The sequence below is a fragment of the Etheostoma spectabile genome, unplaced genomic scaffold (assembly GCF_008692095.1).
Source record: "Etheostoma spectabile isolate EspeVRDwgs_2016 unplaced genomic scaffold, UIUC_Espe_1.0 scaffold00018560, whole genome shotgun sequence".
Lineage (NCBI taxonomy): Eukaryota > Metazoa > Chordata > Actinopteri > Perciformes > Percidae > Etheostoma > Etheostoma spectabile.
Genome location: NW_022604324.1, coordinates 11002 through 83090, shown reverse-complemented (window position 1 = coordinate 83090; position 72089 = coordinate 11002). Strand labels below are relative to the sequence as shown.

Genomic DNA, 72089 nt, shown 5'->3' with positions numbered 1-72089 from the left:
CATCGACCCGGTATTGCAGCGTCACCGGGAACGGTGCACCCATCTTCTGTCTTGTGGAAAAACAATTAACGATGCACGTTGAGCTGCCCTTTGCTCAAACTGTCAATGGACCTGAAGAGACATGGCTGGCAGATTTTACCGCCAGAAGTGTCGCAAAAACTGAATGATCTGGTTCCTGGTATCAAAACGTTGTTATAATACTTGACAAGATGAAGCCATACAAATAACATATAATAGTTTGTTTAAAAACAAAATTAACTTAACATTAAACCTGTAAGCTCACTTGAAACAAGATTGGGAAAGTTGATAGGTTGATCTTTTTACCCTGTGCTGTGGCTTAAAAACAGGTTCCACTGAGATTTGAACTCAGATCGCGGATTCAGAGTCCAGAGTGCTAACCATTACACCATGGAACCTTTTGGAGTGTTGAAAGGGTTTGCTAGGCAGTTTCTTTCATAATATCCACATGGTGATATTAAAGGCACAACAATCACAACGCAGATTAAAAAGCAAAAATTACTGGCTAATATTTGATTTTAGAGACATATATTAGGTCTATATAGGGGCATAGGTTGCATACAGCTCTCATTTAATACAGGACCATTAATCAGATCTTTCTGCAGACCTTTATTGGCTAATAGCATTCCCATACGTAGTGTAGTACGTATTTATTTTATTTCTAGATGTATGGCTGTGTTCTTGTATAACCTGTGTGTTATTAATGTACATGGTGCTGCACAACAAATTGCCCCCCGGGATAATAAGACTCCTTGAACCTTGAAGGGCAACAGGACTTGGTAAAAGGTCCTCCGCAGAAGTTTTGTCTCTCATCCAAAAGAATACTTTAGTTGTTTTTGTTTTTACACAGAAAGGGTTGGACACAGTGCCCACTCCCCCACCCATATCTGACAATTGAAAGCTGTGGGGAAAGGGGGGTTCCAAAGCTAATAGACCATTCAACAAGCAATTCTGATGAACTATACTGGCCCATTCAGGATGAGCACTGTAAACTCTGACTGCAGCAACACAAGTTCAAATCTCAGTGATACCTAATTTTTATGGTGATTGTGAGACTGAATGCAAAGTGTATATCCCCCCATGTAACTCAAAGCCCACCACTTCCAGTCAATAGTGTCAAATGTGGAGCTTCTTCAAGTTACATTAACAACCAGGTGACTCCTCAACATGCCCCCACCAATGTACTGTGTACAGTCTAAATGGCCAAGGACATTAAACCTGTAAGCTTACTTTAAACTAAATGTGGAAAGTTGAAAGGTTGATTTTTTTCACCTATACTGTGGTTTAAAACACATTCCACCGAGATTTGCACTCAGATCGCTGGATTCAGAGTCCAAAGTGCTAACCATTACACCATTGAACCTTTAAAAGTGTTGCAAGTGTTTGCTTGACAGTTTCTTTCATAATATCCACATAAAATTGATATGATATGATATTGAAGGCACAGGTGACAATAATCACAACGAAGATGAAAAGCAACAATTATTGGCCAACTTAAGTCATTTAGTTAGCTAAGCATTCAGAGGATGTGGGAAAGGCAAGTCAGAAGAAGTTTTCCAAAAGTAGAATGGGAGCCAGAGTGTTCCTCTCCTGTGGAACCAGGTTCCAGTTTGGGTTCAGGAGGCAGACACCATCTCCACATGTAAGAGTAGGCTTAAGACTTCTCCTCTTTGATAAATCCTATAGGTAGGGCTGGCTTGGGTGAGTCCTGAACCATCCCTTAGTTGTGCTGCTATAGGCCTAGACTACCGGTGGACTTCCCATGATGCACTAGGTACCTCTCTCCTCCTCCTTCTCTCCATCTGTATGCAACCTCATATGCCTTTGAGATACAAGAACTTCTTCACTTGCGTAAATGACCTATTTGTGCAAACAAAAGGTGGATACAGGTGATCTTGAGTGTAGGGTTTGGTGATTTTATTACCCCTAAAGTGTCTGCAGGTGCTTAGCATTATTAGCACCACACTCAAACCATCTGAGATAACTGGCCTGTTTTTTAAGTGTTTGAAAAAGAAAGATTTCCGGAAACAAACCAGGCGAAATCAAGCAAAATTGGGCCAGCTATGGATGGGCTACCTGGTTGTGTATGGTTTGTGGAGGTGGACTGGAGTTTCTAACCACAAAAGGACTCGAATTCTCAATCTTCTGATCCGAAGTCAGACGCCTTGTCCATTAGGCCACATGGTTACAAAAAAAAAGGAATATTTCCAAATCTGTATTGTCACGGTTTATCTGAAATTCAGGAGCGAGGTAACATTTGTAAGAAAGGCAGACTAATTAGGTGGCCAGTTAGCTTTTGTTGAAGGAAATAGATTGAATGCTAGGCACATCAGTTACCTGTGACTCATATTGCACTTACTGAGCAGACAACCTTACAACTGTATGTTTTTGGCCTTGCTACAAAAGACATGGAAAGCAGAGCTATAGAGATTGAGACTTGTTTTGCGCTAATGGCAAATTTGTGCATAAAAAAGGTGGATACAGATGCTCTTGGGCGTAGGGTTTGGCGATTTTAGTACCCCTAAAGTGTCTGGCGGTGCTTAGCATTTTTAGCACCACACTCAAACAATCTGAGCTAACCGGCCTGCTTTTTAACTGTTTAAAAAGAACAGATGTCCAGAAACAATTAAGGCCAAATTGAGCAAAATTGGCAGAGTTCTGGATGAGCTGGATGAGTTGTACACTTTGGCAATTCTGAACACTTTCAGACACTGTTGTATCATGTAACATGCACAAGTCTTTAACCCTTGTGTTGTCCTCGGGTCAAATTGACCCGTTTTTTAATTTTTAATATCAGGAACTTGGCTTTCTTTCAACAATATTGCCTTAAATAACATGGATGAATGTTATTCAGGTAAAATGTATGATTACTTTCAGTGAATTGAATTTTGATTTTATTGAATTGTATGGCATTGTAAAAAAAGTGCCCAAAACCTCGGAAAAAGTGACAAAAAAGATACAGTAAGTGCTGAAAAAAAAGAGAAATTAATTGTTTTTGTATAAGTCATAAAACCTAGGTTTATTGGCTATGAATTAAAAAAAAAAAAAGTGTAGAAAAAAACAGCAGAAACATTGAAAAAAAGCACAAAAAGATGATGGTCGATGGGAAGACAACACAAGGGTTAAAAAGAATTGTGGCTGTTTTTCAGGCAGGTTTGCATCATAACAATGCGGGTGCTATCTCTAAATGAACAATGGCCAACCTACATCAATCTTGCTAACACCCAAATCTCTGTGCTGATCTCCCTGCTTGGATGGCAAGTCATCTGGTGGATTTTTCCCGTCAAGAGGAAGCGGATCAAGAGGGAGAGTTGTTTTATCGTTTTCACCAGCAATAAAGTTTATTTGTCCACAAATTGCATTAGGTTATCAACGTTTTCAGCGAAAAAGAATAAGTGCGAATAAGAATGACTGCTCCAAACAGTCAAATGTAGCTTACACCTGAACGCACCACAAAGACAATCTCATCATGTCGGTACTTTTACTGAAGTACACAATGATCTTATGCTCATTCTGTACTGCAGTAGAAGTACAAACAACTCTGTGTCAAAGTACTACTGGGTGTTGGATCAAGTGGATCAGAGCGATCCGACCAGTTTTTCCACTGATGTGAACTCAGATAACGTTGTGCTGTGGTTGTGACCTGAGAACTAGCAACAGTAATACATGCTAATCATTCTCAAACCACTCTCCTTTAACTCAGATGGACACTCATCTGGATCATAGTCTATCGAGACAAATCTGAAGAACAACCCAGAAAGAAACTTTTCTTCTGTCCAGTCCAACAGATTGAATCAAAGTGATTCTGTTCATCAAACATTTCCAGACTCCTCTGGTCAGATTCTCACCTGCTGAAGTCTCTTCAGGTCAGTTTCCAGACACGTCCCTCCTTCATGTGTCCAGGAGACACTGGGAGAGAAGAAGTTGCTCGTTGTCCCTCGTCAGTCCTGAAGTCGATGTGCATTTGATGTGAAGACGCCGTCACAGTTCATAACTTCAGAGTCAGAGAGACGGCAGAACCAGTCCAACCTGTTCCCAGAGCCAGTCAGTGTGAGAGAAGTCCCCCATCAGATGATGGAGTTCTACTATCTGTCCACTAGATAGGGCTAACTGACCATCTAATGAGCTAAAGATCAGCAACTTGTACAGCAGCAGGTATCTCTCCAAGTGGCCTCCGTGTGACATATACATCGACGTATACATTGTACATTTAGCTTTTAATACTTACTACCTTGATACTTCCTCCACAACAGCCCCTGATTCTCATGTGGCCCCTTGGGTAAATTAATTGCCCCCCTTTCCCTAGGACAACGTATGTAGGAGACTGGCTAAATTAATTCACATACATCTGCTCATACGGGCTACTTACACACTTATACAGTTTGGTACATTAATACACACTCGACGGGGAGGTATTGGCAGAGGTGGAAAATAAGGAAATACATTTCTTACATTACTGTATTGAGCAGTTTTGTTGTGTATTTTTCAAGTAGTTTTGAAAATGTACTTGATTTTAAAGTGAAGGATTTAGGGCTGTAATCAACCATAGAAAATCTTGGTCGACTGAAGTCGTGAAATTTTTGACTAAAAATCGACTGGGGGGGGGGGGGGGGGGGTTCGGAGGGACGGAAAAAAATGCAAGATTAAATAACTGTACTGTCTCACAGTACTTGTGCTTGTAGGCTATTTGCAGCATATCAAATCGTTTTTGACCTAATTATTTTGCACTGAAATGCCACTGGTCTGTTGGCTCTGACAGTGCTGCATAATGTATGTTGTCAAAACTGACTTATATTTGTTGGTGTTGATTTCTTTGATATTTTTATTAGAAAACTAATGTGCAGACAGCCACACCTGCTGCTGCAGCTGGCCCAGCTCCGTCAACTGCTGCTGACCCTGCTGCTCCAACTGCTGCTGGACCCTCTGCTGGTCCAGTGCAACCCAAATTATCCCTTGAAATGGTACCCAGCACTACTATTTAATGAAAAATAATTTATATTACATTACATTATAATATAGTCTTTAATATTCTTCTCAGTAATAAGGGAATGCAAAATGTTAACAAATTACAACTTTAATTTTGGAACAAAGGCCAACAGCCTAAACTTTCAGCTGTTTCTGCTAGAAGGCCAGAGCAGGTGGAACCAGGACCGGGCTGCACAGTCTCTAACCACCAAACCCTCCCATCTCCTCAGCTACTCTGAAGACCTGGTCCAGTTGGTCAACACCAATAGTCTGAAGGTGCTTGGTCGGAAGTATGTTCCGTTTTTCCAGCCTCCGCCCAAATACACCGGTATGTTAAGCAGCAGGCATGTTATTCACCATTCATTAACTCTGCATTTACATATTATTGTTTATTTATGTATTTGTGCTCATTCATGCTAATAAGATCTCTCTTTATTATGTTGTCCACCTCCCAGGAGAGCTTATTGGTGTTGACTACTTGTATAATCAGACAGGGCAGCCCATTCAGGACATGAACCCAGACTCTGAGAAGATATCAACATTGGGGAGGAGCAGGAAGATGAAGGCTTTGAGGACCAGGATCTAGACCCAACAGTTGTGAACCTGATAACATCAGCATCTGTTCCAGGCCAGTGTGTTGCTTCATCCAGCCAGCCTGCTGCTGCCTCAGTGTCCACCTGCATACCATGCCCCCCATACACCTATTGCCCCTCTTGCTCCATCAGCACCTCCACCTGCCAGTGGTCGCCCTGCCTCTAAGGCAAGGTTTAATAAGATGAAGGTGGAGTACAACACTTGCAGGAAGTGTGGACAATTCAGGACCGCAGAAACTGGGCACAGCCAATATCAAGGCACTATCTACTGCCCAAATACAGAAACACTGTCAAAAGAGTTGTGGTTAGATCAGATTAAAAAATCAAAAATGTAAATGTATAATGTAAATAGAAAATGTAAATAGTTAGATTTTACTATGCATACAATACTATGATGTATTGTGATTTATATGTTATGTGTGTTTTACTCTTTGTACAGAATTAGTTTGTTGATTCTCTTATTTTCCTCCCTGGCGTAAAAACCTTTGTATAGTCAGTCATTTCTTGTGCTAAACAATATTATTCGTTACCTAAAGACATATTGTTTTGTTGAGATCAATAATGTAATAAAGTTGGCATGTATTATATTAATTGGCTTCATTTCAATATTATTCTAAATTATAGTGTACACACTGCTGAGCATATGACTTGCCTTTATACACCCTACTTCCCTGCAATGATTACTGTAAGACATACTAGCTTTTAGAGAAAAGAGAACTACAAATGCTTGGTTTTACCTGTCACACATTGTTCAAAGAAAAAGAAAATTATTTATTACTAAACAATACTTATTATAAAGACTAACTTTTAATATTGACCAAATATAGCATGATTACTAAATGTATGCAGTACTAAAATCAGATATATTGTTCAAAAGTCAATCTAAACGTTATAAATTATTTGTTTAAATTGTTTCCCAACTTTACTAATATCTTATTCCTCCAAAACTTTGTTTAGTAGAACAATAAAGTTGTGGACAGTGTAATTGGATCTTCTGGCACTAGGTGGGGATCGAACCTAAGATCTGGCGCTAGGTGGGGATCGAACCTGTGACCTTTGAATCTACGTTAAACTTCCCTTATTTCCCAGAAACATTCCAATTTCAGCAATTAAATTAAAATCTGACTTAATAGAAACTATAAAACTCTTACACTATGTGTGTAATTTAGCATCTTTCTCATCTTTTCTCTCATTTCTTCTTTTTTCCTCCTTTTTCCTCTTCCTTTTCCTCTTTTTCCTTCTTCCCTCCCGCTTCCCCTTTTTCCTCTTCTTACCCCCCCCCTTACAGACTATTGTTCCCCAGCTTTGGCGCAGTAGGCAGCGTGCATCATTTGTATCAACACTAAGTCTATTTCCAGTCTGTGGATGTTTAGCAAAGCATTTGTTGCTGCAAGTGAAAAGGAAACTTAATGGCATGTCAAGTTTAAAATGGAAACTACAGTGCTGATACCTGTCATAACACAGATATATCTGGAACGTTATACATGTTATATCTATACAAATGTTCATTTTTGCAATATCACGTAGGTGAAAAGATTCCTCACAGTGGTGCTGGAGGCCAGGGTGGTGCTGGAGGCCAGGGTGATGCCATCCAGAGTAACTATCTCTTTGGATAATGCGTCATGGAGGTGCTTGGGCCCCAGAACAGTAACTTAAGTTTTATTTGAGTTTAACATTAGAAAATTACAGGTCATCCAGGTTTTAATATCCTGAAGGCACATTTGAAGTTTAGCTAACTGATTAGTTTCATCTGGCTTGATCGATAGATATAATTGAGTATCATCTGCATAGCAATGAATGTTTGTGGAGTGCGGCCAAAATGATAACGACGATTACTTTGATCAATATTGAGATCACGATTAATTACCACAATTATTTGTTGATTTTCTACTCCAAAGTGCTGGAATGGATGGGTTCACCTATCCCTGAACCTCAGGTTAACAAGGAACAATCTCAGCAAGGTGATTGATGGATGATTCTAGTTACTTCACCAAGATCAGCCCAAATGATACACATACAGAGTTGGGTATGTAATATTTGAAAATTGCAGTGATGGGATTTGAACCCACAGCCCCAGAGAGACTGGAGTCTTAATCCAGGGCCTTTGACCACTCGACTACATCACCTGCATTTAACTGTCCGCCACATCGTGACACGCACAGGGACCGTGACTAATGGTATGTTTGTTAATGTTATTAGGAAAAAAACCTTCGCAAGGAAAAAGCCAATACTTTATTGTAAAAAAACAATACTTGTTATACATTATAAAAAATGTTATCACACTTTGTCATTTTTCTCTGGCATTGATTTTAGAATGTTGTAACCAGCATTAAGTGAGTAGGTTTAGGTCTGTGTGACTATGGGCTGAGCATTTACCTGGGCTGAACTTGTGAACATCTTCTTTTGCATATTCACTGTAAAGAGCCATTACCCCTCCATATTGGGCGACAAAATTTGGGTTTCCTGAAAAAGGTTCTTTAAGTACAGGTAAACTTAGAATGCTAAAACAGGATTTAGAAGAAAAGAAGAAAAACGTTTGAGGGGCAAAAATGAAAAGCACTCAAGATCTAATTTAAATAGAGAAAAATGATCAATGTTCTAATCAGTGGTTGAAAGAAGCCAACTGTAATAAAATAAAATAAAATAAGGGTGCATCTACAGTTAACTCCAGAGAAGACAAATAACACAGAAAGGAGATATGAACACTGTCACTAATGCATTTTCTCTCTATCCGAGTCTTAAACATGGCAAATAGCTGCTCATCCCACCACCACCTCCAACATCCGAAGGGAGAAATACCGTCCGTGTCTCTCCCAGAAGCAAGCACCAGGAGCGGACAAGATCCCACACAGCAGCCGCCTCACTGCAAGCTCTCTCTCTCTAAGCAGCCATGGCCTCTCCCCCACCTACATCTGACATTAAGATCAGAGGGTAAGATTTTCAATCTTCTGGGGCCAATTGTTCAAAATATTTAATCTGGATCAAAACTATTCAGATTTGGAAATCCCATTTCTTCCTATCCAGGATCAGGTAATCTGTCTTACTTTTATGCCAGTTTTTCAAAGCAACATTGGATTGGATCACCCTGATCCAGATACACAGTTTTCAAGATTACCAAATCCGGATTACCAGTGCTCTAAATGGGACAACATATCACAATGTGGGCTACCAGCTACGTACACAACAGGTAGACGAGCCAAGATGGGGTCACTGTAAGTGTTTATTTTGAGACAAAACACAAAAATAACTCCCACTTCCATTCATAATTTCTTTTATGACCCCTCATCTGAGCCACTACAAATAAAAAACTAATATACATTAACAAATACATTGTGGACATTTTTGAAAACGTCTTAAAAAAAAAAAAAGTTAAAAGTGAAGGCAAGGCAGCTTTATTTGTAGAGCACATTTCAGCAACAGGGCAATTCAAAGTGCTTTACATAAAATCAGTTAAACAGATAAAACACAAGTAAAAACAGTTAAAAATCATAAGCATTAAAAACTAATAAAACACATAAATAGACAATTAAAAACAAAATAGAAACATTAGGACACATAAAACACAAGAATAAAAGTTACAGTGCAGCATAAGAAATTTAAAGAAATGAGCATTCATTTAAAGAAAGGCAGCATCAAAAAGGAAGGTCTTCAGCCTTGATTTAAAAGAACTGAGAGTAGCAGCGGATCTACAGGTTTCTGGGAGTTTATTCCAGATATGAAGAGCATAGAAACTGAAAGCTGCTTCACCCTGTTTAGTTCTGACTCTGGGGATAGAAAGTAGACCTGTCCCAGATGACCTGAGAGGTCTGGGGGGGTCATAGTGTAGTAGCAGATCAGAAATGTATTTTGGACCTAAACCGTTTAGTGATTTATAAACTAGCAAGAGTACTTTGAAATCAATTCTTTGAGACACAGGAAGCCAGTGTAAAGATTTCAGAACTGGAGTGATGTGATCCAGTCTCTTGGTCTTAGTGAGGACTCGAGCAGCAGCGTTCTGAATCAGCTGTAACTGTCTGATTGATTTTTTAGGGAGACCTGTAAAGACCCCGTTACAGTAGTCAAGTCTACTGAAGATGAAAGCATGGACCAGTTTTTCCAAGTCCTGTTTACACATAAGTCCTTTAACCCTTGATATATTCTTAAGGTGATAGTAGGCTGACTTTGTTATTGTCTTAATGTGGCTGTTAAAATTCAGGTCTGAGTCCATGACTACACCAAGATTTCTGGCTTTGTCTGTTGTTTGAAGCTGAGCGCAAACTTTTAATCGTTCCTCTTTTTTTTCCAAAAACAACTACCTCAGTTTTTCCTTCATTTAATTTCAGAAAGTTCTGGCACATCCAGTCGTTAATTTGTTCAATGCACTTAGTCAGTTTTTGAATTGGACTATAGTCCCCTAGCGATAAGGTTATGCAAATTTGTGTGTCGTCCGCATAACTATGGTAACTTATTTTGTTTTTCTCCATAATCTGAGCCAGTGGAAGCCTGTAGATGTTAAACAGAAGAGGCCCCAGAATGGAGCCTTGCGGAACTCCGCACGTCATATTTGTACGCTCAGATGCATAATTACCTATAGACACAAAGTAATCCCTATTCTTTAGGTAGGATTCAAACCAGTTTAGTACTAAGCCAGAAAGGCCAACGCAGTAGTAGTAGTAGTAGTAGTTCAAGGTTCTTCTTCATCTAAGGACAAAAGAACAGAAATTTGTATTAGATTGTTTCCTTGAAATTAATATACGGTGATGAATGAGATATATATTGTTATTTTGAATTTCTTTTTTTTGTTATTTAAATCTGTTTTGGGGGATTGTTTCATGAGGACAAAATAATTTTTATTTTTATTTTATTTTTTACTTTACTAAACTTAACTAAGGTTAAACAAGTCAAGTGCAAAGTATAAAAAGTGTATACACTAAATTATACAAATGTATTATTTGACCAATTTAAAGTTTTACTAAGTTTTCTTGCTGGAATCCACCTTGAAATCCTACCCCCTGATGGGATCAGGATAATCCTGTTTTTTTGGATCAAAGTTATCCAAATCCTACTGACAAGTTTTGAACAACACAAACTGAAGGTTTGATCCAGATTAAAACTAGGATTGGATTCTGTGATCTAATCTGATTTCAGATTCCTTCTTTCCCTTTTGAACAACCCATTTTCAAGATTTGATCCAATCCGATAACCAAAATCCGATTAGTTTACCTTTGAACAACTGGCCCTTCATGATATGTCACATCTCAAAAATAATCAACTGTTATTGGTCACTATTATGTCCTTTATATTTTAAATCATATTGTAATATTTTTAAAAAGTGGAAAACAAATGTTTCTATAAACAATCATCATATAGTCTAATGTTTCTAAATGCTTTTAATAAAATCTATACGTTTCATCATTTGTTCATTTGATCATATCATGATTTGATTCATCAGTTGTCTCTCTTTACTGAGATTGATACACCCCCCAATAATAAAAAACTTGTACCTCAGTGCAGCCTACTCCAAATACATGTTATATTTCCTTTACATACATGAAGACATTTGCACCACAAATTAATGCAGAAAAGACACAAATTGTTGCAGAAAAATAAACTAAAATGCAGAAAATGAAGTGTGTCCCCCCCATGTTGAACCCAAGGTCCCCCCCCGCCTGAGGTGGATCTCCTCATGTTATTTTTCCTCATAAAGTCATAATTAAAGTCCTAAAGTCAAAGTGATAACTACTAGGGGTGGCAATAGTTCAGTCCGTAGGGAGTTGGGTCAGCTGATTTATTCATCTGACTTGTAGAATAACGTCAATGATCGACTTGTTTTAAATGTCGGGGAATGTGGAAAAACTTAATGCAAAATGAGTTCAATAAAACAAGGCCACATGTTGATTATTTGATGATGTATTCTTCCTCTTCTGTCTCTGTTTTAACTCCTAATTAAAAGGTAAAGTTTTTGTCCACTAAAGGTTCTGACACCATTATGGGATGGACCCCTACAGGAATAGACCTTTAGTTAAAGAGTAAGATCCTTTTAGTTTAACATGAAACAGCCCCGAAATCACCATCACCAAACCCACCAGACTCCATGTAAATAATAACTACTTTTAGCGTGTATAGAGCAGCATATCTCCACCAGACTCCATGTAAATAATCGCTACTTTTAGCATGTATGGAGCAGCATGTCTCCACCAGACTCCATGTCAATAATCACTACTTTTAGCGTGTATAGAGCAGCATATCTCCACCAGACTCCATGTCAATAATCACTACTTTTAGCGTGTATAGAGCAGCATATCTCTACCAGACTCCATGTAAATAATCACTACTTTTAGCGTGTATAGAGCGGCATATCTCCACCAGACTCCATGTAAACAATCACTACTTTTAGCATGTATAGAGCAGCAAATCTCCACCAGACTCCATGTACATAATCACTACTTTTAGCGTGTATAGAGCCAGCATATCTCCACCAGACTCCATGTCAATAATCACTACTTTTAGCATGTATAGAGCCAGCATATCTCCACCAGACTCCATGTCAATAATCACCACTTTTAGCGTGTATAATGTAATGTAATGTAGGGTGGATTGTATGTTGTATGTGAATTAATGCAGAAAAGACACAAATTGTTGCAAAAAATGAAGTGCCCCCCCCCTGTTGAACCCAAGGTTGTGTCTGTGTTTCAACTCCTAATTAAAAGGTAAAGTTTGCGTCCACTAAAGGTTCAGTTTTTGTCTCTGACAGACTCAGATTATTATTCTAATAATATTATGGGATGGATCCCTACAGAGATAGATCTTTAGTTAAAGCATAAGATCCTTTTAGTTTAACATGAAACAGCCCCAAACACTTTTTTCCTCTTTGGAGACGAGGATGGCGGTTTGTTTTCTCTCTCACTGATGCCGTAATTCTGCTTTCCAGGTTGGTACTCGGTAAAAATGACAACAGACGGTTTCCTTCTGCCGTGTGTCTGGTGAACTGAAGCTGTGGTGGGTTAGTTATGGAGTTTATGATGTGTAAAGGCGAGCTAAAGAGCCGCGTTTGTAACCGCGGGAAACGGGTTTCGTAAACAATAGAGCTAGCGGCTAGCTAACAGGTGTGTATCGGGGTGGTACCATAGACAGTTAAAGAAGTGGACCAACAGGTCCCGTTGCTCTGGACGGAGACCAGTGAAGTCTATTAGACGCTCTTTCCCGGTGATGCTGAGCGTTACTGCGCAGGCTCCAACTGAGCTTGATGACGTAAATGTGAACCTTTATTACTGCTAACTAACATGCTAGTTAACATTAACATAGGCACAGGCTAATTACTGCTAACTAACATGCTAGTTAACATTAACATGGACACAGGCTAATTACTGCTAACTAACATGCTAGTTAACATTAACATAGACACAGGCTAATTACTGATAACTAACATGCTAGTTAACATTAACATAGCCACAGGCTAATTACTGCTAACTAACATGCTAGTTAACATTAACATAGGCTCAGGCTAATTACTGGCAACTAACAGGCTAGTTAACATTAACATAGGCTCAGGCTAATTACTGCTAACTAACAGGCTAGTTAACATTAACATAGGCACAGGCTAATTACTGCTAACTAACATGCTAACATAGGGTTGTGTGTGTGATTCTGGGTGCTGGTGCTTCCATTCCCTGGTAATGAGTTATTTTGTGGTTTTTAACGTATCCTGACAGGATTGTTAATGTTAAAATGTTGTTTAACTCTTAAAGGGGAGTTCCTCCTAAAAGTTCTACAGAGTATTAGAAAAGGAATGTATTATAAGTTGAACTATTATCCCCAGGTGTATGATGGTTCATGTTTTGACTCTGGAGTCGTTTGAATATTTATTTCCAGCCAAAGAGGGTTTATGATTTCCATGATGACGTTAGTATAATGGAGGAGTTTTGGAGGTAGAAAGAAGAGATATATATTACTATTGAAACTGTACAGTAAGGGTGATATTTATTTTGGTGAGTACGAGACTATTTCTGGGAATTTGAGTGTGGAAGATTTTGCCCCCTGAAAAGTGGGTAGTAAAGAAAATGGTGTTACGGTTCTTAAATTGAAGTGAAATGTTGTTGTTGAGGACTGTTTTATGCCTTTGTGTTTGGGAGAATTTGTAATAAACAGACAGAGATTTAGAGACGAGGACGGCGGTTTGTTCTCTCACTCACTGACTCCGTGATTCTGCTTTCCAGGGTTTCTCCTATGAGAGTTAAGTAGTGAACCCCAATCAACAAAAATAATTTGTTACCCCGCTTACTCGATTTGAAACCACCGCCTTGGGGCAGACGTCAAGCTGGCGACCGGAGCAGGAAAGGAGGAGGAGGAGCAGCCTACAGCAGTGAAGGAGGAAGAGGAGGAGCAGCCTGCAGCATTGAAGGAGGAAGAGGAAAAGCAGCCTGCAGCAGTGAAGGAGGAAGAGGAGGAGCAGCCTGCAGCAGCAGTGAAGGAGGAAGAGGAGGAGTATGTGGTGGAGAAGGTTTTGGACCGCAGAGTGGTGAAGGGAAGAGTAGAGTTTCTGCTGAAATGGAAGGGGTTCTCAGAGTAAGTATGAGTCTAGAATATTAATGTTTGGTGTTCTTGGTCCTGAGATATATAATATACTTACATATTGCAAATAAGTGTCAGCATGGTATCATGCCCTCAAAGTTGAAGGTTTGGTATTTTGACACTACGTTGCAGACCCACAAACAACCTTACAAGATGGCAATAGAAAAATAGATAACCTTAGAAATAGAAAAAAGGAATAACAGGAATGATAATTGGAGTGAGAATGGATTGTCTAAAAACAAAGTGTGAGGAGATGTTCTTCTGTCTGCACTCACCTTTCCAGTGAGGATAACACATGGGAGCCACAAGACAACCTGGACCTGGACCTAATCACCGAGTACATGCAGAGACACCAGGAGACGGAGGAGAAGAAGAAGAAGGAGGGCAAGAGGAAAGGTGTCAGGGAGGAGGAGGTGAGTGAAGGAAAGACGGTAGGGCTGCACAATTAATCAAATTTTAATCGCAATCGCGATTTTGACTTCCCACGATCAAATTTACGTGATCGAGCAATTTTTTTTTAAAGCGTAATTTCATAGAACGCTCCGGGATTTTTTTGCAAAGCCCATCTACCGCTACTACATGATCAGTTGTTCCCTGCACCGGGCAGCTTAGTTTCTAGATGTAGACATTCACAGAGGACAGAGTAACGGGGGGGAAACTCAACATATAACATTGGTTATACGTCGGTCTCAAGGTTTACCAATTTACCAGTAAACGCAACACTTTGTCCCATCTGTTGTTTTTCAGACAACAGCAGTCCCCAGTGCTAGTTAGCGTCTGTTAGCTGTTAGCTCCTCTAGGACGCACCGGTGCTAATGTCCTCGCATCCGCTGCAATGTTGTTATACGGACATGGTTTAATTTAACGTTACATGACCCATTTCTTCTGTAAAGCCGTGCCTGTGTTGGATTGAGATTTATTCTTTGCGGCTAGCCTGGTCCAGAGCAGGCTAACAGGCAGGCTAAGATAAATCCTGGAGTCTCACGTGTCAAATCAGCTGCCGTCTGATCCGAAATAAACATTATAACCAGTTATCACCGTTTTGAATGTCATTGATATTTAGAAAAACATTTTGTTACCAAAAAATCTATCTTTATTGCCAATAAATTAAACATAACAGGCAAAATCATTAGACCTACATAAAATTATGTTACAGAACCATTATCAACTCTTAGAACCATAACTAACATGTCACACACAAAAAGGCACTCATATGTCTAATATAAGTGCACCCCCCCCCTCATATTTAATCAGTGTCCCGTATCAAAACCAACAACAATATACAACTGCATGAACAGGAAGTAATTACAAATGATTACAATAATACAGAACCAATGCAATAATGAATGGGTACAACATGAACTTATGATTTAAGAAACGTCTGCTCGTTTTCAGCCCCAAAGTGGATCAGCTGCTGTGTCTTCCTGTGTGATACAGGATGGTATATGTAAAGCACATAGCAATGTATCATAGACCGTTAATATTATTACATACATATATACAATCTGTGTGATGTATACAGTCCATTCAAGGCAAAGAAATGTGGGACTGTTGTGCTAATCAACGTAACGTTAGCATTGCAAGCTAGCGATTTAAAAAAAGTTTCAGTTAGGATCATGGTTGCAAGTATATATGTACAGGACTGTATAGACAATAAAACAAGACTGTCATAATTTTTAAATCAATGATTTAAGCCAAAAATACTTACATTTATGTGTCTCTCTGGTCGATGCGGCAGCCATTGTTGCCTGTTGCACCATGTCTATCCTACCCCTCGGTTTCAAGTTCAAACCTTTATTTAACCAGGATAAAAAACTCCTTGAGATTAAAAATCTCTTTTACAAGAGTGTCCTGGCAAGTGGCAGCAGCACGTTTCAGACAGAGACACTTACATGTAAATACATAAACACACTTTCACTCATATTCAAACAACAATGTCATCATAAAATACCAGGGTCCTAAATCAATTTAAAAACAGTGACATACAGACTGCCCTTCTGTAAGGTCCTTTAACAAGCCTTTAAAAGAATAAAATGTGACCAACTCCTTCAAATGGAGTTCATTTTGAAGCTGATTCCATGCAGATGGGGCTGCAAAATTAAAAGCCCTTTTGCCAAAGTCAGTGCGGGCTTTAGGGACTGTCAATAAAACCAGATCCTGTGAGCGCAGGTGATATGTCCCTGCAGACCTCGGGACGATGTAGGTGTTCAAATAAGGAGGAAGAAGTCCTAATACTGCCTTATAAATAAAAAGATGCCAGTGCATCCAACGCCGAATCGAGAGTGAAAACCACCCGACCCGAGAATACAACAAACAGTGATGAGTGAGAGATTTTAAGTTTGTGATGAATCTCAAGGCTCCATGAAACACAGTGTCCAAAGCATGAAGACACTGGGAGGTTGAATGCATGTATAAAATATCACCGTAGTCCAACACAGACAAGAATGTTGCATTTACTAGTTGTTTTTTTGATTCAAGTGATAAACAAGACTTGATTCTAAATAAAAAACCTAACTTCAATTTCAGTTTTTTAACTTAATCTTGGATATGCATTGTAAAAGACAATGATTGGTCGATGGTAATACCCAAATATTTGTAATGTGACACTTCTTCAATTTCTGTACCAGAAAGTGTACAAATGGTTGGGACATTATTCTTAGTTGATTTTCCCAGAGTGAAAGTCATGACTTTAGTTTTTTTAGAGTTTAGAACCAATTTTAAAGAAGCCAGATTATGTTGCAAGATATTAAAAGCGGACTGTAAGTTTGTGATTGCTTGACCTAATGTGGACCCAGAACAATAGAGAACAGTGTCATCAGCGTAGTAATGATAGTTTGCATTTTTTATATTATTGCAGAGGTTGTTTGTATAAATGATAAAAAGAAGAGGCCCAAGGATTGAGCCCTGAGGCACCCCTTTTGAAATATTTAAGGAGGCAGAAGTAACACCATCTACTTGCACACATTGTGTTCTCCCTGATAGGTAACTGTTAAACCATCCCACTGCTTGTTCTGATAGTCCAATAGAGGTGAGTCTCTGAAGGAGAATTTTATGGTCCACTGTGTCAAAAGCTTTTGACAAATCAATAAATAGTGCTGCACAGTGCTGTTTATTGTCCAAAGTCTTGACTAGGTCATTAACAACTTTCGAAACAGCTGTTATTGTACTATGTTGTTTCCTGAAACCGGATTGAAATTCAGTCAGAATATTGTTATTAATTAGATAGTCTTTTAATTGCATGCTAATGAGTGATTCCATTAATTTAGCTAATACTGACAATTTAGAAATAGGCCTATAGTTATTTATGTTTGCAGGATCACCACCTTTGTGAAGGGGGAGAACATTGGCAGATTTCCAGATGGCTGGTACCTGATTTGTGGCTAAAGAAAGGTTAATTAGGTATGTAACTGGATTGGCTATCAGATCTGCAGCTATTTTAAAAAAATATGGTTCCAATTTGTCTGGACCCGATGATTTCTTTGGATCTAAATCCTTCAAGGCCTTCCTTACTTCTGGTACGGTTACTGTCTTGAAATGAAATGGTTGAGCTGTGAGTAACTGATCAACAGGACATACCGTGGGAGAGCTGGAGATTGAATTATTTAGTGTTTCATAAAGGGAGCTAGCAGTAATGAAATGATTATTGAAACTATTGAGAATTTTGTCTTTGTCAATGATTTTTTTGTCATCAACAACAATACAAGATGGTACTTCTGTCTCTGTTTTTGTTTCAGTTAATAATTTGATTGTTTTCCAGAACTTGAGAGGGTTATTTAAATTTTTGTATGTTTCAGAAAGAAAATAAGCAGATTTGGCATTACGAATTTTGACAGTACATAGATTACGTAACCGCCGAAATATCAACCAATCAGACTCAAGCTTTGACTTCCTAGCTTGAGCCCAGGCCTGATTTCGCTCCAGAAGAAGGTCAGACAGTTCATTGTTAAACCAAACATTATTTCGCCCTTTCACTCTTTGTCTTTTGAGGGGGGCATGCTTATTTACCAGGCCTGTGAAACCATTATAAAAAAATGTCCAAGCATTTTCAACATCATCAATAAGACTAATTCTTCCCCAATCAAAATCATACAGATCACGTAAAAAGCCTTGCACTGAGAACTGCTTCATTGCCCTCTTAAAGATTATGCGAGGCCTTGTTTTAGGAATTTTCGTGTTCCTTACAGATGCTATAAGACAATGATCGCTTATATCATTTGCAAAAAACAGAGGCACAAGAGTATTTGTGAGGGGCATTTGTAAGAATAAGATCAATTAAGGATGATTTTTCTGGATGTTTTAGGTTTGGTCTGGTGGGGCTATTTACAATCTGAAAGAGATTAAAAGAATCACAGAATAATTTAAAATGATCAGACATTGGCAAAAGCCAGTTCCAATTAAAATCTCCTAAAAAGACAATTTCATTATAATTAAGACTTGTTAAAAACTCCCTCAGAGAAGAAAGAGTGCTACTATCAGCTGAGGGGTGATGTGAAGACTCTTAGAGACTTCTAAATCAAGGGCCAACAATTCAAATTGTCTGCTTATTGACTTTGAGACAATAACATTCACAAGAAATGACTTTTTCACATATATTGCAACACCTCCACCCTTTTTAGGTCTGTCTGTTCTGAATACGTTGTACCCACCTACAGACACATTCTTATCAGAAATAGATTTGTTGAGCCAAGTTTCACTTAAAACAAAAACATCTGCATTAGTTGAAAGTGCCCAGATACGAACCATATCTATTTTGCCAACCAGACTACGAACATTCAAATGACAAAATCCCAAGCCCTTTCTGCATTTAAAGCTTTCAGGGGTGTCATATGATATATTTTGCTCTGGGCCTGGATTTGGGTGGACATTCCCAGAAATCAATAGCAGCAATATAACCAAAAGTCTCTGTTTAGGCAGTTTATAATGACGGTGGTTGTGGATGACTGCCAAATTAAAAAGGGCTGCTCCTTTAGACCCCAGATAGTTTTGCAGAGCCATAAGACAGCTTAGACGTTGCACTTCCAATGTGCCAGAGGTGAAGCGCAAAGGCTGGGGTTGAATGACCGCAGCCAGCTGATGGCTTGTTTCGCTCCTCCCCCGGAGTAAACAATCCGGAAATGAGAGCAACGTGTTTCCATGGCAACGAGGGAAGATTCCAATAGAGGCACACAGCGCTATCAAGTACAGCCCAGTAAGAATCATCCGCGGCTTTAATTCCATTTTGTTTCAAAGATTTTAATCAACATCCATTAAAAACTTAGGATCCTCTTTTTCGAGTAGAGTGACTCCACCACCAGCTCCGCCCCCTCCCCAGCGACCTCCAGTGACGCGGTGCCGTGATGCAGGAAGCGAAGCTGAATGAAATAATTACCGCGGATAAACAATGCGTTCCAAAGTTGCATCCAACCCCGAGAAGGTCAAACAACAATGCTTAATCCAGGATGGTACTATCCCTGGACCAACCAGGACGACTGGAGTCAGATTTCCACTCTTCCACCGCGAAGCTAGCCGTCTTCACAGCAGCACAGATAGATGGAAGTTATTTCGAAGTTGTTTTGCTCTGCTCCAATCCAGAAAATGGATCACACAACGCAGATGAAGTGAGTAGTAAAGTAAATCCAAGCATGCACACAGCTACGGCATTCATAATAATGAAAACACTGGCCGCTTGCGTTGCGCTGTTCGTAGCTGTAGCTGTAGCTGGTATACTGTAGCAAGTATGCTCGCGTTCTCCCTAGATTTTTTCTTTCACTGTCTATGGTTTCTAGGGCCATGCACCCCTTAGCCCTCGATCACAAAACGTATTGGGACACCACTATGTCCCGCGTGAACGCGCAAAAAACAAGGGGAAGGGGTAAGACAGAAATGAGATGCAGCCTAAGCCTAGAGTCCTTAGGGTCCATTTCCCCAGGAACATAATTCTCTCTGCTGACTTTTAAGGCAAAGGCCAAAGAATAATACATTGTATTTATATAGTGCTTTACATGGTAGGCTACTCAAAGACACTTTACAGTAAAACCAGCACATTTATCACATAAAAACAGAAACATGAAACTAGCATATTTAAAGTAATTAAAACACAGTGTAGCCCACAACTTTGGAAAAAATGTGGAGTGACTATAGGCTAAGTAGATCATTTTACATCCTCACACTTTCAGTCGGGTCCGCTATGTCGGGCTTTTTCTCTCCGTTTGATAAGAGCCGTATTTCCCTTCCTGCATATTATATTCTTCCCTCCTTGTTACTTTCCATATTATACTGTTCCCCTCCTCGTTACTTTCCATTAGAAGCTGCTGCTCATTGGGTGAAACATATGGCGCATGCGTCTTCTCCATCTCTGCATCAGTAAATCTGTGATCGATACCGTGGTTTATTTAAGAAAAGCCGTGAACGTGCACTTATCCCGGCTATCTACACCTGGCTGGACATTGCTCCACCTGTTCATCCTGGCTCGGCAAACGTGCAAACCGATTAAGCCGCGATGAGCAGATCACACTAAGTCAAGCTGCTCTTTTTCTTATCCTGGATATCTTTATTCTACTTTTGTGCAACAGGCCCCCGGTCTAGACCGGACTCTGGGATGTTATTTACAGAAACCCAACAATTCCCACCAAGAGCAAGCACTAGGTGACAGAGGCAAGGATACACTTCCTTTAAGAGGCAGAAACCTCGAGCAGAACCATGGCTCAGGGTGGGGGGCATCTGCCTCGACCGGTTGGGAGAAACAGACAGACAGACAGACATGAAGAATTTTAGCAGAGGGTGTAGAGCAGGAACATGGAGGCAGCAGGTGACTCCAACCACAGATCCAGAGCCAGAAACACCTGCAGGAAGAGAGAGGAGAGGGGCGAGAAAACACAAGACTCCAGGAAAGAGTTGTTACAGAGTTAGTAACATGCATTAATGGGATGAGGTTGCATACAGATGGAGAGAAGGAGGAGGAGAGAGGTGCTCAATGCATCATGGGAAGTCCCCCAAAAGTCTAGGCCTATAGCAGCGTAACTAAGGGATGGTTCAGGACTCTCCTGAGCCAGCCCTAACTATAAACTTTATCAAAGAGGAAAGTCGTAAGCCTACTCTTAAATGTGGAGACGGTGTCTGCCTCCTGAACCCAAACTGGAACCTGGATATATCAATCCAAACTTTATTAACACACAGAGAGCGTAACCATGGTAATGCAGCAGGGGAACTTAGACACAGACATGCTGTGAACGATGCTTCTGGTTTTACTTAGCTCGCTCCACCATGGCGCCTTACTAACTCACTCACTCTGTCTGTTGATATACAAATGCAGATCAATGGAGATGCATGTAATTTGGGGGGGGGGCTGTATGAGGCCACCCCCCTTTCGACCAATCATTACATCTTTGTATGTAAAACCTTTACATACAGAATAACAGCTGTGTTTTTAAAGAAGTGAATAATGCTCAAAATTCTTAGAATAGCTTTTAATTCCATAATACCAATTCATTGGGAACACTGCCCATTCATTTCCAAATCAAAACATGACCAACATGGATCAAGTCTGTGTTTAAAAAAAGAGGAATGTTAGCAGTATTTGCATTTTTCTTTACAAACTCAAATGTGTACTATTTAAACTGAAAAATGTGTCAGGGTTTGAATCCCTGCACTAATATTTAGGTGCATAACCATTATTTCTGAGAACTGCTTCATATCGGTGTTGCATGGAGTCACCTGTATTCCAGCCCAGGACCATTGAACTACATCCCATAATTCCTCTGCATTACTGGGTTTGGCCTCAGTAACAGCATTTATGATGTCACCCTACAAGTGTTCTCTGGGATTGAGGTCCGGGGGTTGGGCTGGTCCCTCCATAACATCCATCTGGTTCATCTGGAACCAAGACTTTGCTCCTTCCTGGTGTGTTTGGGTCCTTGTCTTGTTGAAAGACCCGTTTCAAAGGCATTTCCTCTTCAGCATAAGGCAACATGACCTCTTCAAGTATTCTGATGTATTGAAACTGATCCATGATCCCTGGTATGTGATAAACAGGCCCAACACCACAGTATGAGAAACATCCCATAACCAGCATGCTTTACTGTCTTCACAGTGGACTGGGGCTTGATTTCAGTGCAGGGGGGTCGGAGGACAAACTGTCTGTGGCTCCTAGACCCAAAAAGAACAGTTTCCCTCTCATCAGTCCCCAGAATGTTACTCCATTTCTCCTTTGGCCAGTCAATGTGTCCTTTGGTTGTTTCCCACGTTGTTGCAAGCATTAAATCTTTATAAACACGCACAAGCAGCACATCATTTGAAAGCTTAAAGTCTCATGATTCCATCAAGCCCACACACAAGCAATAAGGTGACTCACAGCGGTTATAATCATGTTATGAAGTAAGGAAACACAGAAAGATTTGAGTCTTAAGTTGAGTGTTTTCCAACCTGTCTTCTCGTGTCTTTCATCACAGCGGTGAAAGATCGCCAAAAACTTTTTTTCCCTACATCGCCAACTCTCCAAGGTATTAGAATATCCAAGCTTTGTAATCCAAAATGAGGTGGTCCCCTCACAGTCTTGTAGTTTCTAGCCAAGTTTCGACGTGGAGAAATCTAGATAGATCATAATTTCTGGGTTTTGACAGCTTGTATCTCATTCCCTCGGCGCGCTACAAAAAGTCACTCCGTACACCACCAGACTCTCTGGCTTCTGCAGATTTCACTTTGTTCCCAGCCAATCGCTTCAGTCTAACCCGAGCTGTCCCTGAGACAAGCCTATCATGTTCCACAGTCCCCATTGGGCCCACGTGGTAAGGATTGACAGTTTTTCCTTCCAGTTAGAAGTAGAGGTTATGAAACCGGGCTCCCTGTGTAGCCAATAAGCAGACGAGTTGATTGATACCAAACATGACCAGAAAATATTAACCCTGTGATGGCTCCAGCTGTGTCAAAGCAAAAATATGGCCTTCTCATGTCATTTCACCATTTCATCAATTTATAATTACTTAATCCTATAAATTTATGTATGTAGTTATTTCAGGTATGTGTGTGAGTGATGTGGATGTGTTTTTGTGTTTGAGAAGTTTTGTATTTTGCACTTTTTTGGCTTTTTTGGAAATAGGAAAAACGCACAGACATATCCGTATAAATAAATGTATATAAAATCCATTTAATGAGTAATATTTTTCTGGATTTTTTCTGTTCTAAGTTTAGACATGTGGCTACGGTACTATTTTTGGATATAACCCATGTAATATGCTTACAGTAGTGTTTTTTTATTAATTTTACAGATGATTTACTTAAACGTTAGTAGAAATTCTCTATTCTAATCTCTTTAGCTCTGTGTCAGTACGGCCTAGTGTCACAATGCCATTAGAAACAACAAATTGAGTGTTAATTTTCCAATGACCTCAGGGTCATCCCAGAGGGCAGAAGAATGTGGGAAGTGCATCACTTTTTGGGGGGTAAATATTTAGGTGAGAAAAGTGTTTCTAAAGAGGTTAAATATGTATGTATACAGTATATAGATTAAATATGGGCCATAACTGACAGATACCAGTGAAAGGTAAAAAATCGGTGGGAAAATGTTACATTTACAACTTTCCCAGCACTAAAAATCCCGGATTATCCCCCATGTGTTACCGGCTGGCTAAAGGCTGGCAACAAAATGGAGGCCACACATAAATTGATCAAAAGTAGTTTATTTACCACAAACTAATAAACACTGGATGTTACATTTCCCATACTGCAACTCCATAATAGTGATGTTGGCAAATAATTAAAGGTAATGCATCTGTCAAACAATGTTCCATAGACATGCTCTAAATGTTGTTTCTAGTTTAAGATAGAGCTCTACAGTATGGCATCTCACTAACTCAATCTCTTGGTTTTTCTCTGTTGGTAGAAACGGAGAGGAAGAGGAGTCAAACGTCACCGCTGTCAGCACTGTGACAAATCCTTCCCATCAGGATATTTAAAGATTCATCAGAGAGCTCACACTGGAGAGAAACCGTACAGCTGTGATCAATGTGGAGTGGCTTTCACAGCACAGGGTTCCCTAAAAACACATCAACGCATTCACACTGGAGAGAAACCTTACAGCTGTGAACAATGTGGGGCAGCTTTCACAGTACAGGGTTCCCTAAAAAAACATCAACAAATTCACACTGTAGAGAAGCCGTACTGGTGTGAACAATGTGGGGAAACCTTTTCTCGTAGTAGTTACCTTAAAAAACACCATCGCATTCACACTGGAGAGAAGCCTTACAGCTGTGAGCAATGTGGGGAAACCTTTTCTCATAGTGGTAACCTTAAAGCTCACCAGCGCATTCACAATGGAGAGAAGCCGTACAGCTGTGAACAATGTGGGAAAACCTTTTCTCGTAGTAGTTACCTTAAAAAACACCAGCGCATTCACACTGGAGAGAAGCCGTACTGGTGTGAACAATGTGGGAAAATGTTTACTCATAGTAGTCACCTTAAAAGACACCAGCTCATTCACTCTGCCTCGTTGTGAACATGTTTCAGAGCCAAGCTGTTTCCTCCTCCTCATGCCCTGATAGCTGTGTTATATTCTGATCTTCTCTCCACATTGAAGGCTGACCAGCAGTAACTCTATCTTCTGACCAACATGTATGTTGTTTTGGATCAGCTGGACTGTTTTCTGCCTTTCCTCAGAACCCTTTACCATTTAGGCACCAAAATCGGTGCCTGAACCTATCCTTTAAAAAAAAATTTTTTTAAATGTATATGTTAAAAAAAAGAAATGAGCACAAAAAGACAGTCAGCAAAATTTAAGAACAGCTTGTTTATTAGTATATGGTCCAAATTAAATGTAAAAAATAAATGTAATAACATATTTCTCCAGTAAATTGCTGCTAAACGACAAAAACAACCACTAGGTGGAAAGAGGCAGCGCTGGTGTTTCAGTAGCACCGAAATGAGGCCCTGAAATCCCCGTTACTATTCGGTCCGATAGATACCGGGTGTTAAGGCACCGGTGCCATACTAGCACTGGGTTTCGTCTGACATTTCATATTTTCTGTGACTGAATGTGGTTTTAAATCTGTTGAGGTCTGTTCAGACTGAAAGTAAAGACCCTGATGATGTCATACAAAATCAGAAAATAGAAAGCAAACAGCTGATTTATTCATCTGACTTGTAAAATAACATTGATTGAATTATTTCAAATGTTTTGCAATGTGGAACAATTAAATACTAAATAAAAGAAATTAAACAAGGCCTTGTGCTGATTATTTGTGACCTAATTTGGTGGATTTATCCTTCCTGCCGTTTCTGTGTTTAATGTTGTATGTGGCTTCAAAACCTGTAAATGCAACTGTGGTGGCTGAAAATCAAACCTGGGCAAAATGATTGCACTGCTATGGTATAAATCATATGTGACTCTGTGACATGGCTATCCTTAACATGACTGGTGTATAAATGTGATCTGAACCATACTGTATAAATAATGGATTTAGCTCAGGTTCTGAAAAGTCAAACCAATGCAAAAGCAAAAGACATGAAGACGTCTTTCAGATAGGAGACAAAATGTCTTTGGAGCAGCTTCAACCAAGTCTTCAGTTCTGACAGTCATTATGGTTCTTGGAGATGCCCAACGCCAAGTTGGAGCAACCATCAACCATTCTCACAGTAAACACCATTCAACCACCCCACAAAGGTAAATAGTTGGGTTTCCCTGTTGTTAAATCAGAACTTAAGACGTCTTTCAGAGAAGAGACAAAACGTCTTTAGAGCACCTTTAAAGCAGGTCAGGTGGTAAGAGGACATAGTTCTCACTTCAAACCATAAGTCTGATTCCACTGGGGATTGAACCCAGGACCTTCTGCATGTAAAGCAGATGTGATAACTACTACACTACGGAACCTCGACGTACGGTCATCTTTAACATAATCATAACAAGCAGACGTGATAACTACTACACCATGGAAACTCTGTAATACCGTTATCTTTAACGGAGCAGCTTCAACCAAGTCTTCAACCAAGAACCATACTGTAAATAAAATGGATGGAGGTCATGTTCTAAGAAGTGAAACCAATGCAAAAGCACTGAAGAAGTCTTTCAGATAGATGATATGTCTTTAGAGCAGGTTTTTTTTGATTGTCAAGTGTCGTTCACTCCCTTTTTTAAGACTTTTCAAGGGACGCCTGCAAGACGGTAACAGGACATGGTTCTAACTTTAAACCTTAAGTTTGGTTCCATTGGGGATTGAACCCAGTACCTTCTGCGTGTAAAGCAGACAGAATAACCAGTACACTATGGAACCTTTGGTATATATATATCTTTACATAATCTGAATATAAATGTGACCTTAACCATAGACTGTAGAATTATCTGTACTGTAGCTCCGGTTCAGAAAACAATGCAATGGTGAACGAAGTGAAGTGAGGTTTCTTTTCAGCACTGTAGCCAGGCTGACGGATGGTCACAGCTCTACTGAGCCAAGTATTCCCAGAGCTCTTAGTAGTAACGACTTTATGAGATTTTTCAAAAGATTCTCCTGCTGTGCCTTGTAATGCCGCACAGTGCCCTGTTATGCCATGAACTACTACAAAGAACTGCTACAAACTACTATTTTTTCTATTTTTGTTATTTCCACTCTTCATTCTAACCCCAACCGGCCCGTCAGACGCCGCCTACCAAGAGCCTGGGTCTGTCCCAGGTTTCTGCCTAAAAGGAAGTTTTTCCTCGCCACTGTCGCACTGTTGCTTGCTCGGGAAGAAACTACTAGAACTGTTGGGTCCTTGTAAATTCTGGAGTGTGGTCTAGACCTACTCTATCTGTATAGGGTCTTGAGATAACTCTTGTTATGAATTGATACTATGAATAAAATTGCATGTGCAAAACACAATCTATGATTAATACAATATACTGTCTATTGTATAAGGGCATACCTGACACATCTAAAATAATGAAGTTTTTGTAATGTCAACTGATGATAGAGTTTTTTTTTGTCATTGTGTTATGATTGACTAAATGTTCCTGTTGGAGGAGAACATGTGTTAGTGTTTGGAATAATTATTTCATTTTGAAACATGTTTGCAGTGTTTTGTTAGACATAGTGTGTAGTGTTAGTGTATTATTGTATTGTGAAAATTAGTTTTGGAGTTCAGTTTACAATGTGTGATTTTGAGCATGAAATTTACTGTTTTGCCAGTTGTGTGTTTTGGGTGTGTTGGTGTGTTAAGAGTTTAGGAAACTTGTTAAATGTATTGAAAAATCTATCATAGCAATTGTAAAAAACTGTAATAGTATAGCTTACACATGCGGATGTAGTGCTAACTGTGTTAATAATTTTAAAAATTTGTTAAAAGTATTGAAAAATCTGTCATAGCAATTGTAAAAAACTGTAACTCCCTTTCATACAGTAGATGAGATTTCGATACTTTCTCAGACTGTGATGGTAACCACATGGTGGAGGCCCAGCCATTGTTTTGCTGCACCATAATCATATCCAACATAGGTTATTTGGGGATATAGCTCAGTGGTAGAGCATTTGACAGCAGATCAAGAGGTCCCCAGTTCAAATCTGGGTGCCGCCTGCAAAGATGTCTGTAGGCTATCGTCTTTATGATTGTTGTTGATACTTGAAAGAAGCATGCATGTAACTAATGTTGCTTCTTTCCAGAAGCCCTTGTGCTTTCTCCCCTCTCAGACTTCCTTGGATTGTGGTGGCACCTCAGTAGTGGATGCAGCTCCTGCCGTGGTGGACGCCCTGCACTACTATTGCTACTATTATTAGTAATAGTTCTATTACCTTTACTGCTGCCATAATTACCACTGGTCATCTTTTCATTCCATTCTCTCTCTCTCTCTCTCTCTCTCGCTCTCTCACCCTCTCACCCTCTCCCCCAACTGGTTGTGTCCGATGACTGCCCAGTGATGACTGAGTCAGTTTTAGTTTGAGGTTTCTGCCTTTTAAAAAGACATTTTTCCTCATACAGTGAGGAAAATAAGTATTTGAACACCCTGCTATTTTGCAAGTTCTCCCACTTCTCAAATAAATAGTTTAAAAACCATACATTGCGATTTCTGGATATTGTTTTTTAGATTATGTCTCTCACAGTGGACATGCACCTACGATGACAATTTCAGACCCCTCCATGATTTCTAAGTTGGAGAACTTGCAAAAGAGCAGGGTGTTCAAATCCTCATTTTCCTCACTGTACTAGGTAGACAGTTATTATTACATTAGCATACCAGTGTATTTGGAGGGTGGCCTGAAGTTTGGCACAAATGGCCGGCCAAACACCTTCAAGCTGCTGCTGTTGACGCACTGGGTCACATGCCCGGCGTAGGTGAGCAGAGGCGATGGCCTACTGGTCACCGCCGCACTCCCCCGATCCTGGTTCCACCTGTTCAGGCCTTCCAGGAGGTAGAGATGGAAATTCAGCGCATTTGCACTGGTTCCTGACAAAACATTAAAATGTTAATAGTCCATTAAAAAGGTCTAGCTTTCCAATCTAATGATTTTTTTACAGTATTTCTGAGTTGCTAAAACACTAAAATCCATTCGCAAAACCAAAGTTGCAAGTGTACAAACCACTTTATTGATTGAAGCACACAGTTTGTAGAACTTTAAACACTTCTCATGTGGTTAGACACAGCTAGCAAATCGGAATCGCTCTTTGTGCAAAACTGTAAACACATTGTCATTCAAAAAGCACATGTAGCATTTTGGTGCACTTCAACTCAGAATGGCACAACACAGCCCCAAAAGTGAAATACAAGTAACACACTGTTGTCATCGGTAACACACAAGCACTCAAAATTTAACACACCTGTTTCAAATCAGTAATGTGTTGCACCCAATCAGTAATGGGGATATAAAGCCAGGTCAAATCCAAATGGGATGTGTGATTTTCACAATGGAGGGCAGGAGAGAAGGTGGAAGTAGAAGTGGATGTGGACGTGGAAGAGAAGGAAGAGGAGGAGGAGGAGGAGGAGGAGAAAGAGACAGAGGAGGAAGAGACAGAGGAGGAGGAGGAAGAAGAGACGGAGGAGGAGGAGGAGGAGGAAGAAGAGACGGAGGAGGAGGAGGAAGAAGAGACGGAGGAGGAAGAGGAGGAGGAGGAGGAAGAGGAGGAGGAGGAGGAAGAACAAGAGCCATCATTTCCAATGAAATTAGAGCAACAATCATACACCATGTTCTGGTTCATGGAATGAGTATGAGGGAAGCAGGACTACGTGTTCAACCAAATATAAGCAGGTTCTCTGTGGCCTCCATTGTCAGGACATTCAGAGAACACAACCGGTAAGTGTACTATCATTTGTGGTCCCTCAAACTTACAGTACAGTATGTACAGTTGTGGAATGTCTCAGTAAATTACTGTAACATCTCTAAAAATTGGCCCTTTTCTTGCAGTATTACAGTAAAACTAATAATAGTATTACATAAAAATATATATTTTATGTATTTTACATATTTGGTTACATTGCATTAGATGTTTTATTTGCTAGAATTGAAAGACTGCCACATGCCGGTGGAAGGAGAGGTATATTCTCACAAGAGCAGGAGACCATTATTGTCAATATGGTCCTTCAAAATAATCTCATTCGTCTGCGAGAAATACAACAAGTATTATATGTACAATATGTACAAGTAAGTAATACGTAATGTCCAGAGATTATAAAGCACTATTGAGTTACTGTACATCTTTACTGTGTTGAATGTAATGCAGCACATGTATACAGAGTCATGAAGCCTGGAATGCTATGTCATTTACGTTATATCAAAAATGAACTTTTTCTCATTTCTATAGAGAATGTTTCAACTGGATTCCATGGAGAGGCCTCATGAGTGCATCTTCTTGGATGAAGCTGGCTTCAATCTCACCAAGAGGAGAAGGAGAGGCCGCAATATTATTGGTCAACGAGCCATTGTCGAGTTGCCAGGGCAGCGTGGTGGCAACGTGACCATATGTGCTGCCATCAGCAGCTACGGGGTTATTCACCGCCATGTGACTTTAGGACCTTACAACACTGCCCATCTTATAACGTTTCTGTATGCTCTACAGGAAGCATTACTGAGACGTGAAGAGAGAGGTGATGAGCAGGCAGAGCATCCCATGTACGTGGTAATCTGGGACAATGTGAACTTTCACCGTGGTCCTAGAATCCGTGAGTGGTTTGAAAATAACCCACGTTTTATAAATGTGTGCCTCCCACCATACTCGCCCTTCCTTAATCCCATTGAAGAATTTTTTTTCTGCATGGAGGTGGAAGGTCTATGACAGAACTCCTTATGCACAGGAAAATCTCCTTCAGTCAATGGATGCAGCATGTGACAACATTGGAGTGGAATCGATTCAAGGTTGGATTCGTCATGCTAAAGGATTCTGTCCCCGTTGTTTAGCAAGGGACAGGATTGCCTGTGACGTTGATGAGGTCCTGTGGCCTGACCATGCCCAGAGGCATGATGCTGAGGCAGAATGATTCCAAGACATTGCTATCGATCTGCTGCATATTTTGTTTGTGACTATTTGTGTGCAGGATTGTGCAAGCACTTCATAATATATCAAATTTTTCCCCTGCTCTGCTTTGAGTGCAGTGTTTTGCATTTATCTCTGTAGTGTGTAATGACTGCTGTGTAGTGTTTATGCATTAGCTGGATGTGTGTGATATCTGAAAACAGTGTTTGGTTTTGGGTAAAGATAACATAGTTCTGAAGCAATTGTTTGATATAGCAAGACAGTCAAAGGTTTTGACAGTGTAGCTTAAGTTTGGTGATTTTGTGTTAAGGTTTGGGAAAGCGAGAGAAATGTTCAAAAAATGTGTTTTAGCAGCTCAGAAATACTGTAATATCAAAGAATGTTGAGGTGTATATGCATTAATATCAAAGATGTTGATGTCATAATGAATAGTGATGATGACATAATGAATGGTGATGATATAATAACAAGAAAGTTAATCTGTATATGCATTAATCTATAAAAAAAGTTGATGTCATATTGAATAGTGATGATGACATAATGAATGTGTTTATGCATTTATTAAAAAGAAATTTGATGTGTATATGAATAAATCTAAAAGAAAGTTGATGTGTATATGCATAAATCTAAAAAAAAGTTGATGTATTTATGCATAATTCAAAAAGAAAGTTGATGTGTATATGCATTAATCTAAAAGAAAGTTGATGTGTATATGCAGTAATATCAAAGAATGTTGATGCGTATATGTGTTAATCTAAAAGAAAGTTGATATGTTTATGCATTAATAAAAAATTAAGTTAATGAGTATTTGCATTAATCTAAAAGAAAGTTGATGTGTGTATGCATTTATCAAAACGAAAGTTGATGTGTATATGCATTAATCTATAAAAAAAAGTTGATGTCATAATGAATAGTGATGATGACATAATGAATAGTGATGATGACATAATGAATGGTGATGATGCCATAATGAATAGTGATGATGACATAATGAATGGTGATGATGACATAATGAATAGTGATGATGACATAATGAATGTGTATATGCATTAATCAAAAATAGATTTTATGTATATGTGCAGTTATGTGTAGCCGCCTTACTGAAGGAAGCGTTGGGTCTGGAAAAAGAGCCTCTTTTGGACAGGTCCCACCGGACCCTCCAACCCAAACCCAAGCCTGGTGATGGTCCACGAGCCATTGTGTGCAGATTTCATTGTTACAGAATGTTTCAAAGATCACCGTAGGTTACATTGCCCTTGGGTGGCTCAAGTTTTCCACTCAAATTTTAATTCAAAAGCTAGAGGAGTCGCCATTTTAGTTAGCAGAAAAGTTCAGTTCTCATCCACTGATGTTATTGCTGATAGGAACGGCAGATACCTCATGGTTGCTGGTACTTTTTCACAAAAGAGGGTTTTGTTTGTAAATGTAAATGCCCCAAACTTCGATAATGTTGAATTCGCTAACAGATTGCTGAGTAACATTCCCTTCTTGAATACACACCTGCTGATCTTCGGTGGGGATCTAATTTGTGTTTTTGACCCAATCTTGGATCGTTCTAATCCTCGAAATCTGACTCAATCTGCTATGTCTATAACATTCTCTGATTTTATGAAACGGAATGGTCTTGTTGATCCATGGAGATCTCGTAACCCCACCATTAAAAAATTCTTATTTTATTTTTATTTTTTTATTGACAGTACGCTTAATGCAGGTGTATTTTCCTCTGACTATTTAGGTATTGTAATATCTGAACATTCACCTTTATTATTAGATATGCAACTTTCTACCTATAAACGTAGCCCACCTCTTTGGAGATTTAACTCTCTTCTATTGGCAGACAAAGAATTTTGCAAACTTATTTCAAATTTTATCGATGAGTTCTTGTCTTTCAATCAAAATGTATATATGCAGTTATTTAAAAAAAAGTTGATGTGTTTATGCATAAATCTAAAAGAAAGTTGATGTGTATATGTATTTATTAAAAAGAAAGTTGATGTCATAATAAATCGTGATGATGACATAATGAATGGTGATGATAAATCAAAAAGAAAGTTGATGTGTATATGCAGTAATGTAAAAGAAAGTTGATGTCATAATGAATTGTGATGATATAATAAAAAGAAAGTTGATGTCTATATGCATTTATTAACCGGCATGTTATTTTAAGCATGCAATTGATATGAGTTGATCAGAAATTGTTATATTTATTGCTGATTTGAAAACTATTTACATGACAGCATCAAGCTTCAGATCAATGGCGTTGTCATGGTAACAAACAAACTATATACAGAACGTTTTGCAACAATGAATACAACACATGCGGTTGCAATTATGAAGTAAAATGTAATGAACAAGAGTTTTCATACTCAATATAACTTTCTTTTTTTAACTTTAAAATTTTTTATGATCAGTGTGATTTTTTTGGGTTTTGGTTCTTTTCTTCCAGGTATGTGTGTGTGTGTGTGTGAGTAAGAGAGAGACACAGAGAGAGAGAGAGAGAGAGAGAGAGAGAGAGAGAGAGAGAGAGAAAGAGAGAGATAGGGCGGGGGCAGCTGACAGTAAAAAAAAAATCTCCGATGGCAGAGACGCAACGGGAGTTGCATTTAAAACAAGCAGCATGTCTGAAACCCACGTTCACCAGAAATCTATTGGTTACTATGTAAGGACTACAAACCCCACGTTCACCAGAAATCTACTGGTTACTATGTAAGGACTACAAACCCCACGTTCACCAGAAATCTACTGGCTACTATGTAAGGAATACAAACCCCACGTTCACCAGAAATCTACTGGCTACTATGTAAGGACTACAAACCCCACGTTCACCAGAAATCTACTGGTTACTAAGTAAGGACTACAAACCCCACGTTCACCAGAAATCTACTGGTTACTATGTAAGGACTACAAACCCCATGTTCACCAGAAATCTACTGGTTACTATGTAAGGACTACAAACCGAAGTTAAAAACAAACCTGAAGCTGAAGAAACCCTAAACGTTAACGGAACAGATCCGCAGACCGAATTGACTGACGGAGCAGGAGAGAGCGAGAGAGAGAGCGAGAGAGAGCGCATTTCTCCATGTTCTGTGTGTGTGTGATTGATCCGAGCGGGTTTGTAGGCGGGGGGGGGGGGGGGGTGCTGTGATTATCACAGAACGCTGCGCGGCCAGTTGAGGAGTTTTATTCAATCCGAGCACGGATATTGACTCATATTACTCGGATAATACTTGTACTCGGCAAAAGTGCTTTATCCGTACCGGATACTCGTTTCAGCCGGGTACTCGGATCACCCCTAATATACACATCAACTTTCTTTTTGATTATTGCATATACACATCAACTTTCTTTTATATTAATGCATATACATATCAATTTTCTATTTGATTTATCATCACCATTCATTATGACATCATCTTTCTTTTACATGAATGCATACATACATCAACTTTCTTTTTATGATATCATCACCATTCATTATGTCATCATCACTATTCATTATGACATCAACTTCTTTTTAATAAATGCATATACACATCAACTTTCTTTTTAATGAATGCCTAACAAATCAAATTTCTTTTTGATTAATGCATATACACATAAACTTAATTTTTGATTTATGCATACACACATCAACTTTCTTTTAGATTAATGCATATACACATCAACTTTTATTGATATTAAAGCATGAACACATCAACTTTTATTGATATTAATCCATATACCATCAACATTCTTTGATATTACTGCATATACACATCAACTTTCTTTTTATTTTACGCATATAAACATCAACTTTCTTTTTCATTAATGCATATACACATAAACTTTTGTTTGGATAATGCATATACAGATCAAATTTCTTTTGATTAATGCTTAAAAAACATCAACTTTCTTTTAATAAGTGCATGTACACATTCAATTTATTTTTTATTAATGCATATACACATCAACTTTCTTTTAGATTAATGCATATACACATCAACTTTCTTTTTCATTAAGATAAGATGGTGCTTGAACATGAAGAGCTTTGTAGGTGAGAAGAAGGATTTTAAATTCTATTCTGGATTTTACAGGAAGCCAATGCAGAGAAGCAAACCAGGAGAGATGTGATCTCTTTTCCTGGTTCCTATCAGAACACGTGCTGCAGCATTCTGGATCAGCTGAAGAATCTTTATGGACTCTTTTAAGCAACCTGATAATAAAGAACTGGAGTAATCCAGCTTAGAAGTAACAAATGCGTGGACTAGTTTTTCTCCATCAATTTTCGACAGGATATTCCTGAATCTCTGAATGTGATGACTACTGCACTGGGGAAACTTCGGTAGGCCTGGCCACGATTTCACGTCAGGGAGATTTTTCCGTGAAGGTTATGGAGAGTTTAACTTCGCAGAGTTTGATTGCGCGAAGTCAATACAAACAAAGAAATGTGTTTCTGCCCTGTTTCAAACAGGGGACCTTTCGCGTGTTAGGCGATCGTGATAACCACTACACTACGGAAACTGACGAAATGCATTTATTTTGCATATTTGTGGGAAAATGCACCATTTTTATTTTACTGCAAATGTTCAAAAGCTACAAAATAGAGATTTTAAACTAGATTCAGTCACAGATGCTTTGTCATGGATTTGAATGATAGCAAATATGTAGTAAACCTAAATATTTCTACATGCATTGACTGTGGTCTGAAAGTTGGAATAGCGCCACCTATTTCTTGATGTGCCAAGTATTAAGCTTGGGCATTCCTCGTTAGTATAATGGACAGTATCTCCGCCTGTCACGTGGAAGATCGGGGTTCGATTCCCCGACGGGGAGATTTTTCTGCCAGCTAACCAATGCTACAAGGCCTTGAGGAAGTCCCAGCAAACGCGTGGGACTACTCGGGAAAGTGGGCCTTGGCTCAAGCTGTGTCAGCATGGGAGGAGAACTCCTGATCCTAAATGGGAATATTTTCAAGCGATTGAAAGAGCACAACTCCTGGACATGAACAAAACGTCACAAGGTGCCGCAGGAGTTGGGAGAGTTTCAAGTCCGGGCACCTTATAATTCCTTTTCTGCTCTTTCCAGATTATGTTGTTCTGTGGGCTTCATCAAACAGTGATCTACAGCACCCACTGGGGCAGATTGAAGTCCAGTGTCAAGCATTCGGAATCAAAGTCAGCCCCTCCAAATCTCAAAGCTCAGGATTTCTCCCATCGGGTTGGGAGTCAATTGCTGTCCCAAGTGAAGACGTTCTTGTATCTCAAAGCTTATTTCAAACAGTGCAACTTGTTCCAACACAAAAACCACAATACTACTGAAACTTTGGATGGTCGCCTCCGCCTCTCACACGGAAGACTGGGGTTTTTCTTTCCCTATGGGGAGATCTATCTACCAGCTGCTAATTATTTCCCAAGGCTACATCGACACTAGTATCATCTGTCAGAGTAGTTTGGATACGAGGCCCAACCATAGCAAAAGATATGAACTTTTTTAAGAATGTATTATAGTGATATACTCCAAGAAAGACAAAGGTTTTACAAAAGGATTGAGAATGATCCTGCTATCAAAGCTATTAATAATCAAATATAATATTTACCAATTTACATGTGAAAATATGTCTGCTCTATACACGTTAAATTAATTTACACATTTATAGTGTGATGTGTATATTCTCATACTTTTTACAATATATTTTGTTTTCATCCCTCAAAATAAATAAAAATAAAATGAGATAAGTCTTATAGACTGGAATTGTCTACGTTGTATGACATCACAGCATTCTATAACACATCAAAAGAACTACTGACCAATCAGCTGTGAGTTCATGATGAGGTCACAAAACATCCATAGAGAACCTTATATGTACAAGCCGTGTTGAGTCTTTAAGTTCAGGGTTCTGCTCCGGGCAGCTGGAGGCCAGAAGCTTCGGCAGAGACTAGGCGCTGCGAAAGCAGCTTGTCTTTGGAGGCCTCGCTTCCAGAAGACTAGGACCAGATGCTGCAAAAGCAGTTGGTCTTTGAGGCCTCCTCACCTGAAGCCGCTGACCTCCAGCCAGCCAGAGCAGGGGGCCCAACTGGCTCCGCCAAGGAACAGAGCTACCAGTGCGATGCCTCACTCTGTAACTAAAATCGAGAGGTGTTTCAGGTGATTGATGTGCCTTTGATGCTGAAATCCTTTCTTGGGGAGGACCCCCAACTACCACATACTGAGTTACTGTCACCCATCAACATTTGACCCTGACGTGATTTGAACACATAACCTTCTGAGCTGGAGTCAGACGCGCTACCATTGCGCTACAAGGTCTGTTGACTAATGCATGTACACTAATGCATGACTGATTTAAGTTGTAGAGTTCTTCTCCGGGTAGCTGGAGGCCAGCGGCTTCGGCAGAGACCAGGCGCTGCGAAAGCTTTTTGAAAGTTTGGCTTTGGAGGCCTCGCTTCCAGAACGCAGGGACCGTGCGACGCAAAAGCAGTTGGTCTTTGAGGCCTACTTACCTGAAGCTGGTGATTAATGTGTTTCAGGTGTTAATATCTTTTATGTCTTGATGTGTCTCAGGTGTTTGATGTGTTTCAGATGTTTGATGTGGTTGATGTGTGTCAGTTGTTAAAGTGTTTCAGGTGTTTGATGTGTTTAATGTATTTCAGGTCTTTGATTTTTTTTGTGTTTGAGATGTTTTCAGTTGTTTAATGTGTTTCAGATGTTTGATATGTTTCATGTGTTTGATTTGTTTCAGGGATTTGATATGTTTCATGTGTTTGATGTGTTTCAGGTGTTTGATATGTTTCAAGTGTTTGATGTGTTTCAGGTGTTCAATTTGTTTCAGGTGTTTGAGTTGTTTGATGTGTTTGATGTGTATCAGGTTTTGATGGGTCTCAGGTGTTTGATGTGTTTCAGGTGTTTGATGTTTTTTATGTGTTTCAGGTGTTGATGTCTTTGATGTGTTTTATGTGTTTCAGGTTTTTGATGTTTTTTATATGTTTCAGTGCTTGATGTCTTTGATGTGTTTGATGTGTTTCAGGTGTTTGATATGTTTCAGGGTTTGATTTGTTTCAGGTGTTTGATGTGTTTCAGATGTTTGATGTTTTTCAGGTGTTTGATGTGTTTCAAGTGTTTGATATTTTCAGATGTTTGATGTGTTTCAGGTGTTTGATGTGTTTGATTAGTTGAAGGCGTTTTACGTGTTTTATGTGTTTCAGGTGTTTGATGTGTTTCAGATGTTTGATGTGTTTCAGATGTTTGATGTGTTTCAGGTGTTTCATGTGTTTCAGGTGCTTGATATGTTTCATGTGTTTGATATGTTTCAGGGGTTTGATATGTTTCAGGTGTTTGATGTGTTCAGGTGTTCAATTTGTTCAGGTGTTTGAGATGTTTGATGTGTTTGATGTTTTTGATATCTTTCAGGTGTTTCAGGTGTTTGATGTTTTTGATGTTTTTTATGTGTTTCAGGTGTTTAATGTCTTCGATGTGTTTGATATGTTTCAGGTGTTTGATCTGTTTGTGCTTCCGGTGTTGGATGTGTTTCAGGTGTTTGATGTCTTTGATGCGTTTCAGGTGTTTGATGAGTTTCAGATGTTTATGTGTTTCAGGTGTTTGATGTCTTTGATGTGTCTGAAGTGATTCAGGTGTTTCAGGTGTTAGATGTTTTTAATGTGTTTCAAGTATTAGATGTATATGTAAATTGGTGCATAAAAGCCTATGTTAATAGAGGAAATGAAGCCGTTGATGCTCAAATCCTTGCTGGGGGAGGACACCCAACTACCACATATTGAGCTACTGCCACCCATCAACAACATGTTCTCTTCCAACAGGAACATTAGTCAATCATACCACAATGACAAAAAACACTATCATCAGCCGAAATTACAGAAACTGCAATATTTAAATCTGTCAGGTAGACTCTTATACAATTGTCAGTATATTGTATTGATTATAGATTGTGTTTTACAGATGCATTTTGTTTCTTTTTCTGCAGAAATCCAATCCAAAAAAATGAATGACCATCTCAAAGTAGCTTTATAGAATGTACCATTTGTTGTCTATTACACACACTAGAGCCACACCCCCCACTGGACTGTAGGCCTATATGTGACATGTTTTTAAATTTGTGAGTGTTACAGTCAACTCCTAAAACTGTTCACGCAGTATAATAGCAATATGGAAATCAGACAAACATTATGAGGAGAAAGAGCTCATTTTGGTGAGTAGGCTATGCCTTAAGCAGCAGGGCTAAGAAACGGGATTTGTGAAAGCACAGTTATAATGAAAATAATAGAAAGTGTTTAGCTTTCCAAAATCCCAGAACATAAAACTTAATTTCTATATTATCTCTAAATGACAGTAGCTCGCACACAGCAGGCATGGTGCGACACCTACTGGTCTGTTTTTGCAATCGATTTGAACTGCCCTAGAGGGTCCCTATGTGGTGGAAACCACATTAAATATTAATTTAATTGTATAATATAGCGCGAACAGTAACAACTCTGTGCACACAAGTTCTTGTGTGGGAGTAGTGGGATTTGGTGCTGGCAATAGAGTCCTTGTAACGTAGGATGTGGTTGTTGTACATTTCTTTGTGAATAGTGAGACCAGTTTTCCTATGGAGACGTTCAAGTTGCCGACCTTTGGCTTTCATGAGACAAAGATCGGGGGTGAACCAAGGGGCGGAGACAGAGAAAGAAACAGATCTGTTTTTCAACGGTGCAAGAGAATTCAGATATTATGGAGTCCAGTGTTGTAATGAGAGACCAGATCATCGGGGGTGGAGAGATTGTGAGTGTCAGGAAGGCAGAAGGAGTGAATAGTTGAAGTGAGTGTGGCGGGGTTGATATTCTTTGTGTTCCGAATTAAATAAGGCGTGGTATTTTTGAGATGGAGAGATGGAGTTTCACTGGAAATGAGAGGAGAAAATGGTCAGTTATAGGGAGTTCATCTGCTGTAAGGTCAGACAGGGTTACAACCAGAGCAGCAGATTAAGTCCAGAATATGTCCTTTGGAATGTGTTGGAAAAGTGGTATGTTGCTGACATCCAAAACTGTCTAAGCAGGAGGGGAAGTCTTTGGTGAGAGGCAGGTTGATATTGTCCATGTGGATATTGAAATAACCCAGCAGTATTATGTTTGGTGAGAGAGAGGCTAAGTGGGTAAGGAAAGCAGCAAAGTCATTTAAAAGAATCACTATTCGGTTTAGGGAAGCAGTAGACAGTAGCAATGATGGTTGGAGTGGGACCAGACAACTTGCAGACAGCAGATTCAAAGGAGCTGAAGACAGGATTTAAATCTCAGCATTGGCTCTCTGCAGGTTGTTTAAGCCACAAACGTCCCTGGGTGGACTTGAACCACCATCCTTTCAGTTAACAGCCGACTGCGCTGACCTATTGCGCCACAGAGACTGCACATGTTGCTGTTTTATGAGCAGGAGCTCGATCTTCAAGCCACAAGCATTTCCTTTATGGCTATAGTAAGTAATAGTATGTGCTTTATACAAGTTATAATGTTTATTATGTTTATTTTTACATATAGGACATACAGATAGAAACTGTTTTAGACAACAGAAATGTGAATCACAGGTTTTCCAGCCCCTGAGCCTGAACAGTAGAGCAGAGTGGCGCAGCGGAAGCGTGCTGGGCCCATAACCCAGAGGTCGATGGATCGAAACCATCCTCTGCTAATTCTTATTAAGTCTATTTCTAGTCTGTTGATGTTTAACAAAGCATCTGTGTCTGAAATGAAATGTCTCCACCTGCTGAAGAGTAAACTTAATGGCATGTCAAGTTTATTTCATCCATAAAAATGGAAACTACTCATACCTGCTGTAACACCCATAAAAAGGAACCAAAGTACAACGTCAAGGGTCCCCGGGACCCAAAGGACAATGCTACGGGTCCCAAGGACCCATAAGGCCAATGCCACGGGTCCCTGGAACCCAAAGGACAACGTCAAGGTTCCCCGGGACCCGAAGGACAATGTCAAGGGTCCTATGGACCCGAAGGGCAACGTTAAGGGTCCCCGGGACTCTTAATCTCAGGGTCGTGGAATCGAGCCCCATGTGGGGCGGTGGTGTTTTAGAGAGTGTGAATACATGAGTTCTGCACCGTATAATGTGGCTGTATTGGGGCAGATCGTCTGTCAATAGCAAGATTAGCAGTTCCATCCCAGTGTAAAAATCCCCGTAATCTACCAGACTACAATGTGCCTGCATTCTACGATCATGGCCTGTGCTGACCTCCTGTTCCTCAGATCAAACTAAAGTCTGGTGACAATGCATGTTCAAATTCTAAAACTTCAACCTATTTTTCTAGAACTCCAACTTAACATTCCAGAATTACAATGTAACATTTTAGAACTGCAATTAACATTGTAGGACCACAACTCTTAAAATTCTACAACTTCAACCTATTGTTCCAGAACTGCAACTTAACATTCCAGAACTGCAAGTTAACATTCTTGAAGTTTGACCTAAAATTCTAGATCGACAGCTTAACATTCTAGAAATCAAACCTAACATTCTAGAACTACAAATAACATTGTAGAACTGTAAGTAACATTTTAGAACCATAACTCTTAAAATTCTAAAACTACAACCTAATGTTCTACAACTGCAACTTAACATTCCAGAACTGCAGCTTAACATTCTTGAACTTAAACTTAACATTCTAGAACTGCACCTTACCATTCTAGAACTACAATGTAACCTTTAAGGACTATGAGCAACCTTTTGGGAACGCAACTTATAAAATTCTAAAACTTCAACCTATTGTTCTTGAATTGCAGCTCAAATTTCTAGAATGAAAGCTTAACTTTCTAGAACTGCATCTTAACATTCTAGAACTTCATCATAACATTCTAGAACTGCAGCTTAACATTTTAGAAATTAAAGCTAACATTGTAGAATGGCAGCTTAACATTCTAGAACTTCAACCTAACATTCTAGAACTGCCAAGTAACATTCTAGAACTGTAACACTTCAGAACTTTTAAGTAAAATTTTGGGACTGCAACTTAAAACTTGAGAAGTGCCTGGCTAGCTCAGTCGGTAGAGCATGAGACTCTTAATGTCAAGGTCGTGGGTTTGAGCCCCATGTTGGGCAGTGGTGTTTTAGAGAGTGGGAATCCCTGAGTTCTGCACAGTATCAGGTGGCTGTATTGGGGTCAATCGCAAGATCAGCAGTTCCATCCCAGTGTAAAAATTCCTGTAATCTACCAGACCAAAATGTGCCTGCATTCTACGATCATGGCCTGTGTTGACCTCTTGTTCCTCAGATCAAACTAAAGTCTGGTGACAATGCATGTTCAAATTCTAAAACTTCAACCTATTGTTCTAGAACTGCAACTTAACATTTTAGAACTACAATGTAACATTTTAGAACTGTAAGTAACATTTTAGAACCATACTCTTAAAATTCTAAAACTACAACCTAATGTTCTGCAACTGCAACTTAACATTCCAGAACTGCAGCTTAAAAGAAAGTTGATGTGTATATACATTAATCCAAAATAAATTTGATGTGTATATGCATTAGTAAGTAGACCTTGGGGCTCAACGGCAGACTGTCAGTAGAAATAAACCTTTTGTTGTAAGAAAACTTGTTTAATTTGTTATGAATCTTTTTTGTAATTTTACATATGTTTAAAAATATCAGAAAACATATCAATATTGCAGTATTCATAATCAATATTGCAATATCACATTTTGTCAATATCGTGCAGCCCTAGTGTGTTTGTGCGTGTGTGTGTCTGTGTGTGTGTGTGTGTTGGGAGTGGGGCTGCTAAATGTCAAGGGCTGGGAGGAGATGGATGCAGAACACGTGGTAGTACAGTGTGTGTGTGTTGTGTGTGTGTGTGTGTGTTGTGTGTGTGGTGTGTGTTGTGTGTGTGTGTGTGTGAGTGAGTGTGAGAGAGATAAATATAAAAAGCTTCAAGTAGACTCTAATAATATATCATATTGTTTCTTTCTCTAATTATTAAAATATCTGACTTTACCTGCCACTATCTGTTCTGCTTCTCTACCATATTTATAGTGTGTGTTTGCATAATACCGATCATAGCTCCATCACATAAAAAACTACCTCTGTCCCTGTTCTGTTTTTAAAGACACAACATTAGGTTTTTTATCAGACTGATAGTCAAACTGGAAATGTCCCGTGTTTCTCCCATTTTCAGGGATTATGTTCCCAGTTTTGATCTCAGACGTCTGGTAACTTTATATCATATCAGAATATTCTATTACTGTTAAGCCCATTATGAATATTAAAATACGCCTAACCATGTGTCCTGTATCATAGTTACATGTATGACCTTTGCAGCAAAAGAACTTGTGAAAATCAGTTTGGTATTCAGTGAGGTTGATTGGTTGTTTAGAGGCTAAAAACAGGTTTAAACTAACTGTCCCTGTTTAAGGCTGTTGGGTGCTAACTCTAGCAGGAGGATAACACGGGGTAGACACCACCGATTGGTTTCATTTCTCTCTCCACTGACAGACCTCCTAATGTACAAACTACAGAGCTATTATATAGTTATGACGGGTCCAAACCCCCCCCCCCCCCCCGCAGTTGGCCCCAATGGACCCGGGAGCGCACAAAGTGGAACCAAAGCATAACAATGGGGGGGGGCGAATGTCAGGAAATATGGAGACGTGCATGTAACAGTATGGATTCAGCCGACTGTTGGCACTAAACAAATGGCTTTCAACTGAATGTACCGTCCATTCTCTATAGTTCATTGACAATTTTAGCATTTTCTTTTTTTTTTTTTCAAAGTATGTTTATTGGTCAAAACCTCATAAATTATTACAGGCTGTATTGGGAATAACAAAGGGTAGCAGGTTTGACATTTCTTTGCTTTTTTTAACAGAACAGAAACACATACATTCCCACCCATCCCCTCCCTCCGTCACTCTTTAACCACTGTGTGATTAATCAGGAAGCTCACATAAAAGATAGTTGCAAGGTCTACCAAATGTTTAACTTTGCAACCTGAAAGCTGTTGGAACGGGGTCCAAAACCTTCCCTCAAAATGTGAATAACAGATTTTCCAGCCCCTACGCATGAACAGCAGAGCAGAGTGGCGCAGCGGAAGCGTGCTGGGCCCATAACCCAGAGGTCGATGGATCGAAACCATCCTCTGCTATTTCCTATGCTATGAATCAGTAGCACGTCTGTTGCTGCAAGTGTCTGAATTGACACGTCCCCCACCTGCTGAAGGGTTAACTTACTTGCAGGTTCACATCATTTCATCCATAAAAAAAGAAACTAACTTAAATATACTACACTAGAGTTAATAATTACTGTAAATAAAATCTGTAAAACATGTACTTTTAAAGTGCTTGTTGTGCTGTCTACCAGTCAGATTGCCACAGGAGGTAATATCTTCTGCAGCTCTTTTAAAGACTCTACCATAATACCTGCTGGAGATGCCAGGTCCTCATACATGTAAAGCATGCGCTCTACCACTGAGCTACATCCCCTGAAGATTTTTTAATTCTTTTGACTTTTTTCTGAGATCGACTCAGACTAATCTTTATTAATCCTTTTGGGATGACTCTCGCAAGGAAATTGAAATTTGTTGTTTATGGCTTTAAAACCTGTAAGTGGGTGGTTGACGTGAACTCAAATCCAAAGTGGAAAAAAATAATTTATAAAATTTATGTCAAATGACACGTAATTATATTGCTCTTATTAATAGTAATACTTAAAACTGAATGTGTCCCCTTTCTAATTCCTTATTTATTTGTATTTATTAACTTTTGTGTGTGGTAGTCCCCAATATTGTCGACTGGTGGTGACAACATTTTAATGTTAATATTTAATTCAGAAATTGTGTGACAGATAAACAAATACTCACAACCCTTATCAGTTTGTCCTAATTATATTCCCACATCAAAAGTAACCAATTCAAATTCACAATCATGTTATTTTCCGACTATAAGATGTACCACAGGGACTTTACCCGAAGGTCTAGATTATATTCCCTATAATTATCATAAAACCTAGCAAACTTCATTCCATCCTTATATGTGCATAGTGATGATATCATTATTATAGTAGTCAATATAGTAGTAGTCAATAGTCAAATCTTGTTCAAATTAATTTAATAAATCATTAAATATATTTACAACTTCAAATGTTTGTTGTACAATAAAGTCAGAATAAAAAGGAAGAAACCAACATTCCCATAAAAAAACTTGCGAGCCATGGTAACATTTAGCAACATAACATGACCATGTAAACAAAATTGACCTGGCTTATTACTTTTCTTGTTAAACTTTGTTTTAATATTCTCTGAAATAAAAAAGGTACAAGTTTTAAATTAAAGCTGCAAGCAGCGTAGGATGAGCCCTTGCTCATTTGCGCACGTCAAGGTTACTGACAGACAGGGAAGTTAGGAAGGGGACGGGAAGCAGGAGGTTGGGAGGGAAATTAGGAAGGGGACGGGAAGCAGGAGGTTGGGAGGGAAGTTAGGAAGGGGACAGGAAGCAGGAGGTTGGGAGGGAAGTTAGGAAGGGGACAGGAAGCAGGAGGTTGGGAGGGAAATTAGGAAGGGGACAGGAAGCAGGAGGTTTGGAGGGAAGTTAGGAAGGGGACAGGAAGCAGGAGGTTGGGAGGGAAGTTAGAAGGAAGAAGCAGAGAGGTTGGGAGGGAAATTAGGAAGGGACAGGAAGCAGGAGGTTTGGAGGGAAGTTAGGAAGGGGACAGGAAGCAGGAGGTTGGGAGGCGGGAGGAGTTCAATTTCACAGGTAAGAGGAGTAGGGCTGCACAATTAATCAAATTTAATCGCGATCACGATTTGGACTTCCCACGATCACATTTGCGTGATCAAGCGATTATTTTTTTATAAAGCGTCATTTCATAGAACGCTCCGGGTTTTTTGCAAAGCCATCTCCCCCGCTCCATAAAGCCGTCTGCTCATGAGCCAGTCAGAGTAGTTCACTGCACCCCGTGCAGCTAAGTTTCTAGATGTAGACAGTCACAGAGACAGAGTAGCGTGAGGAAAACTCACAGATAGCAGTCGGTAATACGTCAGTCTCAGGTTTACCAGTTTACCAGTAACGCAACACTTTGTCCCATTTGTTGTTTTTCAGACAACAGCAGTGACCAGTGCTAGTTAGCGTCTGTTAGCTGTTAGCTAGTAGCGTCTGTTAGCTGTTAGCTCTTCTAGGACCACCGGTGCTAATGTCCTCGCATCCGCTGCAATGCTGTTTATATGGATCGGTTTAATTTTGCGTTACATGACCCATTTCGTCTGTAAAGCCGTGCCTGTGTTGGATCTTTCTACGCTCTCTCGTCCTACTCTCTATCCTCTTACTCTCCGCGCCCCGCCACACAGCGGCCGCCGGTCCACACTTCTGATATATGTCTACAGTTTAATTTTTCATTAACACAGCTGTATATTGTTAGTATGAGGGGCAAACCGTTTTTTGTACCAGTGTTTCCGCGGGTAACTGTTATCGCGGCCGCTACGGCGAAGAACACAGAAGAAGTTTTTGTATGCAGCTAACTTCAGTTGGTAGAGTCACAGCGTGGGAGACGGAGCTGCTGTACCGAAGCCTGGACCAGGCCAGAGATGTGAACCATGGCCAGAATATCATAGTTCATAAAAATGCAGCGCAGTGAAGATACAGACGTTTAATACACACGAACGTGTTATCCGCCGTTCGAGCCCGTGCTGGACCTGTTCATTATGATCAGCAGTCTCTCTGTGAGTAGCGTCCATCACACCCCTCTCGCAGTTATAAATAGCCTATGTGACATAAAATTAGTTTTGGTTAAAATCAACAAATAATCGTGAGAATAATCGCAATCAAAATTTTGATCAAAATAATCGCGATTATCATTTTGGCCATAATCGTGCAGCCCTAAGAGGGAGGTAAGAAAGGAGTGAAGTTAGAAGTGGGGAGATTGAAAGGGAGGGAGGTTGGGGGGTGAGATGAGGAAGTTTAGGAGGGAGGGGTGGGGGAGGGAGGTTAAAATGGAGGGAGGGAGGTTAAGAGGGAGAGAGTGATGGTTTTGGACCTCTTGATAGAGCCTACATCCACCAGTGTGATGCTGATTTCATGTCACACCGTAGGACAGTGCTGTCACACCAGTGGACGTTTTCAAGATCAAGGCCAGTTTGCGGCCTAGCTATATGAGAGGCAGTCTTCAAACCTGACTAACAGTGTTAAGGTTTACATTTTTTTCGATAGTCAATCAATATAAATTGCTGAACACTTTCAGATCAATGCTTAAATTACGTCACACCAAAGGACGACATAATGGTTACCATTTCCAACAGTGCACGGAAATAGCAATATTATAAAAATATTTGAGACAAAACTCACTTTGTGTGAAGTCCATGTGCTCCATTGAGGTCTACTGTACTTCCTGGATGAAGAAGGGCCCCTCTCAGTAATAGGGTGCCCAAATTAATGCCCGATTTATACATAAAGAGTGGCGTCACACCAGCTGGACACCAGTTTTGCGGACAAAATGTAATTTGTCATAATTATTCTAAATGGGGACCTTTAAACGTATAACCTTTTAGCTTCATTAAGTTAACACTACCATAACATCTATTCAAGTATTTTAATGGATTTAGACTGATTTTTCATTTTATTACAGTAGTTTTAAGATAAGCAACGCCACAGGACAAATGTCGTGCTTAAAATGAAATATTTACACATTTGAATTATAATGCGCATTAATTACAAATGTATTAGTTCTAGAAGATTACATTGTATATAAAAACATATATTTTAATGAAATATTATAATTTTTCATTTATATTTGTCACCATGGACACAAAAATGGAGCGTCACGTCAACCACCCACATGCAAGTTTTTCACATATTTGCTACTACCACTCTGAACATATTCCCTTCTTCAATACTCCATAAAGAAGCAAAGAACGATCATCAATGACAAAGAGCATATAAAGTGAATCATTACTCTCTGTCAGCCTCACGCTCAGAAAGGAATATCATGACTCATCATCGTGGTCAGCGAGACCAAACACTTTACAAACACATTCCTCAAGTCAGAAACTCTAGAAATGATCCCTGAAAGTATAGTCTTGGTTAGACTGAAGGGGGAAACTGCATCTCATTCACTGCAGAGTGATTGTCACTCAGGGTTCAGAGGGACAGAAGCTAATCGTTACGTGCTCCAGATGACTCTGAGGTGAGAAAATCTATTTAGATCTTTAAAGCCCATGTTGCAGGTTAACCACCACTGTTGATTATTGGGTACAAAAAGCACTGAAGATTTGTATATCATCTCCAAATATTGTTAAAAGTTAGTTTTTGGTCATTTTTAGTGTTTGTGGGTTTATTAAGTTAAGTGTAATGTCTTGTTTGTGTTGTAGTATCTATAGAGATTTGTGGTGTAGTATGGAACCATTGTCCTTCTTTTGTGTATTATGAAACTTATTGCCGCCGGTCTTGGCAGGACTCCCTAGAAAGAGTTACTGTAGCTCAATGGGATTGTTCCTGGTTAAACAAAGGTTAAATAAATAAAATGAATCTTAATATGTCCAAACATTCCTCTCTCATTACCGACATACTGGAAGTCGGCCTGTTTAATTGGATGCTCTCCAGTTATTGCTGTTTGGTAGATTACATTATTTTTCCTACTTTGGGGACTTTTCATTTCGTATTCTTTGTCTGACATTTTCTATTCCCTGTTTGTATTTTCTGTGACTGCATGTGGTTTTAAATCTGTTGGAGTTTCTTCAGACTAAAGCAAAGACACTGATGATGTCATCCAAAAGAAACATAAAGGACAGCAACCTGTTTCCAGAGGACACTAAAGAATGACGGAGCAGCAGGAAACAGAGCAGCTCAAATAGCAAACAGCTGATTTATTCATCTGACTCGTAGAATAACGCCAATAATTGACTCGTTTCAAATGTCTGGGAATGTGGAACAGCTCCATGCTGACTACCTGAAATAAAACAAGGCCACATGCTGATTATTGGAGACTTGATTTGATGGATTTATTCTTCCTGTTGTGTCTCTGTTTAAACTCCTAATTTAAAGGTAAAGGCAGCGTCCACTAAAGGTTGTGTTGTTGCTGCTGACAGACTAAGATTATTATTCTAAGTGTGTGACAACATTATGGGATGGATCCCTGCAGAGATAGACCTTTTAGTTAAAGAGGAACATCATTTTAGTTTAGATCCTTTAGTTTCCAGCCAGACCAGAGTGGTGATTGTAGGAACAGTGGAAAGATGAACCAAGACGGCTTTTCATATACATATTTTCTTTTTCTATTGACTATAGTTGTGTTTGTTATTAACAGAAATCAACCTGTCAACATTTCTATTCGTCATAAAGTTCCGCCGTTAAGTTTTTTACCGCCAGTTCAAAATGGAGCTGAACACGGAGGAGGATTCCTCCCTAACGGCCGCTCTGCTCTGCTCCGTGCCCCCGCTGTCCGGTAATAGTTAAAGCAGATAAAAACCTAAAGACCACTCAAAACCTTCAAGATAAAACTCACTTAAGAAGCTTCTTCATTCACGTTCAAGAGAAGGCCTGTTTCCAGCTAGACTATGAATTGATTCATGAAATCCCTGTTATTAATACGTGGTCTGTCCCATATGGTCTAGCGGTTAGGATACCTGGTTTTCACCCAGGTGCCCTGGGTTCAGCTCCCGGTATGGGAATTGGTATTTAGCCGGTGAAGGTCTGCAGAAAGATCTGTACAATCTCTAACATTGGCCTGTATTGAATCAGAGCTGTAGTTAGGTAAAGTAAGTTATATGTGTTTCATGATTGTACTTTTGTTTTTGAATGGTACATGAACAACTGTGCTCAAATTTCTAATCAAAAACAAAAAACATGAACTTTCCCATTTTGACAAACTGTTTTGATCACTTGAGTATTTTCAGTGAAGTCTTGGTCTTGCCAGTACCTTGCAATCTAAAACTGTATATCCTATTGTCTCTGAACAATAGTTGGCAGTTGGAGGGTAATGGCTCTTTACAGTGAATATGCAAAAGAAGATGTTCACAATTCAGCCCAGGTAAATGCTCAGCCCATATTCACACGACCTAACCTATTATTAGTTACAATATTCTAAAATCAACAAATGCCAGAGAAAAATGACAAAGAGTGATAATGTTTTTTAGAATGTAAGGATTGGCTTTTCCCTTGCAAACGTTTTGTTCCAATAACATTGACAAGCATACAGTTAGTTACGTTCCTTGTGTTTGTCACGATTTGGGGAAGAGATACTTGCAGGTAGTGTGGCCGAGCGGTCTAAGGTGCTGGATTAAGGCTCCAGTCTCTCTGGAGGCATGGGTTCAAATCCCACCACTTCCAACTGCTGAAATGTTACATTCATTGGTACACTTCTTGCTGAGGATTGGCTAAACTTGACTTTCCAGCACCTTGGAGTAGAGATTTCCAAGGAGCCTGAGCATAGTGATACTCCTGTAATGGGCTGATGCCATTCTTCTTGAAGAGGGGAGCAACCACCCTGGTCTGCCACTCCTTAGGCACTGCCATAGACCTCCACGCAATGTTAAGAGGTATGTCAACCAAGACATCCTCTCCTTACATATTTCTCAACGAATTTAATCAATCCCTGGGCTTTTGCCACTGTGGAGTTCTTAAACTTAAAACCAAGGATATTTTACTACTGTAAAACTAAATTACAGTAAGGGTATTTACTGTAAAAAAACATGTACAGTTATGATACTGTAATCAGGAAGTTACAGCACGTTGCCAGTAAGTTAACGCAAATAACAATAAAAAGTCTAACATGTTCAGACAAACATCATTGACTTTCTTCTTGTAAAAAACACAACTTCCTGGACTTTCTTTACAGTATAGTCTGTACGTGTCCCTTGCTTCCAAATTCCCATTTTTCATGGGCTGAATCTCAACTAGCACGGACTCTGCAGAGAGAGCCAATCAGAGCTGATCAGCACAGCTGTGCTACCTGCATGATGGTTTTTACCTGGCATGTAGCACAGGAACCAGTTTCTCTTGGTGATGGAGTGATGGCAGCTGTTTGGGTCTTTGTGTTTGGTGCTGACTGTTTGGATTAACAAAGGTTGTTACTTTCTTCTGTTTCAAGCGTGTATTCAAATATGTAGTGGAGTATAACAAATGTAAAAGAGTAGGGTAAATTACACAATTACTGAAGTGAAATTTAGCTGGAACAAGTTCATGATATGTGCCGTCAAATAGCAGAAACATTTGATTAACAGCATTGCATTGTCCTTAGGCTTAAGTTTGCCAGTTGGCGGCACAAATGAAAGACATGATTATGAGCGGCAGAGGAGAATGATTAAGGTAAGAACGTTAGTGACAGACTCTTTCAAGAGCTACTTACGGACACTAACTGAATTTATTTTCTGCCACAGATGTGTCTCCCAATGATCTCTCCATGAAGAGGGCCTTCGCACTTCTCCAGTCAATGGGAGTCCAAGTTGATCCAAGCTGCTAAAGAAGGTGAGCAGGTTCTGTGAACCATAATGGGAAAATGACGCAACTGTTTTTACAGCTGAGGTTCTTTGTGGCACAATGTAGTAAATAAGGTTAAGTTGTCTGGCTTTTGGAATGGGATCCAACCCATGTTTAAACTATTTTGACCATACAATGTGGGTATAAAGCTGCTGGCTTAATTAATCAGACATTCATGTGTTTATTGAATACAACAATTGGTGCTTACCTCAACTTCGGCCTATAGCCACATCACTCACACCGTATTGTCTAATATTGCAAGTGTCCCCACGTTACATGAAAAATAAATAAGATTACACTCTTGTTTATATTGTGTGGCTATTTGCTCTCCAAAGCAACAGAATCGCTAAGGTAGCTTTGTATAGATTGTGGAATTTCCCAACCAAGTGAATGCAGCACATGAACACAACTGCTGTGCTAGCTTAATCTCATTCAGATTCTGTAATGTTTTAAGCAAACGTTACTGGCCTAATTACCAATGAAGTCTTTTGGGCTATAAATTCTTAAAAGGGAAGTCTTAATACTTGCTGCTTTTTATAAAAACGAAGAAGCCTTAATGGTAAATTTTTACAGTATTATTGTCAAGGGTAGTTGGGACTTAACGATTTTCTTAATTTTTCAGCACAACTGGAAACCAATGAAGTGGAAGCTGAGGCAGCTATTCAAAAACTTGCAGATGTTCAATTGCCCCCTGAACGACCCAAACGGCTCGAAACCAACCAGACGCTGGGCGACCAGGCTGCCACCAGACGCTGGGCGACCAGGCCTGCCAACCAACGCTGGGCGACCAGGCTGCAACCAGACGCTGGGCGACCAGGCTGCCAACCAGACGCTGGGCGACCAGTCTGCCAACCAGACGCTGGGCGACCAGTGCCAACCAGACGCTGGGCGACCAGGCTCCAACCAGACGCTGGCGACCAGGCTGCCAACCAGACGCTGGGCGACCAGGCTGCCAACCAGACGCTGGGCGACCAGGCTGCCACCAGACCTGGCGACCAGGCTGCCACCAGACGCTGGGCGACCAGGCTGCCAACCAGACTCTGGCGACCAGGCTGCCAACCAGACGCTGGCGCCAGGCTGCCAACCAGACGCTGGGCACCATGCTGCCAACCAGACGCTGGGCGACCAGCTGCCAACCATACGCTGGCGACCAGGCTGCCAACCAGACGCTGGGCACCAGGCTGCCAACCAACGCTGGGCCTACCAGCTGCCAACCAACTCTGGGCGACCATGCTGCCAACCAGAACGCTGGGCGACCAGGCTGCCAACCAGACGCTGGCGACCAGGCTGCCAACCATACCTCTGGGCTCCCAGGCTGCCACCAGACGCTGGTCACCAGGCTGCCAACCAGACCTGGGCGACCAGGCTGCCAACCAGACGCTGGCGACCAGTGCTGCCAACCAGACGCTGGGCGACCAGTGCTGCCAACCAACGCTGGGCGACCAGGCTTCCACCATACGCGGGCGACCAGCTGCCAACCATACGCTGGGCGACCAGGCTGCCAACCAGAACGCTTGGCGACCAGGCTGCCAACCAGACGCTGGTCGACCAGGCTGCCAACCAGACGCTGGGCGACCAGGCTGCCCACCAGACGCTGGTCGACCAGCTGCCAACCAGACGCTGGGCGACCAGGCTGCCACCAGACGCTGGGCGACCAGGCTGCCAACCAGACGCTGTGCGACCAGGCTGCCAACCAGACGCTGGGCGACACCATCCCACCCGCCGCCACTCCAGGACGCTGGGCACCGGCTGCCAACCAGACGCTGGGCGACCAGGCTGCCAACCAGACGCTGGCGACCATGCTGCCAACCAGACGCTGGGCGACCAGGCTGCCAACCAGACGCTGGGCGACCAGCTGTGCCAACCAGACGCTGGCGACCAGGCTGCCAACCAGACGCTGCGACCAGGCTGCCAACCAGACGCTGGGCGACCAGCTGCCAACCAGACGCTGGGCGACCAGGCTGCCAACCAGACGCTGGGCGACCAGGCTGCCAACCAGACGCTGGGCGACCAGGCTGCCAACCAGACGCTGGGCGACCAGGCTGCCAACCAGACGCTGGGCGACCAGGCTGCCAACCAGACGCTGGGCGACCAGGCTGCCAACCAGACGCTGGGCGACCAGGCTGCCAACCAGACGCTGGGCGACCAGGCTGCCAACCAGACGCTGGGCGACCAGGCTGCCAACCAGACGCTGGGCGACCAGGCTGCCACCAGACGCTGGGCGACCAGGCTGCCAACCAGACGCTGGGCGACCAGGCTGCCAACCAGACGCTGGGCGACCAGGCTGCCAACCAGACGCTGGCGACCAGGCTGCCAACCAGACGCTGGGCGACCAGGCTGCCAACCAGACGCTGGGCGACCAGGCTGCCAACCAGACGCTGGGCGACCAGGCTGCCAACCAGACGCTGGGCGACCAGGCTGCAACCAGACGCTGGGCGACCAGGCTGCCAACCAGACGCTGGGCGACCAGGCTGCCAACCAGACGCTGGGCGACCAGGCTGCCAACCAGACGCTGGGCGACCAGGCTGCCAACCAGACGCTGGCGACCAGGCTGCCAACCAGACGCTGGGCGACCAGGCTGCCAACCAGACGCTGGGCGACCAGGCTGCCAACCAGACGCTGGGCGACCAGGCTGCCAACCAGACGCTGGGCGACCAGCTGCCAACCAGACGCTGGGCGACCAGGCTGCCAACCAGACGCTGGGCGACCAGGCTGCCAACCAGACGCTGGGCGACCAGGCTGCCAACCAGACGCTGGGCGACCAGGCTGCCAACCAGACGCTGGGCGACCAGGCTGCCAACCAGACGCTGGGCGACCAGGCTGCCAACCAGACGCTGGGCGACCAGGCTGCCAACCAGACGCTGGGCGACCAGGCTGCCAACCAGACGCTGGGCGACCAGGCTGCCAACCAGACGCTGGCGACCAGGCTGCCAACCAGACGCTGGGCGACCAGGCTGCCAACCAGACGCTGGGCGACCAGGCTGCCAACCAGACGCTGGGCGACCAGGCTGCCAACCAGACGCTGGGCGACCAGGCTGCCAACCAGACGCTGGCGACCAGGCTGCCAACCAGACGCTGGGCGACCAGGCTGCCAACCAGACGCTGGGCGACCAGGCTGCCAACCAGACGCTGGGCGACCAGCTGCCAACCAGACGCTGGGCGACCAGGCTGCCAACCAGACGCTGGGCGACCAGGCTGCCAACCAGACGCTGGGCGACCAGGCTGCCAACCAGACGCTGGGCGACCAGGCTGCCAACCAGACGCTGGCGACCAGGCTGCCACCAGACGCTGGGCGACCAGCTGCCAACCAGACCTGGGCGACCAGGCTGCCAACCAGACGCTGGGCGACCAGGCTGCCAACCAGACGCTGGGCGACCAGGCTGCCAACCAGACGCTGGGCGACCAGGCTGCCAACCAGACGCTGGGCGACCAGGCTGCCAACCAGACGCTGGGCGACCAGGCTGCCACCAGACGCTGGGCGACCAGGCTGCCAACCAGACGCTGGGCGACCAGGCTGCCAACCAGACGCTGGGCGACCAGGCTGCCAACCAGACGCTGGGCGACCAGGCTGCCAACCAGACGCTGGGCGACCAGGCTGCCAACCAGACGCTGGGCGACCAGGCTGCCAACCAGACGCTGGGCGACCAGGCTGCCAACCAGACGCTGGGCGACCAGGCTGCCAACCAGACGCTGGGCGACCAGGCTGCCAACCAGACGCTGGGCGACCAGGCTGCCAACCAGACGCTGGGCGACCAGGCTGCCAACCAGACGCTGGGCGACCAGGCCGCCAACCAGACGCTGGGCGACCAGGCCGCCAACCAGACGCTGGGCGACCAGGCCGCCAACCTGACGTGCCTTTGACATGTTTCTGCATGTACCTACTTATATCTGTGGTGATATTAAACTGAACTGATTTTACCATACTTATTTCTAAGCTATGAATGATTTAATCTGCCAGGAAGCACAACGGTTTCTTTTTGCCATTACTTTATGCATGCCTCCAAACTAAAACAATTGCATGTTAATTTTACATGTTAAGTTTCTTTATCAGAAATGAGTTTCTATTAACCAAAATAACATGGGTTTAAAATTTTATGATATTTATGAATTTTAGGGTTTTAAAATATAGTGTTTGGTTTTCCTAGGTCAATTTTTGACCTGTTGGTCCAATGGAACACTATTGTGCTTTACAGCAGATGAGCACATGTAAAGACCCACTAAAACACCTGCACACCAGTGACGTGCGGTGATGTCAGTAAGAGGGTAGGCACTGAGTTGTGAAATGCAGATTACCTAATTTATTGTTTAGGCTAAAAATCAAAACGTTACGCACAAGCGCGGCACACACGCGCGGTCGATAGCAAGACATTTCCAATTAATCTATCAATCTAATGTAATTATATAACCCTTTACAGCAACCAGCAGGCTACGGTGCTTAACAGAATGAGTATGACATCATCCAATAGAGTGAACATAGCGAACAGTAAAATCAGAAAAGGTCTCAAAGAAACCAAAGAATGAAACTGTCCCACCACTGCTACGTATTAAAAGCCTGATTCAAAAGATATGTCTTGATTTTGGACCTAAAAAGAGCCACATCTGTAACAGTGCGAATATCGGGGGGTAACTTGTTCCAGAGTCTCGGGGGAGCAACCGCAAAAGCCTGACCCCCCCCCCCACCGTTTACACCTGGACCTTAGGACTTCTGAAACCAGCTGATTTGAAGACCGCAATGACAGTGTGTTCCCGCAAAGTTAAGATTTCAGACAAATACTCTGGGTGACATATTTTTTTCTTTCTCTCTCTCTCTCACACACACACACACGTTAATGTCCAGCATCAGAATGCAAGTTATGAAACCATCTTTGTTCTAATTATTGCACAGCGTCCAATTATGTTTTTCAGTCCCAGTCAGCAACAATGAAAACACATACTGCTCAACTGAATATGAAGGCAAATGGCTAGCAGCATTAGTTCAATCACACTAAGCCCAAAATAGTTTCTGACTCACCAATCGGTAGATTTGTACATAAAATCCATCCGACGCTTTCTCGTGAAGGCGTCGATCACAGCGTTGTAAAACTCGTCTTTACGGCGCTTTAGTTTGCAAAGTCTCTGACTCGGCGAGGGCTGGAAGACGTGCCGGCCCGGTCCGGTTCCGACTGGATGTTTTGATCCGTTTCAGGGTGGAAAATGTGCGAAGCTGTAGTTGCCGGTATTATATGAGCTGACGGCTTTTCCTGCTTGGTTAAAGCTGCGGGCGGGTTGTTCAGATCCAGGACCCCGTAGAGGCCCAGCCGCTGACTGTTCAGATCCAGGACCCCGTAGAGGCCCAGCCGCTGACTGTTCAGATCCCAGGTCCCGCCGCTCACTGTTAGCATGGCCACATAGCCACATCTCTTCTTCCAAACCAGTCAGTTTGAAACGATGCAACGAGTATTTGTCCCTTTTGCTGCAGTAGTCCATCTAAGGTTGGCGTAGACCTCCATCTAAGGCTGGCGTAGACCTCCATCTTGCTATTAGTTCTTTTTTTTAATTAAAATCGAGTTTAGAGAAATTCCTCACCGCTGTGATATCGGCGGACACCGCTGCTGTCATTTTGACTTTGAATTTCGCGGGGATTGCGCTTACAACGTAGCTGGTGTAATGACGTCAGCTACGCAAAGGGACAGTAATATCTGGATTCTAATTGGTTCATGTTTGATATCTAACGGAGACGATTACTGGCATAACACATTTACGTACAAAGGCACGGCAGAGTTGTGCCTTTTGACGTACATGTTAAAGAATACAGGATCGAAGTGCGCATGCGCAACATTGGCTAATAAAGGCAGTAAAGGCACTGCTTATTCTGCCTTTTTTTCTGGCTGCCAACCAGACGCTGGGCGACCAGGCCGCCAACCAGACGCTGGGCGACCAGGCCGCCAATTTGATTATGCGTAACTGCTACATTTGTCATCGTACCGTCTAAATAATTGGAACAACACACATATAAATCACAAGAATAATCAGTAAAAATACAAATACAAGTTTATAATACATTTATTTAATAAACATTTTTATGCTTGAATTTTGGCAAAGGTAGGCACTGTCTACCCTGCCTACCCTGACTGCACGTCACTGCTCATCTGGGGATAAAAACCCTGCTGCCCCTTCCCCCCCATCCTGTTGGCTCAGAGCTCCACAGAAGTCCACAGGTACAACTTAGTTTTGCACCAAATGTATCGCAAGAAGTGTTGCAAAAGTCGAGGGTGCAGACTCGCCGCTGTGGAAAAGTGACTGAAGTGAAAAAAAAAATGAAATTAAGTACAAGTACAGAATTTTTTTCTACAAGCTCTGAAATCATATTCTCTAAGTGCTCACATCACATCTACGCGCTCTCACATTTGCACCATATTTACCTTCATATTCTTTGTTGAACTTTATTGCTTTACAAACACCAAAGCAAGTAAGCGCTGTGACTAACATTACTCTTCTGAAGTGATTTTGGAGAGGGACATCAGGTAGAAATACTCTGGTTGACTAGCATGACACCATTGTATTCATATAATAATCAATCCAGGCTAACGTGAATGAGAGTGACTGCATGTTGCTTCCTCTAATTTCAGGTTTGGTCGACTAGCGGGGTCAGCTCGATAGTTTGATAACTGACCAGACCTGCATGCCTCTTGTTTCTTTGGGCTAGTTGTATTATCTTTAGCTGGCTGGTAGCAGCTTTCTGCTTGTTTCTTTAAGCTAACTATTTTAGCTTTAGACCGGCTGGTAGCAGCTTTCTGCTTGTTTCTTTAAGCTAACTATATAAGCTTTAGCCTGGCTGGTAGCAGCTTTCTGCTTGTTTCTTGAAGCTAACTATATTAGCTTTAGCCTGGCTGGTAGCAGCTTTCTGCTTGTTTCTTTAAGCTAACTATATTAGCTTTAGACCGGCTGGTAGCAGCTTTCTGCTTGTTTCTTTAAGCTAACTATTTTAGCTTTAGCCTGGCTGGTAGCAGCTTTCTGCTTGTTTCTTTAGGCTAACTATATTAGCTTTAGACCGGCTGGTAGCAGCTTTCTGCTTGTTTCTTTAAGCTAACTATTTTAGCTTTAGCCTGGCTGGTAGCGCCTTTCTGCTTGTTTCTTTAAGCTAACTATTTTAGCTTTAGCCTGGCTGGTAGCGCCTTTCTGCTTGTTTCTTTAAGCTAACTATTTTAGCTTTAGCCTGGCTGGTAGCAGCTTTCTGCTGGTTTCTTTAAGCTAACTATATTAGCTTTAGCCTGACTGGTTGCAGCTTTCTGCGGTGGGAAATGGCCGGGAGACGTTGTGATTATGTTGCATTAATCAGGGGGTTTAGTTTGTATTTGAGGAGAACATAAAACCCCAACTACTGTAGCGTCACTCACTACCCATCAAATACTATGACATCACTGTGTCAGAGGCAGCTGTTGCCAACGGTAGGCTACTTTTCTACACACGGAGAGCCTCACTTCCCATACCAAACCCCGTCGGACTAACGTCACATACTAGGGTGACCAGACGTCCCCGGTTTCCGGGGACAGTCCCCGATTTTGGCTACCTGTCCCCGGCTGGATCTGTCCCCGGAAATGTCCCCGGTTTTCACTGTGACTGAAAGACCCGAAATTGGAATGAAAGAAAGACAAAACTGACAAAACGTAGCCGATAGTCGCACACCCTACACGCAGGCTCTAGACCGCCAGAGCCCGCGCTGCTCAGAGATGTTTTAGAAGCCGTGTTTTACGATGCTAAAATCACTGATTATTTACATGGAGTCTGGTGGGTTTAGCGAACGCAATTTCGCGGACTTTTATGTTTTAAAAAGGATCTTAATCTTTAACAGAAAGGTCGACCTCCTTAGAAATCCTTCCCATAATGTTGTCAGACACTTAGAATATTAATCTGAGTCTGTTAGCAGCTAAACAAGCACTTTTATGAACGTAAATACAAGCTGGACAATTATCCCATTAACTTACATTGCAGCGATCTCGTTTAATACTGCATCACTGTCAAAGGAAAATATGTCCTCAGTAGTTTTTGTTGTATCTGATTCTCAAGGAGCTGTTGCAGAAACAAGCCTTGAGCAGTAAAGCAAAAGCTGTCAGTAGTTCAGTAACATTACAACATTATGAAATATTGAGACTTTCTATCTTGAAATATTAAGACTTTCTATCTTGAAATATTAGGACTTTCTATCTTGAAATATTAGGACTATAAGGACTTTCTATCTTGAAATATTAAGACTTTCTATCTTGAAATATTAGGACTATAAGGACTTTCTATCTTGAAACATTAGGACTTTCTATCTTGAAATATTAGGACTATTAGGACTTTATATTTTGAAATATTAAGACTTTCTATCTTGAAATATTAAGACTTTCTATCTTGAAATATTAGGACTATAAGGACTTTCTATCTTGAAATATTAGGACTTTCTATCTTGAAATATTAGGACTATTAGGACTTTATATTTTGAAATATTAAGACTTTCTATCTTGAAATATTAAGACTTTCTATCTTGAAATATTAAGACTTTCTATCTTGAAATATTAGGACTTTCTATCTTGAAATATTAAGACTTTCTATCTTGAAATATTAGGACTATTAGGACTTTATATTTTGAAATATTAAGACTTTCTATCTTGAAATATTAGGACTTTCTATCTTGAGGTGTAGTGGAGTGGAGTAGGAAGTAGCAGCAGGGGGGGCTCCCCTAATAAGAACAGCTCTAGGTCTAGTGTCCCCGTTTTAAGTTTTACAAAAATAAAAACATTACTTGTTTTGGAAGTAAATACGCTTCTGAGCTGAAAATGTCCCAGGATTTTGTCTGAGAAATCTGGTCACCTTATCACATCCACACGTTGCCTACATGGCTACCTGTCTTAAAGGGGAACGGTCGGATGGTAATAATCATGTAAAGGAGAAACGGTGAAAGGTTACTTTTCTATCAAGCAGCAAAAAAGTATTAACGTCAACATCGTAACGTCCTGCAATGTGACTTTCGCGCATGCGCACATCGCGATGTCAATGCTAAAACACAATATTTCAGCCCTAACTGACGATATACTTCAGTAAGCTAGTTTACCACTTTTATCTTGGGTAATGCCACATGTAAGTATATCTTAGTTTATTTAGATACCCAACATAGGTTATACTACGTACACTGTATAACAATACATTACGTGTTTCTTTATTTCATCTTACATTTTTGCTAGCCTGTTGTGTAGTTATATTGTTTTTACAATTATCTTTGTTTAATATCTGTGACTCATTACTATCTAAGTAACTGGTCATTGTGTTTTCTCCCAGTTTCACCCTTTGTTACTCAAATAAACATGTTACAAGGATCCCAGTCGCCAGTGCTTGATGGTGGAAGGTGTTTAGCTGCTGGTCAGATTGCACAGCGTTACGTGCGTGAAGGACAAGACATATTTCATGGTAAGTATTACTTCTGAAGCTCTAGCCAGGCGCCATTCCTCGCCTAAAACAATATGAGTCATTCCAGTAAGTGAAAAGAAAACTCACATCTACAAAGATAAATTTGAAAGCTGTGACTCCCTGATGGTCTAGTGGCTAGGATTCAGCGCTCTCACCGCCGTGGCCCGGGTTCGATTACCGGTCAGGGAATGGTCAGGACTTGAGAGACTCAGGTGTGATGTTTGAAAGAATAAGTTACTGGACTTAATTTTGATTTGTCAAATTCTTCCTCATTAGTTTAAATGAACTGACAACGTCAGTTATATGACTTACAGTTCTCAAAGATGCACACAATCTCAACTGGTTATCCTATTGACAGCTAGTCTCTTTTTCTTTTCTCTCACTTTTTGTCTCTGTCTGGCCTTATGTATTTGATTGTATTACATCAAGTGACCTGCATACCAATGACCGTAAAGATTAATGTGTACAGTACATGGTTTTCAGAACTGTACCTTCAGATAAAGGTAACGCCACTTGGGTTATCTTTGGGCTGCTCTATATTCACCTGCAGAATGATATACCCTAGAGTTGGCTTACTCCAGATTATTTAAGCAACAAACGTCCCTGGGTGGACTTGAACCACCATCCTTTCAGTTAACAGCCGACTGCGCTGACCTATTGCGCCACAGAGACTGCATATGTCTGATGTTTTTTTTTATTTCTGATTCTGATGTAGAGATGGACAAACGACTCAAAAGCATAATACTTCTTGCCGTGACATAACAAGAAACAGTAAAAAAAAGAGGTCGGCGAGATAGAGTTCAAGACCCTTTTTTCAGGACACCCAAACTTTGTCGCTCAATATGGCAGGAATTCTATGCATCCAGGGCCAAATGTTTTACCATTTCATCCACTACGGGCCCCTAAGGAACTTTACATGTGTGGACAATAAAGATGCTCACAAAACGCTGCACTTGGAATTGCGTTTCTCATACATATTATAACTGCTAAGTTCTTTATTCCCAATATCAACTCTTAGACATTAGTTCCAAATGAAAATACTAGTTGTCAGAAGTGGGATTTGAACCCACGCCTCCAGTGGAGACTGCGACCTGAACGCAGCGCCTTGGACCGCTCGGTCATCCTGACTGAGCCTAGCTTCAGTAGTAGAGCTTCAGTAGGACCTGTCTCAAAAATTATAATATAGTAAATTAAACACGTCATGATATAGGAGGTTCTCAGTCATGAGAACCTGCTATATCATGACATGTCTGACGGGGCACTACCTATACCATCCAAAGACTGAGACTGCAGCAATATGTTCAATGCCCATATATGTTTAATGTATTCATATTTTCGTTATTTTCACAATGTTTATTCTTCTCATCGGTAGGATTGCATTTTTCTATGGCGGCATATTCCCCTGGGCCTGGTGGTATCTGGCTGCACCAGAGCACCTGGGATGTCAGGCTTTAAATCCCCACCTCTGAAAAGTGCCGCTTCTTAGCCGGATTATGTCTGGCCATGTCATAAATAATAGAGGCGAGGCCTCAAAACTGAGAATATATTAGGGCGTGATATTTAAATTACAATTGTTTCTAGCCGCTGCATTTATCAATGTACGATCATTCTTACGCTCTGATTGGTGTGATACGAACGTTTCATGAATCTCACGTGAAGCCAGTCGTACGTTAGGTTGATAATGAGGGCCATTAGCTAAGGATGTACTTCAATACATAACTGAAGTGGACACTCTAATGAGTAGCACTATGGTGCAATCTGTTTACCTTGTCATAAGCTAAAGCCTTTTCCCAAGCTAAAAGAAAACAAGGCGCTCTTCTGCAAAAGCACAGCTGGGAGTGCTTGAGAGTCCTTTGAGTGCAGGTCCTTTTAGGCTGAGATGCTTCGGGTGTTAAGTGTGAGCCCAAATAGTCGTCGAACGACAAAGACAAGACAGCGATCAGGTGATAGAACCGGGGTATTGATGTCCCATCCATGCAACCGATGGATATGATCAAACCCTGTAAACAGCCCCAACCACATCACTGGAAAGGCAGCATTACTACAGGATGCTGACAGGGTAGTGGATGTCATTTTTAATCTGTCTGATTCAATCCATCAACCTCTGGGTCAGAGGCCTCATGACACTCATGACACTTCCATTCCATCTGCTGAAAACCACCCCAGATGGGACTTGAACCCACAATCCCTGGCTTAGGAGGCCAGTGCCTTATCCATTAGGCCACCGGGGCTTTACATCCCCAGAGCATCCCCATCACCAGTTCAGGAGAAATACATATACAGTTCAGGAGACGTAATGAAACAGTAACCTTGACCTTTGACCTCCAAAATCGAAATCAGTTCATCCGCGACTTCTAGTGGTTATGTATGCCAAATTTAAAGTGCTTCCCTCTAGGCGTCCAGAGATATTGCATTCACAAGAATCGGATGGACAGACATGAGGACACAGTCACCTTGACATTGAACCTTTGACTTCCAAAATCTCATCAATTGATTTGCGAGTTCAGATGAATGTTTTTGCAAACTTTGAAGGAACACAAACATGGGCATGTGATAATGGTGCTGTCTATCGTTGTTTCTGAGATCAACAATACCTTCTAAAGTTGAATAGCTGTTGCGTACCCGGTAATATTAGAGAAGAGCTCTCGATGCCACTGTAGGCGGACAATTTAGAAAATTAAGTTACTTTACACTTTAAACTGTTACTCTCCTCTGAATTACCATCTGCAAATTTCCAAGCCTCGTTGGCATGCCGACCACCATCTACAGGAGGTAAATCACTGGCTAGCTATGCAGGAGAACCTCATACCTTTTACCAGGTTCAGGTGGTTAATAGTTATGGTCAAATGAAGCTTCATTAAGCTTTCTGAACAATGTTCTTCATTTTCTGAACTTATTCACTCAGTAGTGTTTTATTATTGGTTGTGCATCTGTGATTGCCCTAGAGGTCTCTCAGTCCAGCACCTCTCCCGCTCATCTTTGATAGTTTTACACTGTCCAGCATAAATCACTGACACCATACCTCACACTCATCCATGCATACACCATGCATACATGTATGCAACCTTTGCACACAGTCTTTTGTCCTGGCCTTTTCATGGGGTCATGACAAAGCATCTAGGGTCAATTTTAGCCTTTGTGTGAGTACATATGTCTCCACATACATTGTTTTGTCTTCCAAGGTAAGACTGAAATTCATGATAACAAAAACTTTATAATCTTCACACTAAAGTTGCAAAACACCTCCAACAAAAGGCTTTTTTTCGCTTTATATGGTCACATGTAATGTTATGGTACAAAACAACATCACATGTCACTTTAGTGATCTAAAAAATCAGGCATTAACTAGGTTGCACATGTTAGTATCGGCAACCACGTGGAAACACTCCTGTAAGCGACAATCAGGCACTGCTGGGATTTGGACACAGGATCTCCCTTTACGAGTCAGTCGCTTTAACCACTAAGCTACAGCGCCTCCTGCAGCTGAGTCCGTCTTGCAAGATACATGAGCTAGTGAAAAGGGTTCCTTCCATCCATCCATCTTTGTCCAGCAGCTCCAGCAGGGGACCTCAAACCTTCCTTTGCCGAGCCACATCAACCAGCTCCGACTGGGGGATCCTGAAGCGTTCCCAGGCCAGGTTGGATATGTACTCTCTCCACCTAGTTCTGGGTCTTCCCCGAGGCCTCCTCACAGCTGGACGTGCCTGGACCAGCTCTCTACAGAGGCCCCCCGAAGCATCCTTACCCGATGCCTTACCACCTCAACTGGCTCCTTTCATCGCAAAGGAGCAGCGGCTCTACTCAAAGCCCCCCCCATCCATTGGGTTAGAGATGCCAGCCCCCTCCTGAGGAAACGCATTTTGGCCGCTTCTGACGTCCACTGTTTCCCTCCAACATGGAGCTCTTCCAGATTGTTGAGAAGCTCTAGCAGCTGGATGTGCTGCAATACAAAAATGAGCTGGTGACCAGGTCAAGATACCTCCTGGGGACCTCCCTAGGGAGGTGATCCAGGCACGTCCAGCTGGGAGGAGGCCCCGGGGAAGACCCAGGACTAGGTGGAGGGATTATATCTCCAACCTGGCCTGGGAACGCCTCAGGATCCCCCTGTCGCTTGGAAAAGGGAATTTTGTCCAGTCCCCTGCTGGAGCTGGTGGACGCAGAGGGATGGCTGGAAGCCTGTTTACTAGCTCATTGCATTCTTGCATGACAGGCACACCTGTCACAGGCGCTGTAGCTTAGTGGTTAAAGCGCCTGTCTCGTAAACACAAGATCCTGGGTTTAAATCCCAGCAGTGCCTAATTATCTCTTACAGTATCTGCACTACAAAGAGTTTATGTTTTTGCTGTAGTGATTAACAAGCATTTCATTTTGCCCAGTTGTGGCCTGTTGAGGGCAAATAAATATCAAAGCGAAATGGATTAAACACATTGTTAATGCTTTTAAACCTTGTTTTGTTGGGGCTGAACGTGGCCCAGGTGTACATCAGTACCTGTGACACTGTCGGGTGGGGTTTCAGGTGCATGTGATGCTGACTGAGGTAAACATGAACTTTAACGGCTAAGGCACTTTGGCGCTGACTGCCTGATTTTAACGTCTTCAATGCTGCTGTAATAAAAATTAATACATTGGTTATTTGATATTAGTTGGACTATATCGGGATATGCAACTGAAGGAAGAATCACCTGGTGTTATGGATAAAAGAATAGGGGACCCAACTCGTAAGATCTGCACCGCCAATAAACTGTAATTTCTCAAAATATCGTGCTTCCCTATGCCTTGCATTTTGGATGCTTTTCTGTGGTTAAGATATGGCTACATTTACATAAAGTATCCAAAGTGCACAATACTCTGTTCAGTTGTTTTACACCCAAGTTCCTCCAATATAGCCACACATCCAGACGCCATCAGAGGTAAATCTCTGCACCAACAAGGTGCTGCTAAGATTTGAACCGAGGATCTCCTGTTTACTAGACAGGCACTTTAACCAACTAAGCCACAGCTCCACGAGTATCAACCCTTGTTAAGTCTTAATTTGTCTTTTACCTTGTATAAGCTAAACATACAGTATACTGACTGGCAGTATTGGGAGTAACGGGTTTGCTCGCTTAGGCTTGGCGGATCAATCTTATCCAGTAGATAGTCTGCAAAAGAGGTATAAGTACCTGGCAGTAGGGATGAGCCGAATACTCGGCTGAAACGAGTATCCGGTACGGATAAAGCACTTTTGCCGAGTACAAGTATCATACGAGTAATACGAGTCAATATCCGTGCTCGGATTGAATAAGTCTCCACTGACTGTGTCTCCATTCTGTGATAGGCTAGTCACAGTGCTAGTCACAGCGCCTCTCCCCTACACTATTCTGTGATAGGCTAGTCCCAGCGCCCCTCCCCTACACTATTCTGTGATAGGCTAGTCCCAGCGTCCCTCCCCTACACTATTCTGTGATAGGCTAGTCCCAGCATCCCTCCCCTACACTATTCTGTGATAGGCTAGTCCCAGCGCCCCTCCCTAAACACAAAGATTCCTCCTGTTGTTGTGTCCCCCCGGCCCTGCTCACACACGCTCAGGACACAGAGAAGTGAACGTCTCTCTTCTCAGGTCCGCGGGCTTTCCTGTTAACATTTAGGGTTTCTTCAGCTTCAGGTTTGTTTTAATACTTCGGTTCAAACTAGTACCTAGCAACCAGGAGACTTCTGGTAACGTGGGGTTTTTTCAGACATAGTGCTTGGTAGAATGCGACTCGGGTTGCATCTCTGCCGTCTGAGTTTTTGTTGTTGTTGTTTTTTTACTGCCTGCCGGCTCTATCCAGGTTTTTTTGAGTGTCTGAAACTTTCTTGCTGTGTTTTATAAAAAAAAAAATTAAAAGGCAGTTGCGGTATAAATAAATAATATTACAAACTAAGATACACACTCAAACACATTCCAACCCCACCGCCCCCCTCTCTCTCTTTGTTTGCTCTCTCTCTCTCTTTGCTTGTTTCTCTCTCTCTCTCTTTCTCTCTGTATCTCTTACTCACTCACAGACACACACTCACACAAACCTGGTGTGAAAGTCAAAAAGAACCCCCCCCAAAAAATGATTAAAAGTTAAAAAAAGAAAGTTATATTATTGAGTATGAAAACTCTTGTTCATTACATTTTACTTAATAATTGCAACCACATTGTTGTATTTATTGTTGCAAAACTTGTTATATACTGTAGGCCTATATAGTTTGTTTGTTACCATGACAACACCACTGATCTGAAGCTCAATGCTGATGCTGTCACGGAAATAGTTTTCTAATCAGCAATAAATATAACAATGTCTGATCCACCCATATCAATTGCATGCTTAAATAACATACCGGTTAAAGCCCCGCCCATTTCAAGACAACCCGACCCACTTCCGGGTTAAATCTGACCACTTCCGGAGTAGGCCCCGCCCAGTCCGAGTACGTATACAGATAATTCATGTGGTAAACAGATACAGATACAGATAATGCTGTACTCGCTCATCCCTAATAGTATGTAAAAAAAATCATAAAAGTCACAGTATAATATGTCAAAAATTCGTAAAACTCATATTACAGTATGACAAAATATTCATAAAATGTCATAAAAAGTCAGAGTATAGTATGTTGAAGAATTCATAAAAAGTCATAGTATAGTATGATGAAAAATGAATAAAAAGTCATAGTATAGTATGTAGAAATATTCATAAAAGTCATAGTATAGTATGATGAAAAATGAATAATAAGTCATAGTGTAGTATGTCGAAAAATTCATAAGTCATAGTATACTTTTGGACAGCAGAGGAACATATGTCAGAAGGCTGTTTCTAGATACAGTTGGCTTTTAACACCATCCCCGGGTAGGCTGATTGAGAAGCTGGCAGACCTCGGCGTCCCGATTCCCACCTGTAACTGGAGACTGGATTTCCTGATTGAAAGACCACAGGTGGTGAGGATGGGAAAGAGGGTGTCCGCGAAGCTCCTCGCCAGCACAGGGTCACCACAAGGCTGTTGCCTTAGTTCTACACTATTCAACCTGTACACATACGACTGTGTTCCCACCAGGATAACACCATCATTCCTAAGTATGCAGATGATACTACTATCCTGGGTCTCATTAAGGGGGGGATGAGTCGGGTTACAGGAGTGTGGTAAACAACATTTGTGTCTATGGTGAGTTGAACAACTTATGCCTTAACGCAGATAAGACAAGAGAAGTAATAATGGATTTCAGGAGAACCCCACCCCCCTTGCAGCCCCTTATCGTCAAGGGGACTGAGGTGGAGAGGGCTGACAGCTACAAATTCCTGGGACTACAGGCAACATCGGATCTGAACTGGACTGCGAACACTGTTGCCACCGTGAAGAAAGCCCAGCAGAGAGTGTACTTCATCAGGCTGCTTAGAAAAGCTGGTCTGCACTGTCGCCCTCTCACCCTCGTCTACAACGGACTGATAGAGAGCATCCTCACCACCGGCATCACTGTTTGGTACGGAAACACCACCCAGACAGAGAGGAAGGCTCTGCAAAGAGTCGTAAAGACTGCAGAGAGGATTATTAGAACAGAACTCCCCTCCATGGACACAATCTACACAAAGCGCTGCCAGAAAAGAGCAGAGAGAATTATTAGGGACACATCACATCCAGCTCACCCCCTGCTCGTACACAAAAATTGTACATATAATCTTTATTACAAAGAGAACACGGTTCTACAAGAGCTTCTTTCCAGCCGCAGTGAGACTTTTGGCCAAAACTAAATGAACTATTCTTCTTAGGGTCTGTGTAATTTAACACACATGTGCAATATACCTGTGCATCTTCTTTATTTATTAATAATAATTGTGCATTTTAATATTTTATAAGGGGCAAATGGCAATATGCAATTATATTTTTGGCCAGTTTAGGAATGCAATTTTATTTACTTTTATTTGTACTTTTTAATGGTTTTGTGCAATGTTATTCATTTATAATGTAAATGCTTTGTGTGTCTTTTTAAACTTGACTTGACTTTCTGAGCAATAACCGCACAAGAGTTCCTGTGTGTGAAAACATAAATGGCAAATAAAGCTCTTGATTCTTGACTTGATTCTATGTAAAAAAAAAATCATAAAAAAGTCATAAACAGTCATAGTATGTCAAAAAAAAATTAAAAAGTAGTAAAAAGTCATAGTATGTCGAAATATTCATATACATCATTGTTTAGTATGTCGAAAAAACATAAAAAAGTCATACTGTAGTATGTAGAAATATTCCTAAAAAGTCGTAGTGTAGTATGTCGTAACAAGTCCAGATTTATTGTTCTTGTTGTAAAACAAGAAGAATCTGAAGTCCTCTGGAGAATGCTGGCATTGATCCCGCTACCTCTCGCATGCTAAGCAAGCACTCTACCATTTGAGCTAATTCCCCTTTTCAAAAAATGTCGTAGTATGTTGAAAAAAGTCATAGTATAATATGTAAAAAAATTCATAAAAGTTATAGTATAGTATGACAAAAAATCATGACAGTCATAGTTTAGTATGACAAAAAATTAATAAAAGTCATACCCTGATCTGTAATTTAAGTAAGTTTTATCTTGAAGCTTTTGAGTGTTCTTTAGGTTTTTAACTATTACCGGTAATGGCTCTTTACAGTGACTATGCAAAAGAAGATCTTCACAAGTTTAGACCAGGTAAATGGTAAATGCTCAGCCCATATTCAAAAACACCGAAACGTACTCACTTAATGCTATTACCAATTTTCTAATAATCAATGCCAGAGAAAAATGTCAAAGTGTGATTACATATTTAATAAAGTATTGGCTTTTTCCTAGCAAAGGTTTTTTTCCCAATAACATTTACAAGCATACCGTTAGTTACAGTCCCTGTGTTTGTCACGATGTGGAGAGCTGATGCTTGCAGGTAGTGTGGCCGAGTGGTCTAAGGCGCTGAATTAAGGCTCCAGTCTCTCTGGAGGCATGGGTTCAAATCCCTCCACTGCTATAGGCATATGGAAGCCAACCAGTGTGGTTACAGCTATGTCATTTAGCCTGAACTGGGTGAAGTAAACCACAAGTAATTGTGATCTCCATATTGATCAAAGTATTTGTCATTATCATTTTGGCCATAACCATGCTACTAAAAGAGATTTTATCAAACCAGGTTGGGCAAGTAACCTTTCAGCTGACTTCTTGTAAAAAAAGTAACTCAACTCAAATGAAGCTACTGCGATGGCTGGGAATCGAACCCAGGTCAACTGCTTGGAAGGCAGCTATGCTCACCACCATACCACCATCACTTGGCAATACGATGTTTACTTCAAATCTTGTAATACATCTGGGTATTGAGACTGAAAACGCTCTCTATCACTGAAAGTCCCTCCAGGGGGTCCTGTGTTATCACATTCACAACAATAGGAAGTGTGTGTATATATGTCCTAGCTCCCTTAGATAGCTCAGTTGGTAGAGCGGAGGACTGTAGAGGCATAAAGCTGATATCCTTAGGTTGCTGGTTCAAATCTGGCTCGAAGACTTTCCCTTCAGGGATCAATCAGGAATTTCTGATTCTGATGTAGAGCTGGACAGACGACCCCCAAAGCACAAATACTCTACCAAGTCATAACATGAAACAAAAAAAAGAGGTGGGCTAGATATGAGCGCAGGAATCCTCTTATATTCATGAAACGTTCGTATCACGCCAATCAGAACGTAAGAATGATAATGACATTGATAAATGCAGCGGCTGGATTTGCTCCATCACATTCAATAAATAAACACAATTATTCAATCCATGCCTCCCCTTCTATGCAAAGTAGTCTCATCCAGGACTATCACACCACAAGCGAGAATCATAAACCTAGACCAATGATCAAGGAGAGTCATGTCCTACTTCACTGTTAAAAAGGATTTGGGCTTTTAGCCAGAGGGACTATTTTTAACAAGCTGAGAGAACTTATTGCCTATTACAACAAAGTAAGAAGAGTAACCACAACTACAACTTGAAAAAAGCGCGAAAGCTCATAAAAAACTTATAAGAATCCATTCAGTTCACTTCAGAAAATAGGTCAAGGTGGGCATTTCAACCAACACGCATGCGCCTGCAGTGACGTCACGCGCAGCGTTGAACTCTGAAAATCTGAGCCGACCGCCATCTTTTTTCCTCGGAGCGGAGCCGTCCAAGTAAGTACATTTAAAATTGTTTTAGCTTAATTATTCATCTGTTGGTAATGTGCATTGGTCATCTAATGTCTCTCCGTTTCAAATCATCCGTCAACATAACCTGCGATGAATATTTCATGTTCGTTTTTTGGAAATGCTGAAGCATGTAACATCAGCTAGCTAGCGCTAGCTGGCTAAGCTAGCGCCGGAGTGTCACGGCAAGTATTTAATGTAGCTCTGGTTGAGCCTCATTCGACTGTAACAAGTATTCGGCACCAATAAAATAACGCTACTTTTATACGAGTGAAACGGTGCGAGACTTGTCGTCTTTACTATGGAAAAATGTGTGAACAGTAAAATCGATATGTCCGGGTCCACCCGCCAATTTACGTGACGTCGCGACCTGCACAAGAAGCTTTGTTCGCAATCAATCAATCTGGTACAGCTTTGACCAGACAGCGAGATAACAGAGCAGCTCATGGTCCGTGGGGAAGAGGAGTGGAAAAATACGGTACACCGCCGTAGTGTACGGACTATATATATATATTTATGTAGAGTTAGATGCTGTATAAACACGTAGTGATAGGGGATTGTTTTTAACTGCATAGTGATATGTGTGCCGTTAAACTCGCGCAGCAGTGGGGGTGAACGGTCACGCTGGCCGCCAGCTCGAGATCAGACGTGGGTTTGTTGGCCAATGGGAAAGGAGCCCTATGCCGTTTGAAATCGTGTCGACCCAGGACCCGAAGGGATTGTGTATGACCCAAAACGGCACCTCTGGTTCATATTTCAATCATTTAATAAACATAAAAGACGGAAAGCTAAAACGATAGATAACTCCAGGTCAAAATAGTCTAATATGATCACAGATAGTCTGTAACCGTTCTACATAGAAGAATGGCGTCACTGTTTTGAGATTTGGCATACATTTAAGTCTTTTTTTTTTGTTGAAAAAATGTAAATATTGTAAATAGTCCTTTTGAGTTATAATGTTCATTATGTTCATTTTTGCACTGGATGACTCCAATTATATAGGACAACTGTTTTAGGCAATTATTAAATAAAATAATATTTGATACAACATGAAAAATATTTATGCAATCAAGCCAGTTTTGCTGATAACTTAGTTTTTTTTCCCCCTTTCTTTGTTTTCTGTACAGGGTTACAACACTTCAGTGTAGGCTGTGCTGTTTGTGGCAACTGCCCCTCAATGAGGTGGTCCTGCAAGTGTTGCAATTTCTCCTCGCCGAACCAACGCACACTAATTGTCCATTATAAGCTGAAGCACTGTCATCAGGCAAGAAACTGTCCTCTTCCCTGTGTCCATGCAGACTGTGTGTGCTCCTTCAGGACAGAATCATCTCTGAAAAAACATTTAACAAGAGACCATAGTCAAGCCCGTTCAAAGCAGGTGACTGCAAGGTTAAATTGTGAACTGTGCAATTTTTCAGAGACTTGTAGTGATTCACAGTATTTTGCACATTTGAAAATACACATACACAATAAGGAAACTGTTAAATGTCCGTATAAAGAATGTAGTTTTCAGTCAAGTGTGTACAGTACTTTTCGTGCACATAAGAGTAAGAA

At 41.3% G+C, this 72089-nt stretch overlaps 1 long non-coding RNA gene and 10 other non-coding genes across 11 annotated transcripts; 6 read left to right on the top strand and 5 right to left on the bottom strand.

Moving 5' to 3' along the window:
- Positions 1–25892: 25892 nt before the first annotated feature.
- Positions 25893–25965, bottom strand: trnav-uac (transfer RNA valine (anticodon UAC)). The gene has a single exon. It is a non-coding gene; the product is annotated as a tRNA-Val (tRNA).
- Positions 25966–27569: 1604 nt separating this feature from the next.
- Positions 27570–27641, top strand: trnac-gca (transfer RNA cysteine (anticodon GCA)). The gene has a single exon. It is a non-coding gene; the product is annotated as a tRNA-Cys (tRNA).
- A 7316-nt stretch (positions 27642–34957) lies between these two features.
- Positions 34958–35030, bottom strand: trnav-aac (transfer RNA valine (anticodon AAC)). Its single transcript has one exon. It is a non-coding gene; the product is annotated as a tRNA-Val (tRNA).
- Positions 35031–35270: 240 nt separating this feature from the next.
- Positions 35271–35342, top strand: trnad-guc (transfer RNA aspartic acid (anticodon GUC)). The gene has a single exon. It is a non-coding gene; the product is annotated as a tRNA-Asp (tRNA).
- Positions 35343–36740: 1398 nt separating this feature from the next.
- trnaw-cca (transfer RNA tryptophan (anticodon CCA)) lies at positions 36741–36812 on the bottom strand. The gene has a single exon. It is a non-coding gene; the product is annotated as a tRNA-Trp (tRNA).
- Positions 36813–40106: 3294 nt separating this feature from the next.
- Positions 40107–40178, top strand: trnam-cau (transfer RNA methionine (anticodon CAU)). The gene has a single exon. It is a non-coding gene; the product is annotated as a tRNA-Met (tRNA).
- A 3385-nt stretch (positions 40179–43563) lies between these two features.
- On the top strand, positions 43564–43635 carry trnam-cau (transfer RNA methionine (anticodon CAU)). The gene has a single exon. It is a non-coding gene; the product is annotated as a tRNA-Met (tRNA).
- Positions 43636–47342: 3707 nt separating this feature from the next.
- LOC116681092 (small nucleolar RNA U3) lies at positions 47343–47558 on the bottom strand. Its single transcript, XR_004329961.1, has one exon. It is a non-coding gene; the product is annotated as a small nucleolar RNA U3 (small nucleolar RNA).
- A 2947-nt stretch (positions 47559–50505) lies between these two features.
- Positions 50506–50882, top strand: LOC116681089 (uncharacterized). Its single transcript, XR_004329960.1, has 3 exons — positions 50506–50540; positions 50715–50782; positions 50854–50882. It is a non-coding gene; the product is annotated as an uncharacterized LOC116681089 (long non-coding RNA).
- Positions 50883–62537: 11655 nt separating this feature from the next.
- Positions 62538–62610, bottom strand: trnar-ccu (transfer RNA arginine (anticodon CCU)). Its single transcript has one exon. It is a non-coding gene; the product is annotated as a tRNA-Arg (tRNA).
- A 1993-nt stretch (positions 62611–64603) lies between these two features.
- Positions 64604–64676, top strand: trnat-cgu (transfer RNA threonine (anticodon CGU)). Its single transcript has one exon. It is a non-coding gene; the product is annotated as a tRNA-Thr (tRNA).
- The last annotated feature ends 7413 nt before the right edge of the window (positions 64677–72089 follow it).